This window comes from Sebastes fasciatus, chromosome 4 (genome assembly GCF_043250625.1).
Source record: "Sebastes fasciatus isolate fSebFas1 chromosome 4, fSebFas1.pri, whole genome shotgun sequence".
In the NCBI taxonomy this organism is placed as follows: Eukaryota; Metazoa; Chordata; class Actinopteri; order Perciformes; family Sebastidae; genus Sebastes; species Sebastes fasciatus.
The window spans coordinates 3,481,117-3,552,804 of NC_133798.1; the positions used below are offsets into that span (position 1 = coordinate 3,481,117).

Here is a 71,688-nt window from a genome sequence, read left to right on the forward strand (position 1 = left end):
TTGGCATTCAGGCCAAAGAGTTCAATCTTTGTTTCATCAGACCAGAGAATTTTGTTTCTCATGGTCTAAGAGTCCTTCAGGTGCCTTTTGGCAAACTCCATGCAGGCTGTCATGTGCCTTTTACTGAGGAGTGGCTTCCGTCTGGCCATTCTACCATACAGGCCTGATTGGTGGAGTGCTGCAGAGATGGTTGTCCTTCTGGAAGGTTCTCCTCTCTTCACAGAGCAACGCTGGAGCTCTGTCAGAGTGACCATCGGGTTCTTGGTCACCTCCCTGACTAAGGCCCTTCTCCCCCGATCGCTCAGTTTGGCCGGGCGGCCAGCTCTAGGAGGAGTCCTGGTGGTTCCAAACTTCTTCCATTTACGGATGATGGAGGCCACTGTGCTCATTGGGACCTTCTATGCTGCAGAAATGTTTCTGTAGCCTTCCCCAGATCTGTGCCTCGATACAATCTTGTCTCGGAGGTCTACAGACAATTCCTTGGACTTCATGGCTTGGTTTGTGCTCTGACATGCACTGTCAACTGTGGGACCTTATATAGACAGGTGTGTGCCTTTCCAAATCATGTCCAGTCACTTTACCACAGGTGGACTCCAATCAAGTTGTAGAAACATCTCAAGGATGATCAGTGGAAACAGGATGCACCTGAGCTCAATTTTGAGTGTCATGGCAAAGGCTGTGAATACTTATGTACATGTGATCTTTTCGTTTTTTATTTTTAATAAATTTGCAAAAATTTCAAAAAAACTTTTCACGTTATCATTATGGAGTCGCTGTTAACAAGCAATTTCTGATTCTTACAAAAAGTCCCTTTAACTTGTGGTAGAAGGTCATATAGCAGGACCCCAGTACCAGTATCAATACCAGTATCAATACCAGTATCAAAGTGGAGAGGACAAATACAAAGAAAGCATTGCTTTTTAAAACATCTCTATCTGCCTCAAGCAACAAATAGATAATCATAAATTAAAACTGCTTTGGTGGAAACACGTTACATGTTAGTATTACATTAACCCGCTGAGACCCACAATAGACCCGTTTTTGTCTTCTTTAGGGGGGTACAGGGGGTCTTTAGGGGGAGAAAGCAGGTCAACAGTAGATGTCACATAGAAGTGGTGTACATCATCTGAAAGCTGAGAATCTGAAGATTAATTCTAGATGCTGCTCAGCGCTGTGTGACAAGTTGTTCTAGTCATTAATCACAAATAAACATGAATTTAATAGTAATTTTTGGGTTAATACCGTTTGTTACACAGATTTGGTACTAAATTTAACCATTTTTTACCACTGGAGAATTGATCAAAATGATCAATAATTCCTCCAAAATACCACATTGAGACACTTGAGGAACACCATAGAAAAAGCCATGCTGTGATTTGTTATCAAAAACTTTTGACATTTGGAGATTTCTGCAAGAACAGCATTTTTTCAGCGATTGGATGGCCAGCTCTTGTGTTGTGGAAACAAAAAACTTTATTTTAGTAATATTACGACTTTTTTTTGTAAAGTTACGACTTTATTCTCGTAATATTATGATTTTTTTTCTTGTAATATTATGCCTTTATTCTCGGAATCTCTGATTCTCTCCCGCTCAATGTGGCCCTAATACTCCGTCGTACCAAGTGGACTTTTGTGCCAAATGTAAAGGAATTCCCTCCAGGTGTTCCTGAGGTATCATGTTCACCAGAATGGAACTGACGGACGGACGGACAACATGATGCCTCCGGTCGAGGCTGTAGCCGGCACGGACGCGTAAAAAACGGCACAAACTCATTAGGGTTCTGCCCCCTTCTGCATAATTGAATACGTTATTACATTATGAGAAAATTATTTCATTATAAATTAAGTCAAAAACAATTTGTTGAATAATGTAATAAATTCAGCACATAGTGTAATCAATTTAAGAAGAGTTCTCTCCTTGTCTTCTTAAAGCAGAGGAGTCCTTCTAGTTTGACATGACACACACGGAGTCCTTCATTTAAAGCAACTGGATTTTGTGTAGTCTAGAGGAATCAGTCAGTTCCAATGATGAAGCTTCAAAATACAGGACTACAAGATGAGAACCTTGAACCAGAGATGATGCTGAATTTGATATACTAGCTGGTTCTTAGCATGTGAAATATTCCTCTACATTAAAGGTTCCATATTGTGCTCATTTTCAGGTTCATACCTGTATTTTGTGTTTCTACTAGAACATGTTTACATGCTGTCATGTTCAAAAAACACTTTATTTTCCTCATACTGTCTGCCTGAATATACCTGTATTTACCCTCTGTCTGAAACGCTCCGTTTTAGTGCATTTCAATGGAATTGCATCGGAATTGCGTTGCTAGGCAACAGCTTGGGTCCATGTTTACTTCCTGTCAGCTGATGTTATTCACATACACTGCAACAGGAACCAAACTGGGACACATTTAGAATGTTTATATTTAAAACCATGTAAAGGTCTAAATATTGTATATTTGTGACATCACAAATAGACAGAAATCCTGACGGCTTGTTTCAAACGCACAATTTCTGAATATGGGCTGTTTGTATTTCTCCGTATATGAAGCGTTTTGATAGTTTAACAGTATTTATATAGCACTTAAACCTGTTTTATAATATAAAACACATAAAAACCAAACTTTTTACAATATGGGACCTTTAAAAGGGACTGTTTGTAACTTTTTAAACGTATAAATGTACCGGGTCGGGACACATGCGCGCTCGCGTGTGGCTAAAGTCTCTGCTCCGCTGCCTGCTTGCCTTCACACGTGCATTCTCGCTCTCTCGCTCCACCTCTAGATGTGCATGCGTGCACACTCCACACTGCAGAAGAGTTAGTTTAGCTCTGAGAATATCTAGTGAATGTTCAGTGGACGTTTGTGCAGAAATAACTGCTGCAGCTCCTCCAGACCAACAAAGGTTTCCCATGTCTTGTGAAGTGACGGGGCTCCGCAGAGAGAAACGTTATCGTCTCCTACCAAAACTCCGGTGTCTCCCCTGTTCCCTCCGGCCGCGGTCGGGAGGTTGAGGCAGGAAAAGCCAACACTAGGATCAGCATTGATTCATGGAGAGACCTTGGTCTGGTCAGCTAACATTACTGCCAAGCAGCTGAAATATAGAGTGATATTGTGCTTTTAGCTGACGTGTGTCGCCTCACTGTTGTGAGCGATGCTCCTTCATGTCTATGTAGAGCGAGCACAAGCGCGAGCAACAGGTGGCACATTCTGAAAGTTAAAAACAGTCCCTTTAAGCAGACAAGGAGAGAACTCTTTTTAAAATGATTACACTATGTGCTGAATTTATTACATTATTCAACATTATATACTAAACATGTTCTCATAACGTAATAACACTACATTATGCACAAAACTGTTATTACGTTTTGTGCTCATGGCTTTATTACATTATGTGCTGATTATTACATGATGAACTTTTATTACATATATATATATATGCTGTTATTAAATGCTTATTAAAATGTTACATGGTTCCTGCTTGCTGAGCATTACAGTGAGTTGTGAGAATGTTCCTCTCCACCAGCCTACTTCTGATCTCAGTGAAGTCTGGACACACTACAGGACAATTCATCATTCTATCCAAAATATGAAGCTTTATGGAGCCCGATCTCAGTCGGTCACCAGCTGACACCAGAGGAGACGACACGACTCCTGTTACAGACTGAAATAAGGCGGCGGCTCATCCAGGAAGAGTTGTGAATGCACATTTATTAGAAAACCATTGTGTTCAACATCCTGTGTGCTCACGGCGGAGGTGGTGATGAACCTGTGCTGAGCAGCTCAGCCAGGACACACCGACAGTCAACACAAAAAACTGGGAACCAAATCAACTGGTTTTACAGAATAAAAGGGAGTGGAGCAGTTTCTTTATATGTTGTGTAAAACAAAATCTCTTTCATCAAGGCCTTCAAATCCAACTAGCCTCCAAATAAAGACGGACTGTAAAGAGGCACTGGAATCCACTTTCCCAGCAGCACGACACACACACACACACACACACACACACACACACACACACACACACACACACACACACACACACACACACACACACACACACACACACACACACACACACACACGCTCACACACACGCTCACACACACGCTCACACACACGCTCACGCTCACACACACGCTCACACACATGCTCACACACATGCTTCAACTGTGATGAAATACAGTAATGTCTTTTCACATGGACACAGGATGTAACTTAAAGTCTCCTTTGGTCAGATAAATAGAGAACAAACAGAGAGTGAACGGAGGAGGCGAGGAGGAGGCCTGCTGATGTGCTCATTTGGACACTGTGCTGACTGAGGAAGGCTGCAGCAGAGGTGCAACAGAAGGCAAAGTGGTGTTTTGCCACTCGGGGGGAGGAAGAGGAGGTGGAGGAAGAGGAGGTGGAGGAGGAGGACCAGTGGGGGGGGGAACCCAGTCTGCCTCCACACTGACAGCAACAAGAGAAAGGTTGAACTGTGTGCTTGTTGGCTGCTGCAGGCCGACCGGGTGTCTGTGCTTCTGTGTGTTACCGTTTCTGATTTCCTACATTCTGTGGAGGGACGATCGATGCTCTCGTTGCGATTACGTCAACGTTGTTTATGTTTTGAGTTGTAGTTGAGTTTGTCTCAGTGCGATGCTCTTGTTGCTGTTAGTGTGAACACAGCCGTGGAGGGAGGGAGGGAGGGAGCCGGCCCTCATGCGGAGGGTGACGGTGTGTCCGGGTCCGGCTCGTAGTGGTAGGTGGCCTGAGAGTAGCCGCTGCCGTGCTGCTGGTTGCCGTGCGACAGGCCGTGCGGAGTGTCCTGGAGAGCCTGCTGGTTCGGGCCCTCGTAGCCTGGGGCGAGCTGGGGGCCCGCGTTATTCTCCGTCCCCTGTCCGAGGGCTGGCTGATGGGGGTTGCCGGCGCCCGGCAGCTGCGGCGGCTGCGGCAGAGTGTCCAGCTCGTCCACCTGCGGCCCCGGAGGGTGCATGTCCACCAGCTGGTCCTGGGGGATGTCCGCGGCCGCCGCCGCCAGGTTGGTGGTGGACTTGGACTTGACGCACTGGAAGTCCACGTGGCGGCTCTTCCCTTCCTCCTTCTCCCAGGACATGCGGATGAAGGGACGCTGGACGTAGTTGTAGATGACCTCTGGACGACCTCCGGGACGCCGCTTCACCTTCTCTTTGTAGGTCGGGTAGCCTGGAGAAAAAACAAAAGGAACAGACGTTGATCAGAATAATGACAGCCTTTTTGTTCAAGTGAAAGGAATAGTTTGGCATTCTGGGAAATACACTTTCTTGTTGAGTCAGATGAGACGCATCGTGTGAGGAAATATGAAGCAGAAGCCAGCAGCCTGTTAGCTTAGCTTAGCATAAAGACTGGAAACAGGGGGACACAGCTAGCCTGGCTCTGTCCAAAGTTGACTGAATCCAACTGTCGGGCTACTCAGGAGGACAGCTAAAGACACTAATCAAAGTGTGAATTTGTGAAATATTGTAAAACTCTTCATCACATTTCAGAACCAGGCTGTGAGCTCCATGCAGCAGCGTCTCCTCCAGGTAACACTCACATAACTCACGACATAAAAGAAGAAATCACTACAGACTCCGTACCTTCTATTCCCAGTCGGATCTTTTTCAGTCCTCTGTCCTTCAGCACCGACTTGGCCACGTCCCTGTTCTCGATGTACTTGAAGAAGCGGTACAGTTTGGTGCTATAGATGACTGTTGAGGAAAAAGAGGACATTGAATACGTGAATCCATCACAAAACCTTCAGCAAACAAAAATACTTCCACTGTCTGTCAACGACTTGTGACTTCCCTACGCCCTGTCTGTGGCTCTGAGCCCACTGGTTCCCACTGAACACATCAAATAAAAAGGTTTATAGTCATTTCCTAAAACAGCGGCCCGCTGTAGTTAGTCAAACGGGAGGAAACGGTGTGTTTTAGTAACAGTGAGGCTCACTGATTGTGTTTTAATCATTTGGGGACAACAGTGGAACTCTATGGCACAGAGGAAGAAGAGGCTCCCCTCATCGAAACACCTTTTACAGTGAACAGAAGAACGGCTTCAAAATAATGTCCGGGATTCCCCAATATTTTCTTACCTGGATCTATTTCTCGCTACCAAAACAGGTCGCTGAGCAGCTGGGTTAATTAACCCCTTCACTAAGCCCCTCCCTAGAGCAGCCACTGTCCAATCATTACGTTAGACACCGTATCCAGGCGCAGGAGGCCTGTCAAGCAAGGAGCGATGTCAGACCTCACAGCTGAATCCATCCGAGATCAACAAAAAACAGTGGACCAAGAGTGCTGCTTCCGCAACGGCGCCGTCGGTTCGGATGGCGCTATCAGCTGTTACCGCCATATGAGAGCAGTGCAGAGTGGCGGCCGTGAGTTAGCCAGTGGGGCATGCTCACATGCACTAAAAGCACAGAGAAGCTCTGATTCCAACACACACAGAGAGAGAGACTTCATTCTCTGCTCAGGTAGACATCACTCCTCTATATCTGTACATAGACAATAGTTGATGATGATATATCATATTGAATTAAGCACCTTTAAACAAATGGTAAAGCGGAATCATTTTGTATTATATTAGATAATGAAAGCTACAGGGAGACATAACTTATCACGAACTTAGCTTAAACAATATATTGCCTTCCTCTGCAGTGCAGGAACATTGTTGTTCCTGTACATGTTTGTCCTTCATGTGAGTTATGAAGACGTGGGGATCGCCAGTGAGCTTCTCATTTGATTTCTCTTCATTCACAATACTCTACTGACAAATTAGCCTGTGCTGTGAATGTAGCTCTCACATGTATGTTGTATTCCCTTCTGTCTTCTTCTCTCTGATATTTCAGAACGATTATTCTATAAACCTGCTATTATTTCCTTTGGAATATCTCTCACTGATATCGCTGAAACCGCCATATTGACATGTCGGGTGTGAAGGATTGACAGGCCTAGCAACAGTAACCAAGGGCTTGACGAATTAGGGAATGTAAACAGATTGAGTATCAGTGATGGCGGCGGTATCTTACTCTGTGAGTACTCCTCTCCCATCTGCGGAGGGTACTCTTCATCCCAGTCCACCACGTCGTCGTCGGTCAGCACCACCACGTGACACTCCCTCTCTCCGCTCTGAGCGCTGGCCACCATCAGCGGCAGCACCATCTCCTCCAGGTAACACTCAAACTGACGCCGGGCCCCGTCGTTAGACAGCTCGTGCATCAGGGCGCCTGGGGGAGGAAACCACGAGGACATCCGTGATGAGACAAGACAACGGAGAGAGGGAGGACAGGATATGATATAAACATGCATAAGCTTGTTTGTTCTGCCTCAACCGGGTCTCAAACTCACAACCTCAAACACCAAGGACAAGTCACTATCTTGGTGAGCGTAATGCCCGGGGGAAGCTACCACTTCACACTATGACATCACAGTATGACATCACACTATGACTGAGGCTATCGCCAGGGTTGCATATGAAGGCAGATTTCAAACTAGGGTCAAAAATTCAGTTTTCGAGACAAAGTTCTAAGACTTTGCGTACTTCATCTAGACAACACAGAGATGTCAGTAATTTATTTTAATAAAGATTGATTGCTCCATAAGTGACAAACTGATGTTTAAAAATGCTTGATTTCCATTGACTGCAATGGTTCACATGAGGATAGAATCAAAATATTGTCAAAAATACAGTTTTTGTGATAAAATTCTGACATTGACCACCCTACATCTACCATGACCTCGACAATTTGTCATTTATTTTGCTTGAACATTGGAGCTTTATTTAGTGAGAATTTGCAGTAGCTGTGTACAGCGCTGTTTACACTAAAATGTTTTCAATTTTTGATAATTCAAAAAATCTGGCTGGATATTTTGTGGAGGACAATCTGCAGATGCAGCGGAGCTAGTTTGGTGTCAATTGAGCAAAACATGTGGAGAGGAAATAGTTTAATAAGTTTTACAGTTTTTGAGAAAAATAGTCAAATAGCATCTGAACATTTCTGCTCATTTGAGCTACATTTTGGTGGAAGTTGCATGAATTTACAAAGTTTTAAACTTTAGGCGTTTGCTGTAGCGCCACCATCAGAACTATTGGGCCCAAAAGCCAGTTGAGGACGTTTAGCATAGGACTGGACCTATGTGCAAAGTTTGGTTTATTTATTAATAATAATAATAATAATAATAATAATAATGACAAAAACAATATAACTAATAACTGTTTGGAGTAGCAAACCTAAAAGTGGTTACATCAAAAAAATACATCAGTGATTCTGCATCCTGTATTTATTTCTCCTTCGTATTAACATGAGTTTACCCTGAAAAAAAAGCCCATCTTGTTGGTACCAGAATGAGACCTGTTCTGCCTTGGTTGGTTCTGTGCCTGGCTGCATAACAAGCATTACATCTCTCAGCTAATCATGACCTACTTAGAGCCAGCAGTCGGTGAGCTGAAGCTGCTCCTCCCACTCACTCAGAGACACAAACAAGAGGCACCAACACACACAGTTACAACACACGCGCACGCACGCACGCACGCACACACACACACACACACACACACACACACTGACATGTAACAGTATGTTGTCACGGGTACGTCAAATATGAATTACAGAGAAACAACATTGATGCAAACGAACAGCTACATCAGCCTGTCTCAGTATATTCATCAGGTATCTACTGTGCATTTATGATGCTAATGGAAAGGTCTGTGCTCTGACTGTTACATTTACAATGACAGCTGCAGTAAAATGCCGGATATAGAATATGTCTATCAACCATATTGTCTCCTGTATCGTGGACATCATATTGCTACTAACTTATTTAAATGAAAATAAGTTAGTAGCTGACTGTACACGTCAAATATACAGAGATGGCCACATCGTAGTAACAACAATAAAACAAGGCAAAGTCTGTTGTGTTAGTCTCTAATGCAGTAATACAACAATAACAAATGGAAAGGACCTGTGCTTCAACACTCACCAAAACCAGCAACTCCATCAGTCTGCAGCTCGAACAGAGTTACTTTCAGAGCTCTGAATCAACAGCTAAACAAGCTGCGTGTGCAGCTGTGTGTGTGTGTACTCACTGAGGTCTCTGCACTTGATGGTGCTGTAGTTGAAGGAGATACAGAGGTAGTCACATGCCTCCCTCAGCTCGGGAATGGAAACGCCGTCGGGGCAGCGGATTATCCCCGACTTGTAGTAATCCTGCCATTTTCAGCAGCAGCACACGCGCACGCACACACACACACATGAATAAATGGGCAGAATGGCGGGCATTCACACGCACGCACAAGCATGGGAGAAAAAACAAGACGCCATTATTGATGCTGCTTCGCTCGACGGGGCGGCAGAGAGAGAGAGTGAGAGAGAGATAGAGAGAGTGAGAGAGATAGAGAGAGAGAGAGATGGATGAGGAAGAGGAGGGGGGAGGGATGGAGAGCGAGCTGTGGTGAAAGTAAAAACCAGCGACGTCACAGGCAAGAGAGAGAGAGAGAGAGAGAGAGAGAGAGACTAAGGAGGAGGAGGGGAGGGGTGGAGAGCAATGAGGTGATGAAAGCAAAAGCCAACAACGTCACTTTCCGTCCCTCCTCCCCCTTTCCTTCTGTTGCTTTGTGTCAGACAGTAAAGTTTATCTGTCTATCTATCCATCCATCCATCCATCCATCCATCCCTCCCTCCCTCCCTCCCGCCTCTCTCTGTCTGTGTGCAGCCGGTGTCACATGAGAGAGTCCCGGTGGCTGATTCCCAGGAGAGTTTCTACTCCCACACTGAAGGCTGAATGGAAACAAAGGAGCAGAGACTGGGCAACCACTCACTTCCTGTTCTGTACCTCGCTCACCCTCTTTGTCTCCATAATCCATTATGCAATAACCATAATCAAGTCATTATTAACCCCTTTAGTAATGCACTCACAGAGAGCCGAGGCAAATGGGAGAGCGGATGCCGCATATCAACAACAGCTCACCAGGAATGCTTTCAGGAATATTTTCCAAATGATGACCAGATCATATTTAGTCAGTAACTTAGTCTAGAGTGGCTCCAGAAGCAACCTGAGCATACAGGAGATGTTGGGATGGCTAGAGATGAGGGCGAAGTAAGATGGCAGCGTGAACTCGCTCCACTCATGACCCCGTGCTCTGGACTCTTTGTTGTTTTCTTATGAACAACACAACAATTTCAAGTCTCTGTGCACTGGGTGCTTTCAATCAGAGGTATTTCAGCTTTACAGGATTTGACTGAATAGTCCATCTCTAAGTAAGTCATGCTGTGATGACAGAGGGATTGGAATAGAAATACAGTAGCATAAAAATAGAAGCACCTGGGTTGCGTTCGAAAAGTCAACAAATTGCGTCCTAACGTCTTTTCCTAACCACTTCTCCTTGACTTCAATGAGGTCAAGGAAAGATGTGAAGGAGAATTCAGAAGGACTCAGGAAAAGACAACCGCGGTGTTATTATGATGCGACGGCGGCGGATGTTAGTGACGTCAGTCTGCCGTGGTGAAACTGCAATGTTCTGAAGATGGACTACAAATGGCGCTGCTCCCCCCGTGCGTTCTTAAATAGGTCTTTCAATGACAGGCTGCTTCAGCCGCGGTGTGTTAAAGAGATACTACAGGTCCTCCTGCTGCTGGAACACTCTATCAACAGATAATAAAGAATCATCTGACCTAACGTGGACAACCGGTGAAAAATATCACTTCATTACTAAGGTTGGAATTGAAATAAACAGGAATATATGATAAATATTGAGTTAATAGTTGGAGTTATGAAGAAGGGGTAGGATCATATACTTCTTCCAACTTCTTTCCGGACATGTAATATTTATTTATGTTGATTATTTATTAATTGATTGTTTACTGTTCATTTTATTTGTTATTCTTGTTTTGTGTTTTACTGAGGTATTTGTTACATGTTCACAATAAATAATTAATTAAAAATAAAGTGAAACTTAATGGTTGTCTCTGTTCACTCATATTAAACATGAATCCCAATTAGTATATGAGCGTATGAAAATAATATGCAAGATAAGCATATAGTTTGTTATTATGAACGGCCGAACGGTGTGTCGCTTTAAATGCTGCGGCCGCAAGGAATGTGGGATGTTATTCTCTCTTTTTCTATGGTAAAGGATGCTCCAGTGTATCCTCTGCTAAAGGAGATAATAAAGGAAGCATTGAAGCTCCTTTCCTCAGCATTTAGAGAATTTGAACAGCTCTTATCACGGCTGCTACTGAGATACATCTGGGTCATTTCACTCCATTAGGAACCTTCCTCAGCAAAAAGGACTATTCGAACGCAACCCTGTACTCTGTAACACAATACTGTAAAATACTAAAATGTAATATGTTCTGTTTTAAACAAATAAACCTTATTTGAGGTTCAAAGTTTATTCTTGACCTCAGTGACAACAGTTGAGAAATCTATCTCACCACAAGGTCCGTTTCCATTTGTTCTGAGCTCAAAACAAACATGATATGAGTGAAAGCTCCAGAGCAGCTACTAAAAGGACTTTGCTGTGAGATTGTTTTCTGAAATACTTAAGGTGTTTGTATGTTGACTCAGTTATGTTTTAAGATTAATGCTGGGGCATTTTGGCCTGTATTTGATACAATAAGCCCTTTTCAGACATAGAATATGCAACACTACTGGGTTCATCTAGCTGTTAAAGCGAAGGTTGGTAATCTTCAAAAACAGATTGTGTTATATTTGTCGAAATTTTCATCACATCCCGACATCAATCAATAAATCAAAAGCTCTGACAAAAAAAAAATGCAATTCTTGCAGAAATCTCCAAATGTCAAAAGTTTTTGGTACCAAATCACAGCATGGCTTTTTCTATGGTGTCCCTCAAGGTCTCGGTGTCCTAATGTGGTATTTTGGAGGGATTATTGATAATTTTTTTATTGATTGTCGAGTGGTGAAATGGTTAAATTTACTACCAAATCTGTGTAGCACATGGTATCAAACCAAAAGTTGCTGCAACAACTTATGAGACATGAGTGACTCCATTTTTCTTGTGGGATACTTTGCTGCCATTATACAGGATGCAGACAATCCAAAGGTACTGTTGGTGATTAAACACACGAGGAAAAGCACTTTTATATCTTTCTTTACATCGCTGAACTGAATTGAAATCATTCCGATTAAGATTTCGGGTCAACTGTTTGCATGGAGTGGGATCTGAAACGGCCCGGTCTTTACATGGCGCTGAGCTTTTTAATGAGAACAGCTGTGTGACGTGCACATAACGGTGGTTATCAACTAGGTAAATCAACCCCAGGGTTTCTCAATCTGGCTCTGAGCATGTTCACATTAAAAGGGGCGGTGTTTGCAGCATGTGACCAATCACAAACATGGTCTGCTGTCAGCAGAGCGGCACATTTTACAAACAAAGAGCAAACTATAATATTAGATGTATACGAAGAAGGAAAACACGTAATCCAGACTAAAAGTAACACAGTTGAAGCTGCCAAACGCAGGAAGGACAGCTGGCAAAAATCACAGACTGTGTGAATGGTAAATGGACTTGCATTTATATAGCCCTTTTCTAGTCTTCCGACCACTCAATGTGTAAATTAACAGACTGATATTATCACTGATCCATCTAGAGCACCATAGATCTGACTAGAGTTGCATTTGTGTATTTCGTTAAATGAATGTGTTGTTTAGATGTATTCTTATAGAATAGAAGATATCTATTCATCCCCCTTGGGGGAAATTATGGCGTGTAACAATTTTAGTCTTATTCTTTCAGCTGCAACCCCGATGATGTGAAGCAGGCTTGGGAGAAAATAGAAAAAAATAAATATAAGGACATAATTCAAAGCGGTAAACACGCTTACTTTCATATCTTATAATCACCCACAGCATCCATAAAAGTACTGGTAGCAAAGTAACACAACTTACAGTCTGTAAGCGCACAACTCTGACGTGAAACATACGGGTCAAGAAGCTGATTCAGATACGTGAATATATGATATGAATAAATAGGCCTCTCTCTCTCTCTATATATATATATATATATATATATATATATATATATACACGGTTTTAAATATTGTTGTCTTTTAAAGCCTTTTTTGATGAATGTGGTTCTAATATGAGATGCATTTAGTTAAAAGGTGCGTGTTTGCATTAAGACAGCCGGTCGGGCCGTCATCATTTGTGCGTACGCAACTACACCTGGCCTGGATTTGTGTGTAAAACATTCGTATGCACGGTTTAAGCACACATTTGTGCGTACACACCGTTTGTGAACGAGGCCATTGTGCTCATATAATTGTAATTTATGGTGCGGTTAGATAGCTGCTATACTGCCCCATTAATACAGATACATGCCTCCCTTTGTGTGCGGCAAGCCGAAGAGCAAAACAATTTTTGACGGCCGTGAAAACGTTGTTTTTGAAAGGCTAAACGCCAACAAATATGGACTGAAGCAGAATATTTCGTTAGATTAAAACATGTTGTGAATTCTGGAAATGATTACATCTATCTTTTTCGATAAACGTTGACTTTTGGACTGAAACAATTACAGAGATGGACTGAGCGTTGTGCGTTGCTCTCTGTGCATGTGTGTGACTATTTCAACTATTTAATACAGCCTTTATATATAATATAATATTATAACTACACAGATAAATCAGTCCCTCTGACGAGAATAGATATCTGTAGGCCTATATAGGCATATTCTCCTATCATATATTCCTACCATATATTCACTTATCTGTGTCACCTTCTTGAGCCGGATGTTGCCAGCGCGACATGTCGGAGTAGCGTGCTTACAGTCCCTCAGACTGTGTGCATTATCGTGCGTTACTTTGCTGCGGGTACTGTTATGTAGGCCTATGCCGTGGGTGAGTATAAGATATTAAAATAGCCTACACTGCTTTGAATTAGCCTATGATTTTATTAGGGATGCACCGACAGCCAGCTGGAGGGTGTGAGCGACACACGGCAGACTGGGGAGTCCCGCATACGAGGCGGTGCGCCGCAACTAGCTTTAGGTCGGCTCGGAAAGGTTCGTGGCGAAGGCGCTTCCCGTGGCCGTGGCCAAAGTGTCACCGGGGCGGACTGTCCTTAGTGCGCCCCAACCACGTTGTGCCCCCAGGGCGGGGCTCGGCCCACGTAAAAGGCGCCAGGGGTCTGCAGCGATGTCTGCAACCCACCCGACCCGTCTTGAAACACGGACCAAGGAGTCTAACGCGCGCGCGAGTCAGAGGGTGCAAGCAAAACCCTTTGGCGCAATGAAAGTGAGGGCCGGCGCGCGCCGGCTGAGGTGGGATCCTGGCCCCGCGGGGTCGGGCGCACCACTGGGGAGGTGGAGCGTGCGCATGTGCGATAGGACCCGAAAGATGGTGACGAGAGGTTAACGCCACACTGCCGTAAAGTGGTATCGGAGCCGTTTTGCGAGTACGAGTACGAGACCCAATACCCGATACTGGTATCGGTGCATCCCTAGTTTTTATATTTAATTTTTATTTCACAGCGCCGGGGTTGCTGAGGCTCCAGATGAAGTCATCGTCAGTGCTCCCATTCCTTGTATTATGCATGTTGCAATTGTTTTGTACAGAGTAGCTGTCCAGACTACCTACCGCCTTGTCGCCAATCAATTTGGCATTCGCAAAAGCTCAGCAAAAAAAAGAGAGAAACTCAGTCACAGCGCCTAAACATCAAGACGGAGGGCATGCACAGAAAGAACACATGCTGATTGAGGTGTTTATAAGGAGCATTTTATTCTGTTTGGGCTTTTAAACTGAGTATAATCGGAACATTAGGCTCCATGTAAACGTGGCTACAGAGATGTATCTTGTATGTCATACAAATGGAAGAATGGAGGGAGATGGGTGGAAGAACACTGAGAGATGCAGTCTATGTTTCAGGAGGGTTCTGTACTCACTAGGAACAAAAGAGAGAGAGGGAGAAGAGAGAAAATGACAAACAGTGACAGTGTATCGAGCTGTCGGCCACAGATGAAGAACTAAACTCAGCGTTCTCACCAGAATGGCTCTGAAGACAGTGGAGCTGATACCATCGGCCACCTCGAACTCCCCTTTTTCATTGGGTCGTGTAAAGTTGTTGTCCCGTCCAGAACCGAACATCCTGAAAGCAAACAACAAATGAGAAATAAACTTGTGATCACAGGCAATAGAACAAGTTGAGTACCAGAACAAATTCAAAGGACGGCAGAGCAGACCAGTGACCACCTAGATGCTGAACGGCACATTAAAGATGTTGGAGACATTGAAGTTGTGGCTTCAATACTTCGTACTAGGGATGCCACGATACCAGAAATCTAGTAGTCGATACCAATACCAGTGAATTTCCACGATTCTCTACACCAAATTCGATACCACGGTAAAAAATAAAAATAAATAAATAAATCCCATATAATGTGTACATGTGTCTATATACTGTATATCCTCACATTGCAAGCAGTAGTTTAAATTCACTGACATGGTGACATTTCACTGGGTAAAGGCTACCAGAGGTGGGACCAAGTCATTGTTTTGCAAGTCACAAGTTAAGTCTCAAGTCTGTGACTCAAGTCCCAACTCAGGTCTCGAGTCCTAAACAGGTCATATGAGCTCTTCATCAAATGTAACGTCATTTTAACAGCAGAGTAACTGGATCCAACTGGTGCTCAGTAATGTAACGTTAGTTCTTCATGGTTTTTCTCCTGAAACTTGATTGGATGCTGTTGGATTGGTTCAAACAAAGTGGATCTGGGGAGTTAAGTGTAAGATAATCAAATGCAATTCCCAATAACATTCACCGGAAATAAAGAGTCCAGAGTTCAATAAAAAAAATAACACCACTCCTCAGAGATTAAGCAATAAGCAACAAAAGATAGAAATTTAGTTTGTTCAGTTCAGTTTTTTCCCTCACGAGTGAATCCTCTTCCCTCACATAAAGGATCTCTGCATCTCTCTGCTGCATGGCGCTGTTGTGTGTGTGTGTGTGTGTGAGCGGAGGACAGAAGTAGCCGCATTTGGCGCTCTGCGGGTGTTCATTTCAGACCCTGCAGGCATCGTACGGTACCTTCGGTACTGTAGAAAACGAGTACCGTCACGTTTTTAGAATTTTGGCATCGACTTGGCACCGAAGTATCGGTTCTCCTCACATCCCTATTTCCTACTAATCTAAATGGATAAAAATCAGAACTGATTTATGGTTTAGCCATCATAGAAAGGTGCTGTGTGAATTTTTAAGCGTCAGCAAATTGTTAATAACTAACACTGACACATGTATATACCACATGCAAACACCTTCTGTTGTTTTATTGTATGTTGAGACACCTTGGTGTGACAAAACCCTTCACAGGAGCTCTCGACTTGACCATTGTTGAGAGAAGTGGCAGCCCTGGAACTGCATTTTACAGTGGGAGCGACCAGCTCAAATGTAACTAGTCAACTGGAATGCTTTGGGACATGAAAGGAGAATAAGGAATGAAAGAGGAGGAGGGCGCTGTTCTTTCAGCACCACTACAGTTAAAGCTTTTAGTTTCTGGGATTGACAGGAGTGAAAGGTGAACGGAGCAAAAGGAAACTTGTTGTGTGTTTAGACTCATTGGAGACCGTTTATCATTTTAGGCTGCAAGTAGTTTTATGCATCCCATGATCTTTTCACCTTTAAGTTATTGTATAACATCTTTACCTACATTGAATCTATCTGACAGTCATACCTGCCCAGCATGGTGTTTGGTTGAGCTGTGAAAATGGCAGGATCCACCACAAATCTTGTATTATCCACAATGAGCGTGACTCTTTCTCCCAGCCTCAGTCCACTGCGATGCCCCTCTTTACTGCAGAGGTCATACACGTAGATCATGTCACACGCCCCGGGGCCCAGTGTCTTTGAGAGGTGGTCTGCTCCAGGAGTACCCAGGGGCAGAGGTATGTGTCCCCCGATCAGGGCCCCTCCGATGTGGGAATAGGGAATAGAAACCCTGGGAGGACGTGGACTGGAGGATCTGGAGGACGAGCCTCCGTCGCCACGTTCGCGGTCTGTGGGAGAGGGGGACGACACATGAACACCAGTGAAGCAAGCTTTCAGACAAACGCATACATACCTGTTGGTAAGAGATTGGGACAAAACAATGGCTGGCCCTGAAAGCCCTTTTGGGCTGTGTAATCAGGACCAATAATACTTTCTTCTTTCTTTCCTCCTTACCGTGCTGGCGAGTGGGAGAAGTGACATTCCTGATGCAGGGCGTCAGCTGGCTCTCTCCTCTCTCATGGGAGGAGTCACGTGAGCGGTCGCTGGAACGCCGCTGTTGGTCCCGGTAATGTTCTGCTCCTCCTCTTTCTCTCGCCCCGCCGGAGGCACCGCAACTGGCCCCGCCACTGGCCCCGCCACTGGCCCCGCCACTGGCCCCGCCACTGGCCTCGCCACTGGCCCCGCCACTGGCCCCGCCACTGGCCCCGCCACTGGCCCCGGCTCCGTACAGACTCATGGTGGTGACCTGCTGCTGCTGCTGTTGGTGGTCGCAGTCCAATACTGACAAACCACACTGCCGGTCACTGATGGAAAAATGAGAGCCCACAGAGGAAATCAAAGTTATGAACATGAACAGCTTCTGAACTTAAAGTCAGACTGCACAACTTTTTGCTGAATATTGTGGCAAATACTTAGTTCAAACTGGACTACACCAAAGAGATTTGTTGAAGCAAGATGGCCCAGAGGTACATGACTACCAGTGTCATTCATTTATGACCATTTTGACACAGTTCCAAAATACTGACTACATTACAATCTCCAAATATCTTTTGTTTCAACTCTATTTTCTTCCTGCAGTTGAATGTTGAAAATGAAGCTTACTGCTGCGAATGCTGATGCTATGGTGGGCACGGGGGAGAAGTCTGAATTCCAAACTGCCATGAAAGTGTGATATGGTCACAATGTCGAGTCCGAGAGGGATGACACTCCTAATCATACAGAAACCAAAGCACTGATGCATGATTTGCATCTCATTCAACGATTCAATGACCTATTATTGCCATTACACAATAAAAGACTGCACGATGAAATGTAGTTTACAGTCATCCACGCAGAATTGTGCAGAAACTGCTCAGGGTAAAGGGGTTTGCTTTTAGAGTGCTGAGCTGTGGAACGAGAGGAGAGCCTGTAAAAAAGTCTGCAGTCAACTCGAGTGAACCCTTAACAGGAGCAGAGTGCTGCAGAAACAGGGGCCGACACCAACCCACCAACCTCAGTCTGCAGCTACGTGCACACACCAGCGCCCCAGCATCCATTAGAGTGTGTGTATCCATGTGAAACAATCTTGAGTAAGCGGAACTCACTTAGGTACAGGACAACAAACTGAAATGGCCTCGACTGTTTACTTGCTCCACCGACTGGTTTTCTTCAGAGATTTTCTGACTGACAGGTAACAACCACTCCACCTTGCCTTGGAGCAAGTGATGCTTCCTGGAGAGGTTCGTTCCTAACGGCATCTGCAAGATTTCACAGACCGGAGGAAAACAAGCAGTAAGAGCTGATCTGAGGTCTGCTGTCCATCTGCTGTCTATGAGAGCCGGCTGTCAATCACTAGCAAACTCCGACCAAACGGTCAAACTAGGCAGCGCTGATCAAATATGAATCAATATTATGTTACTGTAATGCTTATTCCTCTCCTCAAATGTTTTCAGAATCATCTTGTAGTGTACGGTTTAGCTGTAAAATGAGAAAGTTTGTGACGCCGCCGCCGCCGTGAAATCTGGTGATGGAACGCCAAGTTCCGGTCACATGACCGGAGCACAGCCAATAGGAACGCTCTCTCTCTCAATGAAATGACCTGTGATTGGTCAAAGTCTCCTGTCACGGGCTAGATTTTCTAAAGCCTGAAAACAGAGCCATGAGGAGGAGCAGAAGTCTAGTTTTCTCTCACAACACTTGAATTACAATATGCTGAAAGGTTATTATGGAATTTATGCCCAATGATGCCAAAAATATACTGACTACCGCAGGTTTAATGCACAGGAGCAAGGCACATACCTGCAACCACTCAAACACTGATGTTATGTGATGGTATGACTCTTGACATTTTTGTTTTCAGGTTTTAATTTTCATAAACATAATAAAATCTTGCCTTAAATAGTCTTTTTTCCATTTTGTAATGTATTTTAATAATGCACAGGCTCAAAAGCACTTAAGTACAGGCTATGTAATGCTGATGAGTTTGACAACCAGATAGATAGATAGATAGATAGATAGATAGATAGAGGATATTAGTTTCCACAGCCTGTTCATACAGAAGAACAATTAATGAACATCAATCACCAAAACAGTCACAAGTGTTGCTGCTACGGTTTGTTGAGGGCAGTGATGGCAGAGAGGCACGCAGCTCATCCTGTAGCGGGCTTTTTTACAGATCAGAGATCTGTATCTGCGGACCGACGGCCGGGAGCAGAGCGAAGCAGTTCAGGGGGTGGCTGGGGTCATGTGATGGCGGTGTCAATGAGGGCTGGGAGGTTGGTAGTAGGGAGACCAATGATTTTAGAGGCATATAATGCAGCTGCAAATGGACAATTTGAAATATGCAAACTAAATAGTGAAAATATAAAGATGTGAACCTGGGAGAAGGGATGAAGGGGAAATGAGGGCATTAGAAGTGCTCGTGTGAGCTAGCATTTGAACTACTAATACTGGAAGCATTGGTTTAATGCTGGCCAATAATATTGGACTGGCTATTGGTCTGAAATATCAAGTAAATGAGGTGACAAAAACAAGTAGTCGCATCATGTATCACATGACAGGACTGCCTTACACATATTACTTGTTTAAGCAATATGTGTAAGGCAGGGTTAGGGTTAGGGTTATGGTTGCATTATGATAAATTACAGTCCTGTAGTTTAGGTTGATGAATGGATCCATTTCACTTCCACAGCGACAGCGTAGCTGGCCTATCTGATCAATAGAGTTGAGCTTGTAAGCCAGAAACACATCCAGGTCTCAGTAATGAAGAGAGCCTGGCTCTCCTGAGAGAGGAGAGGAGCTGCTATGAAATATGATGATGACCATCTACTGTAGGCTATGGAGTCAGAGAGATAGAACATGGGAGCAAAAGGGGCGGAGAGACAGAAAGAGAGAGGCTTCTTTTTTTTATTAGTTTACAAAAATGGGGTTAGTGACGTAAAAAGAGCAGACTTCTACTCCCCCCCCCCGACCTCGCTCATTGAGGCAGATCTAGCATGGAGGTTTTATATTTAATTTACACCAAATAAATCAATAGCATATCCGTTCTCGTAAACCCGAGGGTGAGCTGTTCATTATTGCTTTAGTCTTTTGTTCCCATGCACCATGCCCCTGTGAATAGGCTGGTTATGAGAGAAACCTCCCTGGATACTGGCTGACATGTTAACGTGCTGGACCAGCTGGCTGATCGAGAGGCTAACTGAATCGCACATGATCAGCAGTAAAAACCACTCTGTGCTGGCTGTGCCATTGTTTCCCTATGGGGAGACGGTGATACCCAACTAGGTGGAAGCGCTACCCTTGGCGTGGCACACTGCTCGAAACTTTGATCTTGGTTGCCGCTGACCTTAAAACCATTTTTTGGCATCATTGGGCAAAAATTCCATAATAACCTTTCCGCATATTGTAATTCAAGTGTTCTGAGAGAAAACTAGACTTCTGCACCTCCTCATGGCTCTGTTTTCAGGCTTTAGAACATCTAGCGCTCCAATTGGCTGTGCTCCGGCTGTTGGGCGGTGCTTGGTATTTCCTCAACTGATCTCAACATGGCTGCCGGGTCACAAACTTTCTCATTTTACAGCTAAACCGTGCACTACAAGATGATTCTGAGAACATCTGAGGAGAGAAATAGGCATTAACGTAACAGAATATTGATTCATATTTGATCAGCGCTGCCTAGTTTGACCGTTTGGTTGGAGTTCGTGAGTGATTGACAGCCGGCTCTCATAGACGGGCAGCTGGATGACAGGCTCCAGATCAGCTCTTACTGCTTGCTTTCCTCAGGTCTGTGAAATCTTGCAGATGCTGTTAGGAGCACTGGAGGACACAGAGGCACATGATTTTTTTCAGATTACCTGTCTCATGCACTACTGTCATGATATGGTGACCGTTTTATAAAAATAACTTTTTTTAAATCATATTTGCTCCATTTCTACCCACTGCAGCTTTAACCAATGAGATCGCTGTATGTGCTGTAACCACTTTTTGATGACGTATACCTGCGCCGCACTTTGCCTCTGCGCCCTACTATTTGCAAAGAGCAAATTCGTTACCATGTTCATACCAACACATTAAAACAAACCCTATATGGACACAAAGGATGTAAAAACGCATTTACAGAGGATTTAATGTTGTCAAAAATATAAATGTTAAAGAAAATCAATGCATATGGTGCTGGTTAACTTTTTAATTTTTAACTCTACTCAAAAAGGGTAACATTTTAGAAATCAAGGAGTTAACCAGGTAAACCCTGCTGTGTTTATAACATGTCAGCTTCACAGCATAGCGGCAGAATGGCAATGTCCTTGAAGACAAGGGGTCACCATAGCAGCTGTGGAAAGGAAGAAATAAGCACACAAAGACGCAAGTGTGTGCGCGCGCACACACACACACACACACACACACACACACACACACACACACACACACACACACACACAGTGTGTGTTCAGGTGAGCTATCTGACACACAGAGGACATCTTCCCTCAGCCTATAGAACACATTATACCCATCACTGATAAGGTGAAAAAAAACAGCATTCAAGGTTTTTCACAGAAAGGAACAGAACAGTCACCAGGCCTATTATTCATGGTTATATTACATTATACTGAAGAGAATACTGCCTTTTCAAACTGCCACAATTAAGTGATCTATCCGAGATATGACTGGTTGTAATATGGGTGCATTTATACTCGTGCCTGACTTTATAGCATAAATGCATGTTTCACCTCCAATGGGATTTTAATGCTTGGGCAGAAATGGGATAATAAAAAACAAAAGCGGGTCTTCCAGCCAAAAAGGCAGGCAGCCAGCGGCCAGAGCAGCAGGCTGGAGGGAACAAAGGAACTGAGGAGGCAATATTTCACTCAGGGCAGGCAGCTCCTCTCATCTTTCACATGGCAATGCAAATCTACAGCGGCCAAGATTTCACACAGCCAGAGAGAACTAAGAGAGGGGGCTAATATTTCACTTGTCCAATTTCCTGTTACTGGGCATCGACCCCCCCACCCCCCCTCCCTTGATAACACAATTTCCTTTTTCTTTTTGCTGACTGGGTCAATGGCCTATACGGTGCTTACAAAAAGCTCTGGGTGCACGTTCGAGGTGTTAAACACAAGTCAAGTTCACCAAACACATCTACTACACAATAAGTCAAGATGCAGATGCAAGGCAGTCTATTAAAAGCATGAGGTGAGAGCCCCAAGGGGTGAGGGTCCCATCTATTATTTAGGGGCTGCTGACACCGACACACTGACGGCCAAGGGCAGAGGAGCTGCTCAGTGCAGCAGTCTGGCTGGAAATCCATTAAAAGGATGCCGAATATTGGATAGTAACAGGGAAGTACCCCCACATAACAACAAGAGCATCCTTACTTTTTATACATTTAGGGACTATTGTGGGAATTTCTCTTATCATGGAATATAGATATCATAAGATCACTATTTAGCCTGCTCTCTAATGAGCAGCCTACCAGAGTCAGACGAGTCCCATCCAGGATAATACAGGCAGTGATTCTCTTTCTAGGTCACTATTAGAATTACAGTAGATCACACCGAGAGCTGCTAGCTGTGAACATGTAACACGGTGACGGTGCTGTGTGAGAGCGGACATGCACCTACCGGTCGGTCTCTGTGTCTTTGGGCAATGTGAAGACAAAGCAGCAGGGGATGAGCTGCGGGATGACAGCGGCACAAAAGCCTCGCGCTCCTCCGAACAAAGCGGGCTTTCCGGCAGCTTCAGCATCCTCGATCATTACTTTCACACTTCATCAGCATCGTTTCACACACACTCGACCCGGATCTCACAAACCGGTAAAAACAAAAAACAATCCACCGCTTCGACCCCGAAGCTTTAAATGTGTCTTAAACGGCGAGAGGAGACGAGCACCGGCGATTCATCCCGAGTCACCGGAGGGACCGTAAACTGTGAATGGCCGCGTGCTCGACTGGATCAGAGCGATGCTGCCTTCACGTGCTCCTTGTAAAACTCCCACTCTGGTACAGTAAATGCATCGTAATGGACGTTGGTCGTTAATAACTACAGAACAGGTCTCCTTATATCATCATCAACAGCAGCAGGATGTCTTTAGCGCCGTTTATCACCAAGAGCCACAATTACATTTGAAGAAAAACAATGATATGGAAATGGTGCATTAAGTCAGAATCTAAATTATCTAGCCCACTTGAACACCCCCTCAAATTCCTATTTCAGCTGTTTGTATTCTCAACAAAGTGAGGAAAAAAAACATGTTTTGGGAAAGGAAATGTCAAGAAGATCCAGGTATTAAGTATTACTCAGCCTAACCCGTTATATTTATTAGACCATTCACCTGACCTGGACTCAGTCACCACACAGACACCATCACCAAGACAGCTAGACAGCACCTCATGTTCCTCTGCTAGGCTGAGGAGGTTCAACATGGACTCCAGGATACTCTGCAACTTCTACCGGTGCACCATGGAGAGTATCCTGACAGCTGCATCACCGCCTGGTAAGGCAGTGGCTCCAATCTCAACTGCAAGGCTCTACAGAGGGTGGTGAAAAGTGACCATCAGCACATCACCAGGATGGAGCTGGTCCATCCATGGAGTACCTCTACACCTCTCTCTGTCTGTCTGTCTGTCTGTCTGTCTCTCTTCTTTACATTCACTTAAAGGTCCCATATCGTGCTCATTTTCAGGTTTATACTTGTATTTTGGGTTTCTACTAGAACATGTTTACATGCTGTAATTAAAAAAAAAAACTTGATTTTTCTCATACTGTCTCCCTGAATATACCCTGTATTTACCCTCTGTCTGAAACACTCCGTTTTAGTGTATTTCAATGGAATGGCAACAGAATTGCGTTGCTAGGCAACAGCTTGGGTCCATGTTTACTTCTTGTCAGCTGATGTTATTCACATACACTGCAACAGGATATAAACTGGGAAACATTTAGATGGTCTAAATATTGTATATTTGTGACCTCACAATGTGTGTACCTGTTTTATAATATGAAAGACATGAAAATGTCACTTTTTAAAATATGGGACCTTTAATTAATTTTGCAAATACTGTATACCTGTCTTCCACGAAGAAAAACAAAAAAAAATTTAAAAAACAAAAAACAAAAAAATAAATAAATATATATATATATATATATATATATACACACACACCGATCAGCCATAACATTAGGACAGCATGGGCACCCGGACCGGTATGCCGCTACACAGCCCCATACGCAACAAACTGCTCCTCACTGTGTGTTCTGACACCTTTCTATCGGAACCAGCATTAACTTTTTTCAGCAGTTTGAGCTCCAGTAGCTCTTCTATTGGAAGAGCATTTTGGCAAATTTTTCTTGGGCGCTACCCACATAATCAGCTGTGCTGCTCATCCCACAAATGCATGATCCTTACAAGTTGGACATCATTTTGAAGGTAAATAAACAGGCTTTCCAACGATGTAAAATACAATGACAATTAGCATTGTAACAACAGAGAAATAATCCACCAAACACAAGTTTCCGAACTTTGTTTTTCCAGTTTATATATAAAAAAATAACAAAAATAAATGAAATCTAGTTTTATAAGATTATATTACATAGCGGTAGATCTGTACAACTAGTTTCATCCAAGAGGCTACCAATACTAATGTTAGCCATCTGCGGTGCAGACAGAAAGATCATTATTATCAATGTGTGATAAATGTCACATCATAGTTACTAAATATGTCTTTTTGCATGTTGTTGAATATATATATATATATATATATATAAAAAGAAAGAAAATCACACAAAATAAAAAATCTAGCGATCAGATATACATATAAATGTATATCTGATCGCTAGATTTTAACTTTTGTGTGATTTTCTCTCTCCCTATATATATATATATATATATATGGTATATTTATGACAGCATGGGCACCCTGACCGGTCTGTGGCTACGCAGCCCCATACGCAACAAACTGCGATGCACTGTGTGATCTGACACCTTTCTATCGGAACCAGTATTAACTTTTTCAGCAATTTGAGCTCCAGTAGCTCTTCTATTGGATCGGACAACACGGGCCAGCCTTCGCTCCCCACATGCATCAATGAGCCTTGGGTCTGACCCTGTCGCCGGTTCACCGGTTTTCCTTCCTTGGACCACTGCAGACCGGGAACATCCCACAAGAGCTGCAGCTCTGGAGATGCTCTGACCCAGTCGTCTAGCCAGCACTATTCGGCCCTTGTCAAAGTCACTCACATCCTTACACTGGCCCATTTTTTCTGCTTCCAACACAAAGTTCAAAATGTTCTCTTGCTGTCTAATATATCCCCCCCACTGCCAGGTACCATGGTAACCAGATACTCAATGTTATTCACTTCACCTGTCAGTGGTCATAATGTTATTGCTGATCGGTGTGTGTGTGTGTGTGTGTGTATATATATATATATATATATATATATATATATATATACACAGCATATTGTTGGAGGGAGCCTGAGATTTAAGCTTTTCATTGCCAGTGTCTGCTTCTTCTCTGTAATTGTCGTGCATATATAACTTGTATTTGGTTAATTTGGAACTGTATTTCACCGTCATGACCTCCAGGTAGCCTTCTCCTTTCCACTACAGTAAACTGGTCCAGGCTTGCACATAAGGGACACAGAGCTGATGCTATCATTCCCTGATAAACAGGGCTACATTCTTCCTACTCTACTTATTTCGAGTGCAGTAAAAAAAAAAAATCAAGACAGACACATAACCTCACTTGTTGTTTATCACCTCTCTCACCATCGACAGCATACTCCGTCTGTTTTGCAAAGGTCAACTCTTTTACATTTCATGATCCAGATGGAGCCATCAATAGGTCACCGCCGGCTTTACCATAGTTTATCTTATGAGTAATTCAGATAATGCACAGTGTGGGATTAACCATCAGAACATCTGTCTGTACTACGACACCATCCTCCCGACTACTCAATGTACCCACTTGACAACCAGGGCTGTGGTGTTTCATCTCCACAGGAATACTGTATATGCAGATGATGCAGTCACAGCGGGAACACTGCTGACCTCACAAAACTGCCAAACGTCTGATTTATGGAAAAGACTGTAATGCTTTATGATATGAATTTGTATGCAGATACAAGTAGGCTGCACTTGTGTGTGTTCCTACAGGTTCAAAAATTAAACCTAGATTGATAAATGTAAAGGTTAAGTAATTTCTCTACGCCTCCTCATGCTAGAGCAGGGGTCAGCAACCTGCGTCTCCGGAGCCACATGTGTCTCTTTAGCTCCTCTCCAGTGGCTCCCTGTGGATCTATAAAAATGGAAATGAATAACTGTTTCTTGTTTACATTTTCATTTCTCATTGTTGTAGGTCTATGGTACGACGGTACGGCGGAGTATTAGGGCCACATTGAGAAAAAAAAAAAATCTGAGATTTCGAGAATAAAGTTGTAATATTTAGAGAATAAAAGTCACGTTTATGAGAAAAAAAGTTGGAATATTATGAGTAATATTACTATTTTTTTCTCGTAACATTACGACTTTTTTCCTATAATATTCTGACTTTATTATGTAAATCTCAGATGTTTTTTCCCTCAATGTGGCCCTAATACTTCGTAGTACATTGTCTCTGGCCCTCACTGATTTGACTTACATACTATATACTTAGACTATAAACTGTGTTACCTTCATCACAATGATAAAATGTTTTGCGGCTCCAGACAGATTTTGTTTTCTTTATTTTGTCTAAAATGGCTCTTTTGATAGTAAAGGTTGCTGACCCCTGGTCTAGACAATGTGTGGTCAGTGTGGCTGGAGGTAGTTTACAGTGTAGAGATATTAAGGTTACCTTTTAACCGGACACAATCTCAGTAGTGCTAACGGTAGTTGAACAGTTAACTAACAGTTAGCGCTGAAGGAATAACTGACACATGTATTCTGTCTCCAACATCAACTCTCTGTTGGTATATCCAGAGAGTCTGACCTAGTAAACTCACCAACGATGTAAAGAGCCAGAAGTCAGTGGACATGGTGCTGCACAGAGTGTTTAGCGCGGGTTAGAGGAGTTTACACTGTTTGGTTAGCCTGGTTCATCTACTGTTGACCGCTCGGCTAACCGGGTGGCTAGCACTGACCGTTAGCCGCCGTTAGCTGTCTCTCTAAACAAAGAGTTTAAAACAACGTGTCTTTACCTCCTCGTGTTACATTCCGGGTCGATGTTCTGTCCGGTTGCTGAGCGACCAGCTCCACTGGTGTGAGACACAAAGACGAGAGCAGAGACACAGTTTACATCAACTAACACTAACTGCTGCTGCTGCTGCTGGGCTGGTGGACTCTTCTGTTTTGGTTTTTGGGAACGCGGAGCTGGCGTGAGACATCTCGCGAGATAACAGCACATCCCACCCCCCACACCCGCGTGCACCAATATTAAAGAGAGCTGTGCACACACGCGCACACACGCATAACTATCTATTTCAGCATGAATGTGGAGAACAGTAGCCTTCATATCTGAATGTATCAATAACCATCAAAACAACATCAATAAAAGCTGTTTAATTAATTCATTTTTATGTATTCATATTACACAGTGCGCCAAACACATACTTATGAAATAATTATAATATAATAATAATAATAATAATAATATATAAAATAAAATAATAAATAATAATAATAATATAAAATAATAAATATTTTTGTTCCTAATCGTAATTATAAAAATAAAACGGCCTATTTTAAAGCTACATATCAATATATCTCTATATATCTATATATATATATGTATCTCTCTCTCTATATATATATATATATATATATATACACACACAAACAATTTCATTTACATTTAAACTAGCCTATATTTAAATTAAATTGAAATGAAAGACAGGAAAGCCCATTGATGAGGGCATTGTCAAATCATAAACAACATTGTTGGTCCAATTCAGTTTGATAATAATAAATAAAAAGAAATAGTGAAAATATGTCAAATAAATAAAAAGAAAGTACATTCGAATAAAGGACGGACACATTCAGACACCTATACATGTTTAAACAAAAATACAAATAAATAAATAGAAAGTAGCCTAAAATTCTGTAAAAGGGGTGTTGGAAATGTTGCTGCGACTGTCGACGGTCAAATAAGATCAACCCAAATCATGATGAGAGAGCGTGCTCAGAGCGTGTTGGATCTGCTCCGGTGTCATGTCGCTCAGGTCGGGCAGCTCCTCTGGTAGTCTCCTCTTGGTCCGGCCCGCCTCCCCGCTGCTGCCCCAATAAGCCGGACCGGCGTGGATGGCCCGGAGCCTCATCTGCAGCCACTCCCGACGCTCCTGCACCTGCTTGAGCTCCCCGAGGTTGTGCATGAGCTGGACCTCACTGACCGTCCTCTTCCTGTGCAGGATCATGAAATAGGCCTATAGCTCAGTTTAACATTGCAAAAACAAACCAAAAAGAGTGTGCTGACAAGAAGGGGCGTTAAAGAGGCTGTATGAGGCAGTCCAATTAACTTGTAGTAGTGGTGATGGGGGGTGGGGGGTTACCTTAGGGAGCGCTCTTCACTGACAGGGACGAGGTGTAAAATGCAGAGTGAAATAAACATGATTTTATAGTCCAGATTGCACATGTTGCCTTGATGATCTGTTAAGAAAAGAAAAAAATATCTCAAAATCATGCTTTCTTGTAAATTAAAATACTTTCACAACTTGAAATATATTTCCTGAACAAAATAACAGAATTTTAAATGTACGACTTTCAGGCTTGTGTTAAAACAAGCGAGGAAGTTACTGGATATCAATCCATTAAATTTTTTTAGTAAAATGTAAGTTGTGTGTTTGTTTTTATCTTGAAGTCCCCATTTAAAAATTCAAATATATCCCAAATGTCAGCCTAAAAAAACAGATTTATCTAAATTAAATAAAAGAATAACCTTGAGTTGAGGTGTGTCCGGCCTACAACTCTGACTAGAACAAGCTGAACATACCTCTGGTGGAGCTTCTCCTCAGTCTGATACAAGTTAAAGTTGCGTTGGCGTGAAGTCAGGTATGGTTTGGTGGTTGGCTCCTATCACTTATGATAAGTCTCTGGACTCCCTGACTTCCTTTTATAGCCCCGGGGCCATGCAGCCATTGATGAGCTGCCTTCATTATTGCTGTTGATGATGTCACACCTCCAGGTCCTGGAGGGGGCAGGACAGGAATGACAACACCTCCTCTGAGCTCCAGGCGTTCCCCACTGTCATACCAGACCAAACTAATGGCTTTGCATGTTGAACGCAAATACCCTCACACCCACCTTATACATGCACAAACACACACACGTACACACCACAGTTCCAGACCTTTAAAAGGAATGTCTGCATTATAAATCAATTTATTTCTCCCATGATATCACTACACTGTTTAATCATCACATGAGTTATTCCAATATAAGTGATCACAGTATGACTATAATGGTTACTAGAAAGGGTTCTAAATAAGAAACCCTGTTTCCAAGACTAAAACTTCACTTTCCCAAGCATTGTTTTGCACAGATTTTCCCCTCCACATTTTCAATTTTGCATGCCTCTCTGTGATCTTCCCCTACGTCTGTAGAGCCACCAGATCTATTAGTCCACATCTGATGTGACCTTTTTTGTCTGACTCCCCAGCCTGCCTCACAACAATAGCGCCAACATTTGGATGGATTTATGACTCTCATTGACCATTTGGGAGTCTCCCTGGTTACATAGGCACTTTACTCAAGAATTAACATTGTTTTAATGAGTTCGCCTCCCAAAAAAGAGCTTTTACACTGACCTGACGTCAGAGATAACATCCTGAATCAAAGAGTAAAAGTGGGAGTTCAGGAGGTGATGCTGTTGTCGTCACCGCCTTGGTCATGAGCGCTGTGTGCATGCGTGCGTGTTAACTAGAAAATCTCTGAACATCTGAAGAATCATGACTTTCTCAGATATATTTTTCGATTCAACTGTAATGCTTGTTGAAATTAGGAAAAGCAAATGGTCATTTCCCATGTCCCTGGCACCCATTGTGGTATCTAAACATTAGAGTGATAGAAGATTGTTCCGGCTTATACAATGAATATTTTAAAGTTTAAAAAACAAGGTAACAATATGTTGGCCAATAGTCAGTCTTTACATAAATACATAATGAAACATTTTTGATAAGGATTCCTTAACATATATATATACTGTATATATATATATATATATATATATATTTCTGTACAACAATTTATTTAATCGGCCAACATAGCACGACAATAGTGATATATCTCCAAAAAGCTGCTTGTCTAGTTGTCAAATTGTAAACCTACTGGCTGGTGGGTAGGCTGAGTGTGTTTGAACCATAGTAAGTAAGTAAATCACATATTAAAGCTAGGGTTGGTAATCTTCAAAAACATTTTTTTGTTATATTTATTGAAATTCTTGTTACATCCGAAAAAACTGGCCTCTGACGGAAGACTTTGACCAATCACAGGTCATTTCATTGAGAGAGCATTCCCATTGGCTGTGCTCCGGTCATGTGACCGTTACTTGGCGTTCCTTCACCAGATTTCACAATGGCGGCGGCGTCACAAAGTTTCTCATTATACAGCTAAACTGTGCACTACAAGATGATTCCTTCTCTCGGAACGCTCTCTCAATGAAATGACCTGTGATTGGTAAGAGTCTCCCGTCACGGGCTAGATTTTCTAAAGCCTGAAAACAGAGCCATGAGGAGGAGCAGAAGTCTAGTTTTCTCTCAGAACACTTGAATTACAATATGCTGAAAGGTTATTATGGAATTTTTGCCCAATGATGACAAAAATATACTGCCTACTGAAGCTTTAAGCAAATGTGCATGATTTACTTGTGGTGGAGTATTTTGATTTTGTGGTATTACTACTTTTACTTAGGTAAAAATAACATACTTCTTCCACCACTGAATCCAAAGCGTAATATAATATGTAATAGCGTAATATAATATAATATAATATCTCCGTATATTGAGCGTTTTGATAGTTTAACAGTATTTATATAGCACTTGAACCTGCTTTATAATAGAAAAGACTCACTTTTTAAAAATGACTCACTTTTTAAAAATGTGGGACCTTTAAAGTTTCAGGGAAAAAATGTCAAATTAGCATGATAATATCAATTACATTCACTATAATAAGATCATTTAAAAATGTAAAGTTATAAAAGCGGTTTCTGCTACTATTTACCTTGAAAGATTTAGATAATGTTCTGAGACATGCAAAATGTGACTGTGCTGTATTATGTGTTTCTCTTCAGTTTATGAATGATCTTTGAGCTCTTAGTCATACGCTGCTCTGTAGCCTTCAAAGAGGTAATGTTTGTCATACGACAGTGTGTTTCACTCAGGGAGGACAGTGATATGCAGATGCCATCAAGTCACTAGATGTTGGCCCGAGCTCCCTAGAGGCAGCCATATCGTTTTTTACAAAAACTGAATAATAATAGTATTACAAAAGTATTTCTTAAATTTCAGTTCTCTGCCCCCCCCTCCCTCCCTCTCTGTCTGTCATTCATCAGGGTCAAGCTCTCCCCCCCTCAGCTTTCAGCCACAGGTGTCCCAAGAAAGATCAATCCATGGGACCACGCAGGTCATGTTAGAAAGAAGCTCCCTACTACTTATTATGGTCACACACGCACACACACATTAGGTAACCACGAGGGTATGAGTTTTTCTAAATGTAGCAGGAGCTGGGGATGGCTATGTAATGACACAAAGGCCCTGTTCACACCAAGCCCTTGAATCTGTGGTGAAACTGGTTTTAGGTTACAAAAATTGGAAATGAGACTTTACAGTATACTGCAGTTGTAGAGTGATGTGTCATATTGGTGTGATTTAAAGTAGAAATGTAATTGTATCTAAGCAAACTGCAGAACCTGAGAGCTTTAAAGCACCAGTGTGAACTGTGCCATAGTGATCATCTGATAGGTCTGAACATATTGATCATTGACCCCCCGAGTGCTGCTTAGACGTCCTAGACTTCTGTTCCCACGAGGAAAACAGAGCATGACGACATCGGTAGAGAAGGCACAGTATGACCTCATGCCGAGCAACTCAAAGATTTATAAGTAACTTTTATTTTCATCTAGGCCAGGGGTCTGCAAACTGCGGCTCCGGAGCAACATGCGTCTCTTTAGCCCCTCTCCAGTGGCTCCCTGTGGATTTTTAAAGAAATTAGTGGAAATGAATAACAGTTTTTTGTTTACATTTTCATTTTTATTTATCATTGTTGTAGGTCTATGGTACGACGGTATGATGGAGTGTTAGGGCCACATTGAGGGGAAAAAAAAATCTGAGATCTCGAGAATAAAGTCGTAATATTAGGAGAAAAAAAGTAATAATATTCTGAGAATAAAGTCAGAAGTTTAAGAGAAAAAAGTCGTAATATTATTTGAATAAAGTCAGAAATTTACGAGGAAAAAAAGTCATAGTATTAGTATATATATGTATAGTAGTATAGTAGTAGTAATTTTAAGTGTTATTTTCTTTTTTTCTCATAAAGTTGTGACTTTATTTTGTGACTTTACATTGATCTCAATGTGGCCCCTACCTCACTGGAAATGTTTAGCGGCTCCAGACAGATATTTTTTTTTTTTTGCCTAAAATGGCTCTTTTGATAGTAAAGGTTGCTGACCCCTGATCTAGGCGAAGAAGGACGTGATTTGTTGAAATAAACAGATAGTATACAGTAAGTAGATCTTTTTAACAGCTCTTCAGTTCGTTGGGTTTTTCTTGCAAAATCATTTTTGTAGCTGTGAATGAACCATCAAAGTTTAACCATGACATGAAGCATGGAGTGCTGATTATCCTCATTGCACATATTGATACATAAAGAAATGGCTTGAGTGGTCAGCGATTAAAGTTGTTTACATACCAGCCTTACAAGATTTACAGTGATTGGTGGGGGCCCTTCAGAGACATTGACCTCCGCTTGCTTTCCCGTAACACTATGACGGTCTGTGGTGGCCGCGGCCTGTTTAGATGACACCCGCTGAGCACGTCGATCTCTGACCTGAGTTTAGGTCCTTAACTGGCTGTCCTCATTACCTCATGCTGCCTTAATGTTCAGCATGTTACTTATGGCATGCAAAAGGCGACGAGGCATGTGGGAGTACAACGAGGCAAGAGACTTCAAATCAAAGTCAGCGATCCCACAACAACACCAAGAGGTGGCCCGGTCATCCGGCAAATCATACCACATACAGGCAAAATCATTTGTAACCTATTCATCTTTATATATAGAGTGCTAAGTGGAGCTGTAAACAAAGGAATTGCTTACTTGCCGGGCATCAGCCATTGACCTGACATTCACAGCTATTGCAAGTCAGGTGCATCAGTAAGACAAGCTGGTCCACGAGACTTAAGAATAGTTCCAGGGGAGTAAATAAGGAGAAGGGGGACTGCTATTTCAGGGTAGGCTTTGACTTTTATAGAGGGTGACGGCATGACCTGAGATGGGTGACAGAGAAGATAAATAACATTGCACAGATGCTTCTCGTCTCAAGTCACTTGAAAGATGATTTGGAGAAAACAAGAGTTCATTACAGATATATTAATAAATATTATTAAACTGATATACATAGTGGATTTGATAGAAACACTGATGAATGAAAGGATTTGGTAAGCTTACTGAAAATGTTATGTAGATCCAAAAAAAAGGAAATGATCTGTTGGTTTTGGGGAGGATATGATAGGATTAAACATAGTTTGACAAAATAACTAAAACAAATTCATACATCCAAATCGAAATACTTAAAACTGCAGTTACTGATCTTTTTGGCCACTTGGGGGAAGCGGTGATCAGCAAACAATTGTCTATTAATATGTATATTAGTCAAAGTTGGCAAGATTAACATTTAGCGTTGATCAATATAATATTAAAGGTCCCATATTATAAAAAAGGGAGATTTTCACTTTTTTTTTATTATAAAGCAGGCTTAAGTTCTATATAAATACTGTGAAAGTATTGAAACACTCAATCCACAGGGAAATACACACAGCCCGTATTCAGAAATTGTGCATTTGAAACAAGCTGTCAGGATTTCTGTCCATTAGTGTTTGCTAAAACATGTTGGAACATGCGCGTTGTTTAGTCATTTGTGTACAGTATGTGCTGTTAGGATAGAATATGTGTGTGTATAGAAAATTGTTTGGACCCAATGTTTTAGCCACATTAGACATTCCCAGCAGCCTCAGCTGTACTGTGTATTTATTGCTAATTAGCGATGTTAGCATGCTAATACGCTTAACTAAGATGGTGAACATGGTTTGTGAGCATGCTGAAATATGTATTTAGCTAAAAGTATCAATATGCTCAAGTGTCTCACAGACAGTTAATCTTACCATTTGATCACTTATATTTTTATTTTGTTAATCTTAAACAAGACTATGTAGCGTGTTTGGAGGAGTTGGAAGCTTTCTCTTTCCTCTCGTCTCCTACACACTTTCCTCTCCTTGCCTCCTCTCTTCTTTCTCTGTCCCTCCCTGAGGTCTCCTGTCCTCTTCCATTATGTTCGATCCATGTCTATCTATAAAGGTGAACAAACACTTCATAAGTATATGAATTCATGTTCTGGATTCCTCATCTAAAGTATTTAGATTTAGATTTCAATCCCTGTGGGTGTTTCTATGTTAAGGCCTCAGCCAAACTGTATTTTGTGGTAACAAACAAGTGCCACAAGATGACAAAAGCTACATTTGAAGTACTATATGGGAACCAGGCTAGCTATTTTAGGAAATAAAGGGATTCTGTCTACTGAAACGCTACAGGGCTTTTAATTTGAAACAGATACAAGAAGTTGTCAAGTCAAGTCAATTTTATTTGTATAGCCCAAAATCACAAATCACAAATTTGCCTCAGGGGGCTATACAATCTGTACAGGATACGACACCCTCTGTCCTTTACAGAGCGACCCTCTCATCGGATAAGGAAATTAACCAAAAAAATACTTTTAACAGGGAGAAAAAATGTTAGAAACCTCAGGAAGAGCAACAGAGGAGGGATCCCCCTACCAGGATGGACAGACGTGCAATAGATGTCGTGTGTACAGAGTAACAACATAATGAAAATACAACATAGACAATCCATATGACAAAACATAATATGTATAATGTAAACATATGTGAGAAGGTGGATCCAGGAGGATGTCAAGCAGCTTCCCGGCATCGCCAAACAGATAGAGCCAGAGCAACACAACCTCCTCTCCACGCCAGATAGGTAGAGCCAGAGCAACACAACCTCCTCTCCACGCCAGATAGGTAGAGCCAGAGAGACATTATTGAGTTGAGACACATGATCAGCTGTAAAATGCCATTGTTTTCCTATGGGGAGAGCGGTGCCGCCCAACTAGGTGGAAGCGCTATCCTTGGCATGGCGCACCACTTAGCTGCGCTAAAAGTTCAAATTATTTCAACCTCTGCTGCTACTGACCTTTCACAGTGCAACCAATAAGATATTGCCTAGAGACAGTGAATGGTTGATCCATGTGCGCTTTTTGATGGCATTATACCTGTGCTGCGCTTTTTCTGACCTTTATTTATTCACGGAGAATAATACTCTCTTTTTCAGGAACACCCTGATCACATTCACACCTGGAAGGTGCCCAGTACAACCACAGTCTAATCTGCCGGCAACTGAGCAGCTCCACTGGAGCGGTTGGGGTTAAATGCCTTGCTCAAGGGCACCTCATTGGTAGTAATGAGGGGAGGGGCAAGCGCTGCTTTTCACTTTCCCCCCCCAAATTTATCCTGCCGGTCCAGGGGATTGAACCGGCGACCTTCTGTGTTCTCTAACCTTTAGGCCACCACTGCTGTACCACTGCTCTGCTGTTTGGCCTCTGCAAGCGTGGCCTCGCAGTGGGTGAAGAGAAAATTTCTTAACATGTGGAGGCAGCATAATGCTGTAACAAAACAGGGCAAACGGGAGCAGATGAGACACGAAGAAAGCTTCATACTAAAATATGACTGTATATAGTCAAACAGAATGAATTAGAAATAAAGGCCCGTCTTTAATATAAGCCTGCTTTAAAGGGACTGTTTGTAAGAATCAGAAATGGCTTGTTAAGTCAACGAAAGTCAGCGTCCTGTTGCTCGCGCTTGTGCTCGCTCTACATGGACATGAACGAGCATCGCTCAACACAGTGAGGCGACACACGTCAGCTAAAACCACAATATCACTCTATGTTTCAGCTGCTTGGCAGTAATGTTAGCTGACCAGACGAAGGTCTCTCCATGAATCACTGCTGATCCTAGTGTTGGCTTTTCCTGCTTCAGCCTCCCGACCGCGGCCGGAGGGAACAGGAGAGACACCGGAGTTTTGGTCGGAGACGATAACGTTTCTCTCTGCGGAGCCCCGTCACTTCACAAGACACGGGAAACCTCTGTTGGTCTGGAGGAGCTGCAGCAGTTATTTCTGCACAAACGTCCATTGTACATTCACTAGATATTCTCAGAGCTAAACTAACTCTTCTGCAGTGTGGAGTGTGCGCGCATGCACGTGAGAGTGGAGCGAAAGAGTGAGAACGAGCGCGGTGTGTGAGTGAAGGCAGGCAGGCAGAGGAGCAGAGGGGCAGAGTACAGCAGAGACTCTGGTCCTGGAGACCAAAGCTACGGTCTCCCCCGCGTCCTCCGACCGCGGCCAACACTGTTTAACAGACGGGCTTCACTAGATACAACCAAGAGGTTTTGGTGCTTCACTGTAGTTTGTGTTGGAGTCTGAGTCTGAACAGCGTAGCCACAGGCGAGCGTGCATGGCACACCGACCCGCAATGATTTATACGTGTAAGAAGTTACAAACAGTCCCTTTAAATGAAGAAGAATTTACGGTAATAGTTTTTTTTCAGTGCCAGTATTAACTATGTTTTTTTAACAAACTAAACCCAGTTTCAGTACACTCTGGGCCTGACTCTTACTACAACAGCCTTACTTGGTCTGGTATGACCAGCAGCATATGGTAGCTGATGTTGAAATGTTTCATGTGTAAACTGTGCTGTGTAACTGCCATTAATCATTCAGTGACTTCATAGTCCCTAACTGTGCCACTGTTACATGTAATAGTCACCTGTGGTTACTGTGGCCGATGCAAAGCTACATAGCCTCGCGCTAGTTAGTCTAACTACCTAACTATGTGAAGCTACTGTGCATGGGCATGTATGTCTATGTGTCTAAAGTCCATCTCGGCTGCTTCCTCCCTGCAGGATTCACACATGATAGGAAAGAGAATGATCTCTAGGAAGTATTACGCCCTCCTTTCAGCCTGAGCCCTCAAAGGTGAAAGATTCTTTCAAGGAATGTTGTTCACATTGGCACTGGCATACTTGCTGTCATTTAGATGTGAGTTGTCATCTAAAGAGTAAAAGTGAGGAATAGGGAGGGACTGAATGGAAATACAGCCCCTCCCTCCCCCTCTCTTTCTATTGGAGCTCTCTATGCTGCATGTGATCACCATGGCAACAGAAAACTCCCAACAGATGAAAATGAAATGGGCCCCAACAGGAGTCATCTAGGAGCAAAATGAGAACATTAAGATGAGGGTTTATATGGATCTTATTACTGCTCCAACATCTTAATGGTTTTGGGAGATGATGGATGAAACATATCTCCCACCTCAAAACCGAACCCCCCCAAAAATCACAACTATTAGAGGCAACAGGGTCCACATTGTTGCAGTTTGCTATCTATGCCGTTTCCCCCAAAAACAGATGTTGGAGATTGGTTTGGCGGTGAGTTGAAGGGCTAGAAATCTTATCCTGTGAAGTAGTCCCTGAGTCATGTGTGTTAATCACCCTATCAACCCCCACAGATGTATTATGGTCTTTCAGCGCTGCAGGGCAGCACAAATCTCACTCATAACCTCCTTAAACTCCCAGCTGGATCAAAATAGCCAACAGTTTGGAGTTTCTACAAGACAAATTGTTCCTCTACAGTATGTGGCAAGGTTTCAACATAACATTATATTTGCTTTTTTTGTTTCTTGTTGTTATTGGCCTTCAAAATTCGGAGTCCCTGACCTACAAAATAATCAAGTTGTAATAAAATATTAAACATATATGCACGTCATTTGATCCATTGTTAATACAGTATAAGGATATTGATGGGATGCCCTGGCCTTCGTTTCTTCATGGAGTCTTTAGAGATGTCTATTTTGGATATAGGCGGGCAGGAGTGATGTATAGCACCCTGCTGAATGAGGCATCAAAAGAAGAGGGGCAGATGAGGACGGTGTCAATCTGCAATTCACACGATGTTATTCCAGACCGACTGACGCTGACTGAATGTGTCTGATACATCGTGTTCTCCACAACAGCCAGCCTGAATCAGTGCGGGCAAAGACCCATTCTACATACACCTCATTAGACCTTTGAGTTGAGTGAAAATAATATTTCCAATAAAATCAGATATTAAAGGTGAAGAAGGCGAGATTGGAGCAAATATGATTAAAAAAAGTTATTTTCATAAAACGGTCGCTATATTGTGACAGTAGTACATGAGACAGGTAAACTGAACAAAATCATGCTCCTCTGTGTCCTCCGGTGTCCTCTGGTGCTCCTAACGGCATCTGCAAGATTTCACAGAGCAGAAGTCTAGTTTTCTCTCAGAACACTTGAATTATAATATGCTGAAAGGTTAATATGGAACTTTTGCCCAATGATGCCAAAAATATACTGCCTACTGCCACTTTAATTTTAATATGTTACCAATGTTTCGCATAAGGCAGTAGGCCTATAATTAAATCTCAGTACATTCAGGTGTGTATGTGGTCTCTACCTTCTAAATGTAATGTAATACAAATGTCCAAAATGTCAGTCAATTGATTCTATCACTGTTTATCCTCACAATCTCCTACAGTTTTAGCTGATGGTGCATTGCGACATCTAGTGGTTTTTATTATGAACAGTAATAAAACTCTCTCAAAGATTCATTTTTTGACACAAACTCTCCTGAAATACACATTTAATCCACAACAATGACCTCCAACAATGACCTCTGCAGTAACATTAGACCGTTACATGGAGGCTACTAATCAATGCTTCCTTCATGTGCTTTCGAAAACTTTGATATTATGGCAAGTTGAATTGGCAGTAGCCTATGTCATCTCAGTAATGAGGCCTATATAAACATGATATTCTGTTTTACATTTATTCACTGGTATATGTGCAGCCTACTTGGATAAAAAACATTTGATAATGAAACTTAATGAAGTCATTTACATTGAAGTGTTTTGTCTTTCTCTCCTCACAGCTACTCTGTAGTTTTAGGCCTACGTGCTTCTTAACTAAGCCTAAAGAGATGTCCGTGTTGTCTGTGGTTGTGAGAAGTCGGACCTGACGAGAAGCACTTGAAAGCATCATGCAGGAGGGAGCGGAGTCGGTCTCTTTGAAGTTGAGTTCGCCGGCTGGAGTTGAAGCTGCCTGCTCAGGTCATTATCACATTATCACGTTATTGCAATATTGTATCATTACATTTTATGTTCCGGCCTATTGGCTACATGGGTAAAAATGACTTGTTTGGTGTAAATTAATTACCTTTTTGAACTGCGAAAATATTCGGCCAAAAGGACAGAAAGTTGAAGTGAACCTGTCCGGTTCTCAGGCTGGTTTAGCTACAGCAAAGCCACCGTGTGTTCGTTATTGCTACTATAGTCTTCAGGTAGGAGGATATAACTAACTAGACTGGACCGTTTACACGGTGGGGACATGCAGCAGGGCTGTACCAAAATGTAGCTAATTGTAAATCCATGCTGTCATTTCCCCAAGTAGCTCTTCTTAATTTGTCCCCCATCTGTAGATACATAACTTTATTAATCCCCTGATTGAAAGGCAGTTTGGGGGGGAAATGATATAAAACTCAGACAGGCTGCAACAAACATCATACAGTATGAAAGGCATTAGGGCTGCAACTAACCAGTATTTTCATTATCAGTTAATCTGCTGATTATTTTCTCAATTCATCGATAAAACATTAAGTCTATAAAATATCAGAAAATATTGACAAATTCCTGTTATAATATCCTACAACCCGAGGTGTTGTATTGAATTTGTTTGTTTTTTTGCCAACCAACAGTCCAAAACCAAAGATATTTAATCTACTGGAATCAGTGAATGTGTGGTGTTTTGCTGAGGAAATAACTAAAAATAATGATAAAAAAAAAATTATTGTGATTAATTTTCTGCCGATGGACTAATCAATACATTGACTAATCATTTCACACTAACACTGAAATAGTAACACGTAGAAGAAGCCAATAAGTTAAAGGACAAAATGGATTAGTCCATAGCCAAAAGCTTAAAGCTGAAGTAGGCGAGATTGGAGCAAATATGATTTTAAAAAGTTATTTTTATAAAACGGTCGCTAAATCGTGACAGTAGTGCATGAAACAGGTAACCTGAAAAAAAATCATGTGCCTCTGTGTCCTCCGGTGTCCTCCGTCGTGTCCTCCGTCGTGTCCTCCGTCGTGTCCTCCGTGGTGTCCTCCGTCGTGTCCTCCGGTGTTCTTCGGTGCTCCTAACGGCATCTGCAAGATTTCACAGACCGAAGGAAAACAAGCAGTAAGAGCTGATCTGAGGTCTGCTGTCCATCTGACGTCTATGAGAGCCGTCTGTCAATCACTCGTGAACTCTGACCAAACGGTCAAACTAGGCAGCACTGATCAAATATGAATCAATATTATGTTACGTTAATGCCTATTTCTCTCCTCAAATGTTTTCAGAATCATCTTGTAGTGCACGGTTTAGCTGTAACATGAGAAAGTTTGTGACGTCGCCGCCATTGTGAAATCTGGTGAAGGAACGCCAAGTTCCGATACATGAACGGAGCACAGCCAATAGGAACGCTCTCTCAATGAAATGACCTGTGATTGGTCAAAGTCTCCCGTCACGGGCTAGATTTTCTAAAGCCTGAAAACAGAGCCATGAGGAGGAGCAGAAGTCTAGTTATCTCTCAGAACACTTGAATTACAATATGCTGAAATCTTATTATGGAATTTTATACCCAATGATGCCAAAAATATACTTATACATAATTAATCAAGAAAATTATTGCCAGATTTTTTTTGCCAATGTGTGAACAGGTTGCAACCTAAAAAATGAGACCTTCTGCCACTTTCTGGGTTACCTGTATCGGCCTGCAGACTGCTTTTAATGTGAAGAACGTTTGGTTAGATGTAGAGTCACAAAAAGACGACACAAAAATAATAATAGAGTCAGGAAAAGAAAAAAGCAGTAGGTCTTGTGGTGTACGTGATTGCTTTTATCAGTTTTTAATTTCTTTGTAAAATTACAAGTATGACAGTTGGGAAAGTGTTCCAGAAATATGAGGCTGTAACTGCAAAAACAGGACACCCCTAGTGGTACGAGATGAGATGTATTTATTATTCTGTAATAACACCATTAAGTGGTAACAGAAATGGCATTTAAAGATAGTATGACCATCTGTTATCTTGCGTTGTCTTTCATTTAAGTCAGTGTATTAATATATGCCAGTGTTAAACTAAAATAAAACGATGTATTTGAAACTATGCACTTCCCTCTTTCTGTTGAACAGACTCATGAGTGACTGTGAGGAGACGGACTTCTTCTGGGAGTCTTGGACTGGGACGCCTGGGAAAGGAAAAAGAAAAAAGGACACCAAAAAGGACACAAAATGCCTGAAACACAAAAACAACATAACCATGAAAACAGATGAAAACATCCAGAAGAAAAAGAAAAAGAAAACCTCCAAATTCAAAGAAGCAATGGAGGGAAGGAAGGAAAAGAAAAAAGGAAGGAAGAAAAAGAAAAACAGATTGGCTTTGGATCTAGATGACAGTTTTATATTTCCGCAGGGCAGTAGTGCTCAAGCAAACCCTGCTGTGAAGCCTGAAACTTGGAATCCACGCAGCAGTGGCGAGCTAAAACCTGACCAAGACTGCAAGAAGAAAACCAAAAGAAAAAAGAAAGTGGCGTTTGACTTATCACCGGGCTACATCCGTGTCAAACGTCCTAAATTAGTCTCTTCGTCTCTGCGGTCTCCCACGGCTGTGAGAGACAGCGAGAGCTGTTCGCAGGTCACAGTGACGGGACACAGCCAGGGTGAAACACATGCTGATGAATCTCAATGCAACAGTGAGGAAATAAACAGCCAGGACCTGTTTATCACCCAGAAGACATTCAGAGCATCGCCCTGCGAACCTTCCAGTGGTGAAGCCAGTGACAAAGCCGTTCCTACAAGTCCTCCAATGTTTAAACCACGAGACGAGCTGCACACATCTATGGCGTGGATAAAACAGCATCTTGAAGGATCATACAACAGTCCACCAGACTTGCATTTCCATCAGCATCACAGAAAGACAAACGAGTATGTACTTCTCTCAAAAGGGGAAGAGGAAGAAAAGCGGTTAAACAAAGCACATCAGAATCCCAAGAAGGGAAAACCGTCCTCTCAGACGCAGACAGAGTTAAATGCAAATCTTACTGTGGAGAAAAAAGTGTCACGCCCTGCACACACAACGCCCAGTGGGGTGAACGCATACCTGGGTGAGCCAATTGATGTGAACCCCTCCCTGGATGTTGCAAAGTCAAAGAGACAGTCCCGTACTGTAAGCCAGCAGTCTCCTTCATGTCCATCAGTGCTTCCCTCTGTGTCCACGGACAGCACTTCCACACAGACAGAAAACTTCTTCACCACCCAACTCTCCTCCTACCTCAACTTCTGCCGAGAAAGTAGAGCGACTGTGCACCTTGAATTCTTGAAACCTTTGGACCTGAGCTTGCCGTGGAGGTCCAGAAAAGACTTTGGGATGTGTTTGTCAGCGAAGACATTGTGTTTACCAGGAGAGACCAAAGAGCCCAATCTGCATCCATATTGTTCTTCAGACATGAAAGATGTAGAGGTAAAGAAAGAGCCTTCTGGTCGGCATCCCTGTTCTGTAAGCACACAAGGTAAAAGTGAAGCAACTCCAAGCCCCCAGTCAGAGTCTGAGCCTAAGACCGCAGACACGACGACCTCCAGCGAGGACGAGCCCCCCTGGCGCACTCGCAAGCTAGACCTGACCCAGGTGATACCACATGATCCTCTACCCCACTGTTCACTGCAGTTACCCTGGCCCACGCAGCATGCACCAAATATCACACAATGAGAACTACAATACACTACAATATTCACACCTGTTTCATCATTTCATCATCTCAGAATTCACTCAGTTTACAGAGGAGGAAAGATACCTAAATTCAGTGCATATCAAAATTTCAGAACCTTATTAGATTCTGTAAAACTCCTTCTATAAACTGCTATAATGTACAAAAAAATACCTGAACTGAAAACCACTTGAAACAATGTGCAAAACTGCAGAATTAAATCAATATTTCATCACTACTCTGAAAGGATAGGGATGGCAACATTCTGTATTTTTCTTACGGTCGACAAAGTCCCATGAAAAGACCAAAACCAACAATTAGTCTAATTGATTCTACTAAGAAGTATTGTGTGTGTACGCAATGCTACATTATCCATATACCCTGTTCCTCTGTGCCACATTGCTCTATTGTATTAAAACACATCAGTGTTCCTTCTTCACCATGAACACACTGTAGTTTATTTAGATTCAATCCCACATACACCGTTCTGCTGCTGGACAGTTAATACTAGCTACTCCACCAAATGTGTATTATTAATCCTTCGCTGAAAATAGTCCCCAACAAATGCTCTATTGCAGTGGTTGACAAATAGTGGCCCGTGGGCCAAATCCATCCCTGCATCAAAAATATTTGGCACTGCCGTGACATCATCTTCAACGGGACACTCACTGAATCCTTTCCTCGGCAACCAAACGGAGGAACATCTGAACTTCGTCAGTTGTACGGTATAATGTACATAGTGTATGGCGAAGTGTACATAGTGTACGGCATATTGTAAATAGTGTATGGCATAGTGTACATAGTGTATGGCATAGTGTACGGCATAGTGTACATAGTGTACGACATAGTGTACATAGTGTATGGCGTAGTGTACATAGTGTATGGTACGGCATAGTGTATGGCGTAGTGTACATAGTGTATGGTACGGCATAGTGTATGGAGTAGTGTACATAGTGTATGGTACGGCATAGTGTATGGCGTAGTGTACATAGTGTATGGTACGGCATAGTGTATGGCGTAGTGTACATAGTGTATGGTACGGCATAGTGTATTGCGTAGTGTACATAGTGTATGGTACGGCATTGTGTATGGTGTAGTGTACATAGTGTATGGCGTAGTGTACATAGTGTATGGTACGGCATAGTGTATGGTGTAGTGTACATAGTGTATGGTACGGCATAGTGTATGGCGTAGTGTACATAGTGTATGGTACGGCATAGTGTATGGCGTAGTGTACATAGTGTATGGTACGGCATAGTGTATTGCGTAGTGTACATAGTGTATGGTACGGCATTGTGTATGGTGTAGTGTACATAGTGTATTGCGTAGTGTACATAGTGTATGGTACGGCATTGTGTATGGTGTAGTGTACATAGTGTATTGCGTAGTGTACATAGTGTATGGTACGGCATTGTGTATGGTGTAGTGTATGGTGTAGTGTACATAGTGTATGGCGTAGTGTACATAGTGTATGTACGGCATAGTGTATGGCGTAGTGTACATAGTGTATGGTACGGCATAGTGTATGGTGTAGTGTATGGCGTAGTGTACATAGTGTATGGCGTAGTGTACATAGTGTATGGTACGGCATAGTGTATGGTGTAGTGTATGGCGTAGTGTATGGCGTAGTGTACATAGTGTATGGTACGGCATAGTGTATGGTGTAGTGTATGGCGTAGTGTATGGCGTAGTGTACATAGTGTACGGCGTAGTGTATGGCTGAAACCGGACAAGTCAATACATACGAGGCCCGGTGTATTTTAGGAATCAAGGCAGTGGAATCCCACACGCAGAATGAGAAACACAAAACCGTCAACAAACGGCAGATATTTCCCAGTTCTGTTTTACACTCGTCTCCAACACGAGACAAAAAAAGTCATGTTTTATATTACAATAAGCAAAATTGTCCCTGACCCAAAGTTACTGGTTGATCATGCATTTTGCTGTTAAAATTCTTTCCGAGTGGCATTAAAAAAAGTCTCATATTTAACTTGCCCTGAGCTGTAGGACCCGTTTATGCTCAAGTGAAATAAGATACTCAAAAATGTAAGAAAAGCTGATAAAGTGTCCCACGGGTGAGAGCCACAGACAGGGCAGAGGTCAGACTCTATGGACTAATAGTGTTTTGTATCTAAACGGTTGTGTCTGCTAATCAGTGACTAAAAGGTGTTTGTGTTAGAATAATTTGCAAAAAAAAAGCTAACTGAAGTGTATGCCACTGTTGAGTAACAAAGTGACTTTGTGTTTGATTTCAGGTGAAGGCAGTCCAGATGAGACTCAACGAGTCCTTCTTTTTCAAGACAAAAGGAGAGGGACAGTCCCCCAGACCAGAGTCTCCACTGATGAAACTGGCTCAGAGCAGAAAAGTGAAAAGCAGGAAGGGCCACTGAGGTCATATAGCTGCAGTCAGTGGCTGCCATATTGGGTTTTTTTTGTTGCTAGATGCCCGTCAATGTCTGAAACAGTATTTAGGGTTAAAGAGCAGCTGTGTATCAGATTAATGGGTAAATTCAAATTCAACTCTCGATGCTAAAACTCAATCTGAACCTTGTCCTCTTGAGGAAGGAATCTTTTGAGTAGGAAGGAGTGATGTTGACACTGTGAGGCAGTAGAAAGTTCAAGTTGTCATGATAGATGTTATTAGGAATTCTGTCCCAAAATGAACTTCTGGAGAAAAAAAAAAATCACATAATCCTCATCATATTAATGATGCCCTCATGTATTTGTCCATTGTTTGAAGTTTGAAGAGTTAGACGTTCCTATAATGTTGTTGGTATAGGGTTTGAAGTGCACAGAGGTGTTACTCCCTCAGCTTTTTGAATGTTTTCAGGAAACTATATCATCAAATTGTAGTTCATAGTTTTGTTCGTCGTCTGTTCTGCATGAAGTCTTTTATCAATTCAAGTGTATTTATTGTGTAGAACCAGTGGTTTACTCACTGTACAGTCTGTAAGATATGTTGTCTTTGATGAAGCACAGTGAATTTTCAATATTAAGTTGTGTACTATTCTTTTTATTAATTTCACCTCCATAGCAATGTACATATATAATTTGCCACATGACATAAACAAATAGTTAACCTTCCATTTCTGCTCCAACAATGTGAACTTTAAAAGGTCCCATATTGTAAAAAGTGAGATCCTCACATTTTTTTAATTATAAAGCAGGTTGAAGTGCGTTATAAATACTGTGAAAGTATCAAAATGCTCAATCCATGGAGAAATACACACAGCCCGTATTCAGAAACTGTGCCTTTTGAAACAAGCCGTTAGGACTTCTGTCCATTTGTGATGTCACAAATCTACAATATTTAGACCATTTTACAGTTTTAAATGTAAACATTCTAAATGTGTCCCAGTTAATTTCTGGTTGCAGTGTATGTGAATGTCTTCAGCTGACAGGAAGTAAACATGGACCCGAGCTGTTGCCTAGCAACGCAATTCCGTTGCATTCCATTGAAACTTGCTAAAACGGAGCGTTTCAGACAGAGGGTGAATACAGGCGTATTCAGACAGACAGTATGAGGAAAATAAAGTTTTTTTTTAACATTACAGCATGTAAACATGTTCTAGTAGAAACGTAAAATACAAGAATGAAACTGAAAATTAGTATAATATGGGACCTTTAAATAAATACAAGGTGACTTAGAGCATCACACTGTACCAACCAAATGTTAAGGATTTACAGTAGGCTACCACTTTATCATTTACAAAACCTTTTTTTAGCTGTTGGGACTGTAGTGACATAGTAGCATTCTGGCTTTAACGCAAACCCTCCACCTTAAAAACACCCATGCTTATTCTCAACATCGACCTGTTTTAACAGTAAGAGTTGTAATAGATTATTTTTTTGTGGTTAGTTCTGCCTCATGTCCTGCAATATGTCTATTTCTCAATGAAAATGTGTATTACAGTAGTATTTCATCCTAGTGTTTGTGGAGAAAGCAACATTTGTGGCTAATAAACTCTATTGTAGCTTGGCTAATGTGCTGACGTGATGTCTAACTATTCTATTTTTACCTTTTATTAACCAGAAGACAAAAATGGGTCCAGAAATGCAAGGTACATTCCCAACAAATGATTTAATTGTACTCGTCCTTTAACAGAACAAAATCTGAGCAGCCTAGTTGTGTCTGAAAAGCTTGATCCCCATCCAGCTCCAGAGGTGGAAGAAGACGTAGACCGGGATGGTGACCGGCAGCAGCAGGCTGTAGAAACACAGACTGCTGCTGCTGGTGCAGCCCTGAGGGAAGTTCTCGTCCACCGCGGCGGAGTAGAACAAACCGCAGAGCGACACTATTGGGACGAGCCCCACCATCATGGACAGGGAGAACATACTCGCAGATGGGTTCTGATACAGGGCAGGTGGAAGGAATGCAGTACAAGTTCTCACTGTTCTGCAATACAAGATAACATTTGAGCTGAGCAGGATCCAGTTATGGTGTTACACAAGTATTGTCTCGTTCTGTCCAACAGCCTTTAAAACACAACAATGTTGAGTCTGTCTGCTCGGGTCGGCCGAACGGGTTGTGATGGAGTTTCTACCCTTGCGTTGGTGTGGTTGAGGTATCTGTGTCTTTCTGTATGAGTCTGGCTTCCTGAGGGATCATGTTGGGGATGCCGTCAATGATGGGATAGGCGATACCAAGCTCCTCGTTGATCAGCTCATTGGTATTAGCCTTGTACCTGTGGGAGGGACAAGAGCAACATCATTATTCTATGATGCTTTCAATAATGCAATGATGTTTTCAAAATTAGTATTTTTTCTCAGTGTGTAACATTTACTACATGAAAGCTGAGGAAAAGAGTATTTTACAGTAAAGCAAATCAAAGCTGAACTCCCACAACACCTGAATGCTGCACCGTTACTCCACAATGACCCAAAAAGTGGGTCGTGTCTAGATGGTAAGTTGCAAAAAACAGGCGAAACATTAACCACTTGAGGGCAATGCCAACCTTAAACCATCTCATGGGAGTTTAGCAAATTATGGGGTACCATCTAGACGCGACCCCAAAAGTGGTTAAGGTTACATTTTGATAACCGTTACAAAAAATGGTGATCCCGTTTAGGTAGTGTACTAAATGCCTGTTACCCCACAGTATTTCAATATATGATCACCTTTTATTTTTGATGATTTTTCCCCTTTTCTGAGATGTTTTCAAGGTAGCCTACTGTAAATATGGTAAATATCTAGAATAAATACATGCAAATAATACTAGTACCGGTAATGCTACTAATTCCATAGTAACAAATTGACATATGTTGGTATATTAACCTATTACTAGCATAATAGCAGTACATGGTTTTACTGGAAAGACAATCATAAGTAAGAGAACATTTCCTCCTGATACCAGGTAAAAATGTAATAAAAGTAATAGGCTAATTTAATCAACATCATTCTCCAATCACATCAGACTGTGACTCAGAAATATCAACCATGAGCTAAAAGGTCCCATATTATAAAAAGTGAGATTTTCATGTCTTTTACATTATAAAGCAGGTTTAAGTGCTATATAAATACTGTTAATCTATACAAACACTAAATATACAGAGAAATACACACAGCCCGTATTCAGAAATTGTGCGTTTGAAACAAGCCGTTAGGGTTTCTGTCCATTTGTGATGTCACAAATATACAATATATAGATTATTACACGGTTTTAAACGTAAACATTCTAAATGTGTCCCAGTTTGTTTCCGGTTGCAGTGTATGTAAATAACATCAGCTGACAGGAAGTAAACATGGACCCAAGCTGTTGCCTGGCAACGCAATTCCGTTGAAATGCACTAAAACAGAGCGTTTCAGACAGAGGGTAAATACAGGTATAGTCAGACAGACAGTATGAGGAAAATAAAGTTTTTTTTTTCTCATTACAGCATGTAAACATGTTCTAGTAGAAACACAAAATACAAGTATGACCTGAAAATGAACATGATATGGGACCTTTAAAACACATGAGCCCTCAGTGGACACTGGGCCCAACTACACCTAGAAGGTACATTCATATTTCACGTCAACAAAAACACTTCTTTGTAGGCTTCTTGGGCAATATATTTATATTTTTTTACTGCAACATATTACACTATACTATCTAATGATAAATACTACATGTAATGCATCCCTTCTGAACAGACTCAATAATAATACGCAGGCTTCTCGAGCATTTATTACGATGATATGAGACTAAACTCTTAAAACCAGCGAGGTGTTCAAACGTTAGTGCTTCTTCTCCAGTTTTACAAACCACTAAAGCTCGGATCCCCTTCTCAGTACAAACACAACATCCCATGTTAGTGGATCTGAACATGGTCTGACCTTAGTGGCTTCTTGGACAGCGGACACACCAGGACCTCGAGCAGGGAGGCGTCAAAAGGCGGCTGCACTTCGTCCTCCACGTCCGAGAAGCTCCTGGCGGACACACGGTGAGCTGTTAGCCTCTCTAGTAACGGGACAGTCCTCACACCGACGGTTTCCTTCACCAGTCTACACAAAACAGTCCGAAACATGACCGAGACAGAACCACAAGCTAGATAAGACTCCCGACCGGAAGCACACACACACACACACACACACACACTGTGTAACCGAAATACGAGTCCTCTTCCTGTGAGCTCAAAGCGGTTATCATTAGTTCCGCTTATGGACTTCTTTAGCAACCTTCTTCCTAATAAACTATTTGAAACCGTTTTACTTGCATATCTCATGAACCATTTCAGGTATTAATTATATTGTGACGACCTCTCGTGTGTTTCTACTCTGCCTGGCCTGCTCGTGTTTTCTCCTCTTACAGGAATAAGTGTGCTGGCAGAGAGCAGACTGGTACCCGTAGTGAGCAGGTGAGCCGGGGTGTGATCAAAAAGTCAAAAAAATGACGTCATAACGTCTTTCCCTGACCACTTCTACTTGACCTCGATGGAAAACGTGATGAGGTCAAGGACAGATGAGAAGGATAATTCAGAAGGACTTATGAATGAAAAGACAACCGTGGTGTTAAGAGATCTTACTGCTCTTTCACTAGGCTCCGTAATTATAATGCGACGGCGTCGGATGTTAGTGACGCAGGTCTGCTGTCGTGAAACTACAATGTTCTGAAGATGGACTACAAATGGCGCTGCTCCCCCCGTGCGTTCTTAAATAGGTCTTTCAATGACAGGCTGCTTCAGCCGCGGTGTGTTAAAGAGAGACCACAGGTCCTCCTGCTGCTGGAACACTCTATCAACAGATAATAAAGAATCATCTGACCTAACGTGGACAACCGGTGAAAAATATCACTTCATTACTAAGGTTGGAATTGAAATAAACAGGAATATATGATAAATATTGAGTTAATAGTTGGAGTTATGGAGAAGGGGTAGGATCATATACTTCTTCCAACTTCTTTCCGGACATGTAATATTTATTTATGTTGATTATTTGTTAATTGATTGTTTACTGTTCATTTTATTTGTTATTCTTGTTTCGTTTTTTACTGAGGTATTTGTTACATGTTCCAAATAAATAATTAATTCAAAATAAAGTGAAACTTAATGGTGGTCACTGTCCACTCATATTAAACATGAATCCCAATTAGTGTATGAGCGTATGAAAATAATATGCAAAATAAGCATATAGTTTGTTATTATGAACGGCCGAACGGTGCGTCGCTTTAAATGCTGCGGCCGCAGGGAATTGTGGGCATTTTCTTACTCTATTTTCCACTCACCCTGGCACTCACATCACTGATGTTACTGATTGTTCATCATTGATTTGATAAATTGTTTTTGTCTGAACCATAAGCCAGTTAGCCGAATATAAAAATATGTTACATATTATTGTTATAGTCACACATATAAAGTTGGAGAATGGTTGTTTCTACTGTTTCCACGTTTGTCCGCAGGGTGGCAGTGTTGCACTGTACAGCTCAGTAAAGCTAACTTTGTGTGTGTTTGACCACAATATGGAACCAAACACCACAATATGAAAAAGGATATTAAAACAGTATGAATTGCATTTATTTGATCAGCAAGACTACAAAAGACACTTCATTGCTTTCATTAATAAATTGCACCTTAGTGAGTGCAATTTAGCCTTAGTGAGTAATAATGTATTGTGGTCAATAATAATAAAATCATAGATACCATATCAGTTAAAGGTCCCATATTATACAAATTTTCAGGATCATACTTGTAATTTGTGTTTTTACTAGAACATGTTAACCTGCTGTAATGTTAAAAAAAACTTTATTTTCCTCATACTGTCGGCCTGAATATGCCTGTATTTACCCTCTGTTTGAAACACTCCGTTTTGGCACATTTTGACAGAATTGCGACGGAAATGCAACAGAATTGCGTTGCTAGGCAACAGCTTGGGTCCATGTTTACTTCCTGTCAGCTGATGACATTCACATCCACTGCAACCAGGAATAAACTGGGACACATTTAGAATGTTTATGTTTAAAATTGTCTGGCTGTGTGTGTTTCCCTGTGGATGGAGTGTTTCAATACTTTCACAGTATTTATAAAGGACTTAAGCCTGCTTTATAATAAAAAAACATGAAAATCTCACTTTTTTATAATATGGGATCTTTAAATGGACTGCTGTCTTAGTGACCAGCATTTTACAACACAAGCCAGCGTTCACACACACGCATTCATACAAGGTGTTGCCTGCTCATCAGGAGCGATAACCATTCACACGGGTTCATCTTGTCCCAAGGACACTGGGACGCGTACACCGCAGGAGATCGAACCACCGACCTTCTGATTAGCGGACGAGCGCTCTAACTCCCGTATCAGTTGTAGAAGATGGAAGAAACTGGAGGTACATATTTGTGAATTCCACATCAGTCACTGTTTGAAGTTTGTAGTTTCAGTTAAGCCCAATAGACATCCTGAGCTTGATTTCCCAGCAGGTTATATCCATACCATATTAAATATTGTCAGAGAGCCCTGCGCCAGCTAGAGCAGAATGCAGTCCCACATCCATATTGCTGAAGATATTGCTCTGAGACTTTCTTGGCAGGGCCCCAACTTGTTTTAAAACTGCTTCTAGCTGTAATATATCCCACTGCTCGGTACTTGACAGGCCTGCTAATATAATTTTTTTCCCCCTCGCTGCCAGGCTTTGAATACACCAGTGAGGCGCTGTAGCTGTGTACCTTTTTTCGTTGGCTCTGTTTACTCATGAGAGGTATCCATCATCTCTGACATATTCCACGGAGCACTGGGACTGACTGAAAGAAGATGACGTGTTTAAAGAGGACCTATTATGCTTTTGTGATTTTTTCCCTTTCCTGTAGTGTGCTATATAGATTTTGTGCATGTAAAAGGTCTGCAAAGTTACAAAGTCCAGGTCAAAGGGAGTTAGATCTAATTTAACACAACATTGTTCTGGAAGCGCTGATGGAGAGATATTAGGAGGGAATATGTCAAGAAAGCTAATAGTGGTTAACTGTAATTTTGAAGTCATTTTCATATGGTGAGCCAAAGAGATAGGGGAACTTGTAGTGTTTTGTGTTAAAAAAAACTCATGAAAAATCATACTGATATTTGTAATACCATAATTTGTAAAAAGATCCAGTCTTGACCTCGTTCAACGGTTCACTTTTTAACAAAAACTGTTTCTCACAAGCCAACACCTTCGTGGTTTGAAAATCACCCACCATGGCTGAAACAAACCTGGGACATCATATAGACAGCAGAGATTACAGCTAAAAAGTTTAAAAGAGGATATTAGAAGATTGCTGCATATCACACACATTGCCGTGTTCACATCAAATTATTTAGAGCGTAATTACAAGCAGCCAAGTAAGAAAAAACCCTTTGCGTCAGCCTCCCGGTTGAAATTGTGAGATGAGTATCTCCAGTAATCCTCTGCTCTACATGATAGCCTTTAGGGATCAGTGTTAGGCCAGTAACTGAAAGGGAAACTAGGTCTACGTAGCACACAGTGTGATGCTGCGTTCACCTGAATCATGTTGCTGTCCATGTTGGGTGGATGCTGCCGCCACAAGGACAGTGGTGTGAAGCGGTGTGTATCACGGCGTTATACCAGAGTACAGTAACGGAGGACAGTCCTGGTTTCAAGCTGCTGGTCACAGTGACATGACTCATATCTCAAAAATATTAAAAAATTATAGCTGCTGTGCAGTTGTGGGTCGGGGCCAGGCTGTGGGACAGCATTTTGAGGAGGAGGAATAAGAAGGAGGAAGAAGAGGAGGAAGATGAAAAAAGACAAATGAGAAGTACAGGTCCATCATCATTAATCCTTTAAGGCATTAGCATGTTTGTTCTGTCTCAATCGGGTCTCAAACTCACAACCTCAGACACCAAGGACAAGTCACTCTCTTGGTGAGCTCACTGCCCGGAGAAACTACCACTTCACACTGACATCACACTATGATATCACACGATGGCATCACACTATGACTGAGGCAATCGTCAGGGTTGCATGTGAAGGCAGATTTCAAGCTAGTCTCAAAAATTCAATTTTCGAGACAAAATTCTGAGACTTTGAGTACTTCATCTAGACAACACAGAGATGTCAGTAATTTATTTTAATAAAGATCGATTGCTCCATAAGTGACAAACTGATGTTTTAAAATGCTTGATTTCCATTGGATGCAATGGTTCACATGAGGATAGAATCAAAATACTGTAAAAAAACCCCCACAGTTTTTGAGATAAAATTCTGACATTTACAACCCTACATCTACCATGACCACAAAATGTTGTCATTTATTTTGTATATCACAAATATACAATATATAGACCATTACACGGTTTTAAACATAAACATAAACATTTTAAATGTATCGCAGTTTATTTCCTGTTGCAGTGTATATAAATGAGATCACCTGACAGGAAGTAAACAATGACCCAAACCGTTGCCTAGCAAACGGATCGTAATTCTCAAAAAATCAATGAATCCGGATCATGCTCCGGATCGCCACCAAAATCTAATAGAATGTTCAATGTGCTACACTCCACCCCTCTAAAAAAATGTAATTCTAATCCATCGTGGAGTAATCCTGCAGACAGACAGACAGACTGACAGACAGACAGACAGACGGACGCATGTGAAACCATAACCTCCTTGGCCTAAGGCCTTTGGCTATGGCGGAGGTAATAATAATATTGACGAAAACAAGAAGGACCGTCAGCATGCTGCCCGGCCCTAAAAAACTTGACTGGGAGTCCAATCCAAAGAGGCTTCACGCTTCCCCCTCACCAACAGATACGTAGCTCAGACAGATGGCGGGTTCCTGCCAGGGTTGTAAAAGGATCCCTCATCATCTCCCTGCCATTAGCACGAATGCTACTTTACTAGCTATTCTGCCTGAAACTTACTTGGTGCAGCAGACCTGTGGTTGAGCTACATACTATGGATATGTGCACCAGGCCCCGTGTCCCAGTTTGGGGGATTGTTCATGTTTTATATATTTATGGAGTGTTTTCTGGGTCCTCAGAGACAGTGAAGCGATGCACAACTCACAGCGGCTTCTTTTCATGCCTCTCTGTAGTTTCCCTACAAGTGGGAGAAGAAGCCGTGCTTGGAAGGCAGCAGCGCGGGCGGCCGTCACACACTCAGCAGCAGCAGCAGCAGAGCGAGGGGGGGCTTTTCATCGCCTGCATGGCGTCTTCTGACAGATTCTTCATCAAGCCCACTCCTCCCAGTGATATTTGACAGAGCTTTCTTTAATCCCACTCCTCTGCTGACCTTTTCCAGAGCCGTTTACAGATACGAGTTCTCGGCAGGTGACTTCTTAGACCGCTTCGGGCTGCGTTTTTCAGGTTTGCTCTCCAGGTTCGTATTGAGGAGACGTCTTCAGTGACAGGCTTTCACAGCCTGCTGGTGATATTTCATGCTTCTTTTTTTCTAGTTTTTCTCCAAGCAACCGTCATAGTGAACAAACTGGATTATGTGTGTTTCATAATGATAAACCGTCGAGGCTGCACACCTTTATACAGGCTTTCACTTCATAATAGAATATTTATAACATTTTCACTCATTAGGCTAATTACCATTGACCCATATACAGAGTCTATGGTAATGCCAAATGGCCCCTCCCCATTTTCCACTACATTAAAGGTCCCATATCGTGCTCATTTTCAGGTTCATACTTGTATTTTGTGTTTCTACTACAACATGTTTACATGCTGTAATGTTCAAAAAAAATTATTTTCCTCATCCTGTCTGCTTGAATATACCTGTATTTACCCTCTGTCTGAAACGCTCCGTTTTAGTGCATTTCAACGGAATTGCAATAGCATTGCGTTGCCTGGCAATAGTTTGGGTCCATGTTTACTTCCTGTCAGCTGATACTATTTACATACACTACAAAAGGAAATAAACTGGGACAAATTTAGAATATTTACGTTTAAAACCGTGAAATGGTCTAAATATTGTATATTTGCGACATCACAAATGGACAGAAACAATCCTAACGGCTTATTTCAAACGCACAATTTCTGAATACGGGCCGTGTGTATTTCTCTGTATATTGAGCGCTTCGATATTTTCACAGTATTTATATAGCACTTAAACCTGCTTTCTAATATAAAAGACATGTAAATCTTACTTTTTACAATACGGGACCTTTAACAAAGTAAAAGCCTTCATTTCCACATTTGATTTTTTCATCTTGTTTATAGTCCATTTCTTACTGTAGCTGCCCCAGGACTCAGCAAGCTGCAGTTGTGTTTGCCTAACTGCAATGATAACTAATGCTTTGAATTTTTATCTCTGCTATACACAGAATTAGAATACAAATGTTAATATAATGTATTCTTGAGTTCCCTGCATATGGCCTACAGCAGGGGTTCTCAACCTTTTGCAACTGAAGGCACACTTGTGATTGTCAAAACATTTCCGAGGACCACCTTCCCAAATAAATGAGTAAAAAACCTAACATGTTTATACAACAAATAATAAACTGGGCTGTAGATATGTGTTATGCCACTGTCAGCTGTAATGACCAAAATACATATTCTGCTTACCCTCAGTGAGACACTTGGGCTTGCCTCTGGGAAATAATGAGATCAAGTCGTGGTGGGATGGGTGAGAGGCTGACACGCAGAGTAGCATTCAAAGTTGCTTTCAGTTTGTTCCTTGCCTTTGATTTTGTGACAGTCACAATGGAAAACCCTGACTCACATAAATAGGTGGTAGTGAAAGGCAACAAAAATTTGATTGCCCGTTTTGACAGAGAGGGATATTGACTGGCAGCCAGTATCCAGAATGAAGCAAGGTCTACTTGTGTGAGCTGAAGCTTCAGGCTGCTGTCTGCTGATAGTTCCATCAGTTCATTTTCCAACACAGTGGAGAGAGCTATGTCTTCTGAAGCAGGATCCACAGAGAAAGGGTCCAAAATCCAAAGGTTTCCATCTCATGCATCTTCTGGGAAGTAGTCTGTAAACTTTCCCGACAACTGAGTCAAATGCTGGGTTATAACACTGGATATGTTGACATGAGGAGTGGCTTCCAAAGTTTCACTTAGGAGTGAAAACACGTCAAATCGTCCCTCCTTGACTCTTCTGTTCCACAGAATACGTTTTTTCTTGAAGCCCTCAATTTTGTCTGAAACCAAAAACACTGTGCTGTTTCTGCCTTGCATTGATATATTGAGCTGATTTAACTGGTCAGATATATCTGATAAGTAGGCCAGTTTTGCACAAAAGTTACCATCAGTGTAATGCTCAGCAAGAGGGGAGTGCTGCTCTTCCAGAAATGTGTGCACTTCTCATATTTCCTCACCACACGCTTCGGAGCTTTTACTGGCGCAGGGTTGTCTCCCACATCACTTTTTCGCTTTAAAAACCGATCCATTTTGTCTCACTGCATCCGAGAACGTTAGCTAGCTAACAGTGGCAAACACGTTTGTCTCTACCTGATGATGTTTGGTGTTTTTACACAAGGCCTATTGAAGGAGGTTGGGTCACACTTAATCAACGCGCCTTCGGGGTACCGCACATGCGCAGTAATATCTGCTCTGCACTCGCCGAAATTGAGCCGATCGCAACGCACGACCGCAGCTCCAGTTACACTGCGCATGTGTTATACCCAATACAAGACCCGTGTCCGCCCGTGTCTCAGCCTCCTTCAATAGGCTTTGGTTTTACAGCAGCTGGCATTTTACCTCCTTTAGGTTTTACCTGTTCACTTTGCTAAATAATAATAAAAAAATTATCTAGTACCACTGCCTCCGCGGCACACTAGATGGCGCTCTGCGGCCCACCGGTGGGCCGCGGCCCACTGGTTGAGAATGGCTGGCCTACAGGAACATACATTGTAAAATGAGAATCTTTTTGTGAAACTGAGGATTCAGTGTCATTCCATTCTGAGTCGGAGTTCTGATCGTTTCCTTGCTGAGTAACGGTTCTGTCCTATTAGAAACAGGAGATTGGGCTTTCTCCTGCCAGGAGAGCTTTCATTGCCATGCTGGAATATTGCTGATGTAGCATTCGCTGCCTAATCTGATAATCAGATCCCCAAGGACTTCAGTCTCCTCCCGTCTTTCTTGTCTCCCACGGGCCCTTAATCCTCCTCTCTCGTGCCCTTTCCTCTTCTTTCTGCACCCTTATCTCCTCCCTGTTTCTACTTTTCATCCCCTCTCTTTTCCTCCTACACTTCTTCCCTCTTCCAGTCAACACATTCCACTGCCGACAAAGATAAAAAAAAGCTAAGCTTCTTGCTATAATGCACCTGTTTGATGGACAGGCACAGATCCAATGAAGCGTCACCCTTCAATTAGGCTTCCGTGGTCACCTGGCAACGCCGTTAACGAAGTGTACCCTTCAATTAAGTCTCAGCAGTTGCTCAGCAGAGGCGTGAGCCAATGAGGCGTGAGCAAAGGTTTACGCTGCATCATTACCGCTCCCTTCAAGGCACCTCGAGTGCCTCGCTGGCTTTAATCACTCGGTCGCCGTTTAATGCTACGTTGTGTGTGTGTGTGTGTGTGTGTGTGTTGGTATTATTGTTCATGCTCACGCCTCATTGGATGTGCTAAGCTTACAGTACCTTTGATGTTACAAGAGGCTATGAGACTTGTTTATGAGGTGTTCACGTTAACTACCCCAAACGATATAGGTGCAGGGTTTCAGCTTTTACGGAGAGTCATCCGTGGAAATGCTTTATCGCTTGTAGAGACAAAGCGTAAAGCTGTTTCGAAAGCCTGGGCATACTCATACATCACTGTAATCCTTTAAGAAGGCACTATGTTAAAGGATGCATCCTCTCTATAATGGTATCTATTAAAAAGGGGGAGGCAGTGAATTAAAGAGAGGGAATGAAGAGGCTCGAGTGAGGACGAGTGGGAGGAAGAGGGGAGGGACAGCAGAGAGGATAATGACAGAGTGTGAAGGAGGGAAATGAGTGAGAAAGAGACGGAGTCCATCTAACGAGACAGCAGAATAGTGGCTGCAGGTGATAATGAGTGTGTCCTCAGAGGCCTACACATCTGAGGACAAGAACTACAGAGGACAAACTGCACCAGTAAGAGTTTACTACTTTGTCTGCGGCCTGCAGTGGTTTATATTTGTCAGTGTGTAAAATATTCACAGCATTCAGAGCATCATGAGAAGCTAAAATCGTCCACTGAAACCCGCACGGTGACATGTTAGCAGCTCTTTAAAGGTACCGTATGTAACTTTCAGAAAATCCTTGTTATTAATGACACCGGTGGCCGTTAAAGAGACAATATGTAACTATGTACATGTATTAGTTGATTTGTATTGCTAATGTGTGAACAGATTGTAATGTAACTTAAAAACTACAGATCTTCCCCGACTTTCTCGGTTGCCTACAACAGCCTGTGGACTGATTTCAATTCAATTTTACATAGTGTCAAATCATAACAGAAGTTATCTCGAGACACCTTTTATATAGAGCAGGTCTATACCGTACTCTAGAGTATAGAGACCCAACAAGAGATCCCACCAAGAGCATTGCATTGCAGTGCGCTGTGGCCAGGAAAAACTCCCCGTTTAGCGGGTAGAAACCTAGAACAGAACCAGGCTCTGGGTGGGAGGCCATCTGCCGAGACCGGCTGGGTGGAGAGAGAGAGAGAGAGAGAGAGAGAGAGAGAGAGAGAGAGAGAGAGAGAGAGAGAGAGAGTGAGAGAAGAGATGGGGAGAGAGAGGGGGTTGAGATGTACAGCAACCACAATAATAGCACAGCAGCTGTAAGAACTAATACAAGTAGGACTAATAACACAAATCAATAGCAGTGGATGTAAAAGAGTGATGATACAACTATTGGAATTAATAGCTGTAATTATAATATAAATATAACTAATACTACTAATAATAAAAAGGCTAATAATAATGACGGTAGTAGTGGGTGTCAAGCAGGCAGCAGACGTGGCAGCAGATGCAACCCCGCTACAAGTGTAACCCCGATCCATGGATACCTGCGAGAAGAGAAAGCACAAAGACTCCGGGGAAGAAATCAAGTTAGTAACATGCATGAATGGGACATGAATGCATCCAGATGGAGAGGGAGAGAAGGAGAGAGGAGCTCAGTGTGTCATAGGAAGCCCCCCGGCAGTCTAGGCCTATAGCAGCAGAACTAGGGGCTGGTCCAAGGCAGCCTGAGCCAGACTTGGACCAGCCCTAACTATAAGCATTATCAAAGAGGAAAGTCTTTAGCCTACTCTTAAATGTAGAGAGGGTGTCTGCCTCCCGGACTGAAACTGGGAGCTGGTTCCACAGAAGAGGAGCTTGATAGCTGAAGGCTCTGGCTCCCATTCTACTTTTGGAGACTCTAGGAACCTCAAGTAACCCTGCTGCATTCTGGGAGCGCAGTGCTCTAGTGGGGTAATAGGCCACTATGAGCTCTTTAAGATACGATGGGGCCTTACTCTTTAGCGCTTTGTAGGTGAGGAGGACGATTTTAAATTCTATCCTTGATTTTACAGGGAGCCAGTGCAGAGAAGCTAATACGGGAGTAATATGATCTCTTTTTCTAGTTGTTGTCAGTACAAGTCCCAAGTCTTGTCAAAGCCAGACTCAAGTCAAGTCTCTAATTATTTGAGAAAAGTTGCGAGACAAGTTTCAAGTCCTTGATGGCAAATCCAAGTCGTGTCACAAACCTTTAGAAGCCAATTGCAAGACAGCTGTTTATGAAACTAGTTCAAACGAGAAAGTCACAGTTATTGAAGCTATCTGAATATGTGCAGTTTAACATAGTGGAAGACATCCACCTTTCTATAATGAGATTACTGTAAATCCATCACATAAACCTCGGAAATCATGACTTATATTTAGCATCCACTTCTGTTTCATTTCCTTGTTGTAAAATGGGAACATAAATCGTGAAATGTGTGATTATCTGTATGTGTGTGTGTGTGCATGCAAATGATGTCTTTTATGAGACAGTGGGAGTGTAAACAGCAGCATTACTGGGATTGATGTTAGCCGTGCTCAGAGTGCCATCTCATACATGTTTCATAAAACCAAACTCCAAGTTCAGCAGAGACGCAGACACTCGGGAAGACGCCGGTGCTCCTGTTTAGCGAGCTGCATCTTTGAAGCGAATATCAAATGTGGTATTTGCAGACAAACAACTCTGTAAGGTCACAGGCCGAACGAGACTTCAATCATTTTAGATTTAATATTGATTAGATGCACTGTACAATATTTTCTCTCTTCACCTGCTTCAAAACATGTTTAACAGGAGAGTGACTTTCTGACTTGTAAAGGTGACGATACAACGGAACTAGAAGGTGGAAGGAATAGAAATTTCTTTCATTTCTTTTACTGGATGCCATTTATGTCATCTTTCTTTTATTAATAGATTTGGTTCGGTACACACACACTGTTAAAGTAAAGATGATAAAGCGTCAGGACTTTACAGTTTCTAAAGTATTTTTGTATGCTGTGATTTTAATCACACATTTATGAATTTCTTTCAGTGTCAACAGCAGTTGAAAATAGCTAAAGTATTAAAGGGGACATATTATAAAAAAGTGAGATTTTCATGTTTTTTTAATATAAAGTAGGTTTAAGTCCTATATTAATACTGTGAAAGTATCAAAACGCTCAATCCACAGGGAAATACACACAGCTCGTATTCAGAAACTCTGCATTTGAAACACACTGTCAGGATTTCTGTCCATTTGTGATGTCACAAATATACAATATTTAGACCATTTATGCAGTTTTAAACATAAACATTCTAAATGTGTCCCAGTTTATTCTTGGTTGCAGTGTATGTGAATGTCATCAGCTGACAGGAAGTACACATGGACCCAAGCTGTTGCCTAGCAACACAATCCTGTTGCAATTCCTTCTAAATACACTAAAACGGACCGTTTCAGACAGAGGGTAAATACAGGCATATTCAGGCCGACAGTATGAGGAAAATCAAGTTTTTTTTTTAACATTACAGCATGTAAATATGTTCTGGTAGAAACACAAAATACAAGTATGAACCTGAAAATGAGCACGATATGGAACCTTCAATATTGTGTTTACAGCTTGCTGCTCTGCTCCCAATTGGTCTAAAAAGAATGCAGGTTTGCTGATAATGACCACTTCACTTCAGATTTTAAATGCAGGACAAACTTATAATGGAATATTTTTAAATTGTGCTATTGCTACTTTTACTTACATAGAGAATGTGATTCTTTCTTTCATCACCGACCTTTAATATGCAACACTGTCACAGATGATATGTTTTAGCATGCTAACCCGACACCCACAGTGTCTAACGTGTCGACCGGTGACTGAACATTCAGTGTTAAGAGGTGAAAAGAGATGTCACGTCACACAGGACAAGTTTTGTCATTATGATTTTTATTCAGTCAGTACTTATAAATATCCAGTTTTAAATACACTAATAAAATAGCTTGGACATTTTCATGACTTCATATAATTTATTAACAGCTTCCCAAAAATTGAGATACTTTTAAAATTTCAGGATCTACATACCTGAGCCACAAAAAAAAGAAACAGAAGATCAACAGAAGGTTTTGGTAACAGATGCTACACAGTAGCCGATAGAAGAGTCCTCAACTGCTCTACCACTGTGATATTATACCTCAGTGGGCTGTGATTGGAAAAGAAAAAAGTTTGAATTCATAATAGCCGGATAAATAATGAATAGGTTCATCCTGTTTTTGTGTTCAATTATTGATAGAGATTGTTGAAGGGGGCTTTGGATAATTGGGAGATTGATTATAAAACAGTTCTATCTAATGAAAACATGACTTCATGACGGCGTATAACTTTTGGAGGTATGTAAATACATAGCAAATTATCTAGCAGTAGTAGATGCAAGTGTCAAGTCAGCAAAAGCAAAATGTATCCATACATAAAATATACATCCAGACATTACAATATCTCAGTCACTAATGCCCAGTCTGTATGGACCTGTATTCTGTGCAAGCGATGGGACATTTGAAGCACAGAAAAACATGCATGCACCTAAAAAACTATATTTTGTGGATAAATTATTATCCAACAAAATACATTTTTCTTTTTATGATAATAATTTCTCTACATAATAACATTATTTTGTACCGAAATTGTCCCCATTATGAATTGAGACACATATTAAACCTCATAAGTCAGACCCACATACATGTCTAATATTGATTAATTATATGTATTCGACTTCTTCTTGCATGCACATACATTTTATTTTGAAGGAAATTATTATCACGCAAAGAAATAATTCTTTGCGTGATAATAATATTAATCATTTCTCTCCAAAATGTTTTTTTTTGTGCTAAAATTGTCCCATCATGCACTCGGAATTGACAAATTAAACAATTACATGTCTTTGGTGGTGCCAGTTTTTTTTGGGATGAACTTTTTGCTTGCTCTCCATGGTAGACTGTAGATTTGAAGTGTGTAGAAAAGCCAGTTTACCTGCTCACAGTCCCCTTTGTTTGAATTATTACCTGGTGAATACCCATGATTCACTGCTTTAAGGGGAACAAAGCATTGATAGAACAAAGCAGCAGCAAAGTGTTGAAGGAAAAATCCCCCCGTCATCTGATCCTACTTCTGCACAATTCAATAGTGATATCCTACATTTCCCAGACTACCTTTTAAAGCCTCCTTCCAGTGTATTTTGACATTTCTATGATATTCATATTTATTTGAGTCATTTCCTGACTTAGCCACACTGCTTGACAAAAGTGTTTTGACATATAACTTAATTTTGTGCTCAAAGTGAAAAAAAGAAGGTTGTTGATAAAATGGGAATATGACGTCTGACTATAGTAGAAGCTGCAGGTCAAAGGTCATCCTCCAAGTTTGCGCAGGCGCACTCATGCTCGTTTGCGTCTGAACAGCAAACTGAGAAATCTGTTTATCTGTCAGTTTGTCTTTCTAGTTAGTGAGCTAGTTAGGTGTAGTTAGCTTGCCCAACTTGTTGCATTAGCTAACTGGAGGTTTTCATTTTATTTTTAGTTTCCTCCACCTTACTTTTGTGTGTTTATTTTCACCATGGGGCATTCGTGTGTGCGTTGAACGGGTGAAATCAATACAGTGATTTACACAAAATCCCATCGACAGAATTAACCCAACACACTAACTGTCTCTCTCTCACTCGCTCTCTTCTTCACCGTCTCCTCCTCCTGCTCGAGATAAATTAACAGAAAGCAGCCGATACCGGAGGTTTGCGGGCAGGGTCTGAAGTTAACTTTTTTCACTGCCTGCCACTGTGCCACTTCTGAAATCTCTGCACTAAATGAAGGAATAACATTTTAGATCTGATGTCATTCGATGTTCGATTTATTTTACATAAAAAACATTATATACATGGTAAATTACAGTGTTCAAATAACACAGTAGCTTCTGGGGGAGCCCTATTTTTTGAGCATGGGAGGGTAGTGTACACAGCTCTGTACTTTGTTATTGTCATCTTTAGTGGTTATTTGCATAAAAACACACAATTCAAATGATTATGAATAATTCAATATTTGCTTTGATTACAAAAAATTTTGGTAAGATGTTAGGAAATTAAACAGGTCATAATTCTATCCCTATTTTTTTATTTTATATCGTTGTGAAAACATCTCCTTCAAACAACTGGATTTATTCAAGTTTCTCGCCAAAAACTTAATTTTATGAGATTACATTTGAACGCATCATGATAACGTTGTAATTTACCTTCACTCGATGGTCATTTTGCTGAGCAGACTTTGAATGCCTCATAATAATAACTCAATGGCACCTCCGTTAATGTTAGTAGCGTACGCGTCATTGTGCAGTGTAACTGTCGGAGAATCAATAAGAGGAATCGATAGTCACGGAGGCATGAGATGCCAAGAAACTAACTATGGTTCTATATTCAACTAGCATTTTCCCTGCCTGCCAAAGTGGTGGGTGTCCTGATGATTTCACTCGCCACTGCCAACAATTTACCTGCATTTGGCTGGTGGCGGGTGCTAATTTCAGACCCTGTTTGCGGGCCTCTAACAGGTCCGAACGACAGGAGCGCACAATTTTCAGCTCAAGAGAAAACAAGAGAAAAGTCGGTGTCGGTGCTGGGAGCTGAGGCCAGAGCGGCCGGTGCACCTCCAAAACGTCCCAAAACGGTATTTCAAAGAGTGAACCTCTGCAACACGTCTATCCCTCCTCCTGTGTGCTGTGGGCAAAATGCGGCGGTAAGGCTCCTCGGTTCAGCCCGGCAGCAGCCAGACGGCCGCATCGCCAGGAGGAGATGGTGAAGATAAGAGCAAGAGAGAGAGAGAGAGAGAGAGAGAGTCGGTGTGTTACGCTAATTCTTGTCTCATTTGTGTTCTAATAAATCCATCTAAGCTGGTTTCATCTAAACTGTCAATTTCCATGGTACTAGATACTTTATGAATTTTGATAATTTGTGTAAAGGTATAATATGCAACAATTCCCCTAAAAAACAATGTATAGACTGATACAAAAAGAATCCCTCTCAATCATCTCTGATGCCCCACTAGCAGTGTGTGGTGGTGTCTGTTTCTACAGAGACCCTGCAGTCCTCTGCCTGGATGTTCTCTTTTCTTCTTATGTTGCTTTATGTGGGACGCTGCTGGGCTTCAGCCACCAGCCTTTTGGCCCCACGTGGGGGCGTAACCCTCAGCCAATAACAGTGCGCAGAGTGAGCAGCCCGTTCAGGTGGTCGTTCAGGTCACGCCCCTCGGCTTCTGATACCGGGGCATAAACATTATACATTGATTGGTACAAGCCCCCCCTTTTTTTTATATGACGGATGAGAATGTTTGTTACATCACTGTGAGTTCCCCTGTTCCTCCGTCTCTCCTCTGCTATGTGCTGCTATCGGTGTGTCACTTTGACCGAGGCACACACACACAGGCAGAGAGGACAGCCTGCCTTTCTGCTGCATTCATTCAAAATCAACTCAGCACCTTCCCGTTAGGGTTGTGCGGAGATGTTCAGAGTTAGTTGTGTGTTTATTTGTGTTTTAGAACGTGTAACCGCCGGGAAACAATCAGAAAATAACATTTTATTTCTCCGATTCACTGCTTTGTTGTCACCAACGCTGCTCTCTCTCGCTCCCTCTCGACTCGATGAGCCAAGGACGAGAGGCCAACTTTGAGTGCTGTGTGTTACAAACAGCAACCAACGACTGTTACATATTATACCTTTAATAAACCTGGGCGTTGCATTTATACTTTTGTCCAATGTTTCCATCAGTTATGCTAAAATTTTACTCACTTAAGTCATGCTGAGATCTGTGGGCCGAAAGCATGAGTGACGATGATGACAAAGGTTATAAACAAGCTGTTAAGGCCTTTACCGTTAGCGTTGTATGTGTTATGAATAAAAAATGGGAGGTGGATGGGTCCAACAAACACAATCCTGCACAACAAGCCTATAATTAGTACAGTTTCTCACAGGGAACATGCTCCGAAATAGTATTTAGACTTTTTTAGACTTGCTTTGGCTGAGCTGGCTACCTTTGTGCTGGCTCCCTGTACACATGAATGGCCACTATACCACTTCTTTCACAACCCAGTGCTCCACTACTTTACTGTTACAGTTTGCCTTGGTTTTCTCTTGCAAATAAGTCTGACTAACCCAGGGGTCAGCAACCTGCGGCGCCGGAGCCACATGCGACTCTTTTGCCCCTCGTAAGTCGTAATATTATCAAAATAAAATCCAAAGTTTATGAGAAAAAAGTCGTAATATTATGAAATAAAGTCATAATATTACAAAGTAGTTATTTTACATGTTATTTTCTTTTTTTCTCCTTAAGTTATGACTTTATCCTCGTAATATTACGACTTTTTGTCTTGTAATATTATTACTTTATTCTGGAAATCTCCGATGTTTTTCCCCTCAATGTGGCCCTAATACTCCATCGCACATTTGCTCTTTGGCCCTCACTGCATTAGTCTTATATACTATATATTTAGACTATAAACTGTGTTACCTTCATCACAGTGCTCAAATGTTTTGCGGCTCAAGACAGATTTCTTTCTTTTTTTTTTGGGCCTAAAATGGCTCTTCTGATAGTAAAAGTTGCTGACCCCTGGACTAACCAAAAACCAGTCTGACTATCTGCCTACTAATGTTTAGCAACATCGCAGAGTTTCAGTCACCTGTTATCTTGCTTTGTGCAATGTTAGTATTACTGATGATGATGATGATGGCAAAAACTACGAAATATAAGACCCCAGAATTATCCAATATGTCCAGTTATAAAGGTTAATCCATCCATATAACTTCTACATCCCAAGGTGTGCAATTGATCGGAGCATTCTACATTTACAGTATAGTTCAGGCTGCTGACAAGGACAGCAGTGTTCATGGGTACACTTTACGGTACAATGGCCTTTTCATAGCTTTAACCAGATCATTGTTGATCATTATCCAACAAGGATGAAGTATCATCAACGTAGCTTAAAGTGAGAAAAGAATGCTGAGGTTATGGACGGGGACAGCCTTAGGTCTGGAAATTCAAAAGGAGGACATCCCTGAAATAAGACAGGAAATATCTTATCTGGATGTTTTACTTTGTTAACGCGCTTTTCAATTACTTTGCCTGACTAGATGTCTGCTGGGGACTGTGTGGGTGTCTACACACTGTGTTAAATTGAATATAAAGTGCGAATATATTAGTGAACATAAAACATTTAAACATAATTGGCCAGTGTGGATAGGGTATTTTAGGCTGGATTTACCTTTAATGGTTATTATTTGTAATATCAGCCCCCCCGAGCACATGAGATTTAACGAAGCTCTCACAGCCCTGACCTCTGCTCTGAGGTCAGCTGTTTGAGAGCTCTTTGCCTGGTTTTATTGGACAGATGTGCTTGCCCTCAAGTCATAACCTGGGCAGGGGGTTCGTGGTGGTGTGCGTCATCTTCTCCAGCCCAAACAGTTTCTCATCATTTCTTTCCTTCCTTCACCCAGACCTGCTCAAGGTACTGTATACAGTATATCAATGCTGTGTAAACCAACGTTGTGTTATGTTCTGGTGTTGTACAGGAACTAGGAAATCTAAAAATCTTCTTTAATGGACGACTCTGCTTCTGATCAAATTAATCCCAAAGCCCACTCTGAAACTTCTGAGGGATAGACTTTTTATCACAATGCCTGTTGAAATCACTCGGTGGTTATTCTCCATTACACTTTGTCACCTTTTTGGTGATACTGAGGAAATGTAGAGCATCTGTCCTTCCTACACTCTGAGTCAAGTAGTGTATAACGGTAACACCTTGGACACACAGGGAACGTCAGGAGCGCGTGGCGGCTGCGTGGCGTGGTGGCTGCATTATTCACGCGTCGCATGTTCACACCAGCTGCGTGTCTGCTGCATTTCTGCTGCTGCAGCTGCAGCTGTCAGCCCTTTCTTTCTACATAGAGTTTGCCTTTTAATGGCCATTTCATTTCATTATAAATATAATTTATATTTATTTTAGACAGAGAAAGGTTAAGAAACGTGTGGTAATTTCATTCATGGAGCTCTCCAAGTCACTGCATGTTCTACAACACTGTCCGGCACATATTTCAGAATAAAAGCCTTGTGTTAACAAATGAAGGAATTCTGTCCACATAAAAAACGCTTGAGGGCTTTTATTTTGAAATGAAAGCATGTTGATTTAAAAATAAGTCTTTACGTTTTTTTCATCTCCGTAACATATTCTACAGATAGACATCGAAACTGTAGTAATCTTGCTGGTATGATGGTAATATACAGTCAATAGATCACCTTCACTGTCCGTGACATATTCTACAGATGTCTAGACATCGAAACTGTATTAATGTAGCTGATATGATGTTAATATACAGTCAATAGATCACTTTCACTGTCTGTTGTTGCTGTGAAACGCCTGCGGCACGCGTCAAAAATAGGCGAGACCTCTATTCTCTAGAAGAGACGCAGCTGAGACGCCTGTGAGACGGGCAGTGTGGCTGCTCTAACCTGTTAACACGGACGCCGAAATAAAAAACAACAGGTAATGCAGCCGCCACGCGCTCCTGATGTTCCTGCTGTGTTCCGGGCTTAAAAATGCTAAATCTGTAACAAATCAGCCAGTTTGCATTGTAAAATTGCTAGATTTTTCTGCAATGTGTGCAGTCACTCACCTTGTACTTCTCCCCCTTTGCACACAAACATACTGAAATCATGTTCACTCAATTTGTTATAGTGATTGTGCGATGAGACCGAGGGAGTACAGGCCCTATCTTAAAGGGTGGACGGTGCCCCTGCAATAACCAGAGTGCTGTCATGATTTCATGGGCCTGTCCCCTGGAACAAGGGGAGCCCCGGCTCCATCTGTGAGTGTCTCTTCTCTCAGGTCATTGGTATAAAACGGTTATTAGATTACTGATGGTCCGTGTTTGGTTGAAACACATCTTACCCTATGCAGATTCTCTTTAACAATAGGTCCAGTATCGAAGCTCAATTTTTGGACACGTAGTTTCCTGCTTAGGTCAACATGTTAGTCCATTTTCAACTGGTGCACCAGAACTCTGTGGTCAGTCCACCGTGGATTTGGGCCAGCAGGGGAGTTCCTCACTTCACTAGATTAGTCCATCACAACAACGGTGTTCCAGTAGCTGACGGGTGTCAGTGTGTTCACTGTGGCAGCACAGTCAGTATGTTAGTGATGGTCCATTTCTGATCGGTGCAGTCCTGAAGAACCAGCTGGAAATTGAACTGTGACTGTCTGTTCTCCACCAGCTCCAAACAACGTAGAGACTCCATGTTCTGGATGGAGCCACCCTAAAGGGAAAGAGAGAGAGAGCAAGCGAGTGAGATTTACAACACACAAGCAATAGTTCTGTCCTAGAAAAGGTGAAGAATGTGTCTCCATTTGGCGTTGTGCTCCCTCAGTCAGCTCCATTATTTTCAGATATCGAGACACATCGGAGTGCATTATTGCACTTTTATATCACGGCCACTGAACATTCTGGATTGTTGTTTGCAGTTCTAAATTATTGCACCAATATTAAACTGTAGGTAAAGACAGCAACGGTGAGGCTTAAAGAGCTTGGAGCTAAGATTATTTGTGTAAGCACCAATGGCCGTTATCTCCACTGGAGACACAGTTTTCATAATGTTGTGTAGCAGAATGAAGCGCTGTTCTCTATGGCTGAGATTGGCATCAATCAGTACATTTTTCTTTCTCACACAGTTTTAAAACTCCTGGCTCAGCCACGTGAAGCCCTTCCTGTTAAGCTTGATGTTGCTTAGCAATGCTATTCTGAAGCTAGGGAAATATATTTAATGATATGTAAAACCATCCATCATCATCCATCATCTGCATATATATATATATATATATTTAATGATATCTAAAACAGTAAAGCAAAATCAAAGTTAGTTATATGAGGAAATTAATGACTGATGAGTTTTAATGGCAAGTGACCATGGTATAAGCAGGATGACACCCTCCAAGTTTGTGCATTCCATGAGTGTTGTAGCATTATTGCTTGTAGCAGATTTAATAATTAATTAATATCAAAATATGTAACGGTAGTTAATAACTCAAAATGATGAATCATAAGCCCTGAATAGGTGAAAAAAGGTGAAGGAGAGTGATGGCACTCAGCTTCAGCCATCATACACAATTAGTTTAAATAACATAAATTAACATTAGATTCATTTCTTCAAACTTCAAAATTTGATATTAATCAATTGAGTCTCATGATCTCAGGGTTGCTACGGGGTTTCTTGGCATAGAGTACAGTGATTTAAGTTGTTTCATATACACATGATCATTGTCTTTATAAATGAAATGTTTGTTATTCTATATAACTAAACGACTAAACAGAAAATAAATATTAAACAAAATGAATAGGCTGAATAGAGGATGAAGGAATACAGTGAATCCAACAACAACATTTATGAAAAGAAACAAATCAGATGCGACAAGGTCAATTCAGTGGCTGATATCTATCAGTTAAATTCATAGCACGACGTTTATCAAGTAAATTTAGTTTGATGTATTAATGCTACGTTCAGCAGTGGAGAGTTTTAAGAAGCACCGGGGAAGATTGTGAAGCAGGTTCATAATAATTCTGATGAGAGTGCTGGCAGGTTTCTCTCTGGACTTCTGCATTTTGTATCTTGTTGGATGACACTTAGTTGTTCAGCTCGGATCATAGTGTTCATCTTTCGATCTGGTAGCAGTTTGTTTCGGCTTCCTTCAGTATAGGCTATCTTAAGACACGGTCTTCTCGTCTCCCTTGGTGCGATTCAGCGTGAATCATTTTTCTCCGTCTCCATCTCTCTCTCTCTCTGCTGCAGCAGGTCGCTGAATCATTTCTTCACCCTGCTTTCTTTAGAGTGGGTCATGGCATCTTTGCCTGTTTCAAAATGTTTTTTCATCTTAAAGTATTTTTTTTTTTAAAGTCTCCTTCTCCTTAACAAAGTCTTCAGCACGTTGTGCATCATACAGTGGAGTTGTAGTGGCACCGCCCACTGCTACCATCATTATTATCAGCCTTTTTATTATTAGTAGTATTAGTTATATTTCTATTATTATTATAGCTATTAATTATGATAGTTGTATTATCACTCTTTTATATCCACTGCTATTGATTTTTGTTATTAGTCCTACTTGTATTAGTTCTTACAGCTGCTGCGCTTAATGTGGTTGCTGTACATCTCTACCCCTCTCTCTCCCCGTCTCTTTTCTCTCTCTTTCTCTCTCTCTCTCTCTCTCTCTCTCTCTCTCTCTCTCTCTCTCTCTTAAAACCCAACCGATTGCGGCAGATGGCCTCACACCCAGAGCCCGGTTCTGCTCTAGGTTTCTACACGCTAAATGGGGAGTTTTTCCTGGCCACAGCGCACCCCAATGCAATGCTGCAATGGGATCTGTTGTTGTGTCTCTAAAATATAGAGTACGGTCTAGACCTGCTCTATATATAAAACGTCTCGAGATAACTTCTGTTATGATTTGATGCTATATAAAAATAAATTGAATTGAATTGAATTGAATCGGT

At 41.8% G+C, this 71,688-nt stretch overlaps 6 protein-coding genes across 12 annotated transcripts in view; 1 reads left to right on the forward strand and 5 right to left on the reverse strand.

The window, feature by feature from the left end:
• Positions 1–3,431: 3,431 nt before the first annotated feature.
• LOC141765510 (BTB/POZ domain-containing protein 10-like) lies at positions 3,432–27,588 on the reverse strand. Of its 5 annotated transcripts, none has more exons than XM_074631540.1 (9): positions 27,368–27,588; positions 17,436–17,523; positions 17,174–17,387; positions 16,686–17,007; positions 15,001–15,103; positions 9,087–9,207; positions 7,030–7,227; positions 5,600–5,710; positions 3,432–5,186 (listed from the first exon to the last, which is right to left on the reverse strand). In XM_074631540.1, exons 1-9 carry the CDS (start codon positions 27,571–27,573, stop codon positions 4,702–4,704), a joined length of 1,848 nt encoding a protein of 615 aa, XP_074487641.1. In that variant the 5' UTR covers positions 27,574–27,588; the 3' UTR covers positions 3,432–4,701. The 5 variants fall into 5 exon arrangements, with proteins under 5 accessions (XP_074487641.1, XP_074487640.1, XP_074487639.1 ...); XM_074631539.1 differs by having other exon boundaries at positions 17,424–17,523; XM_074631538.1 differs by having other exon boundaries at positions 17,174–17,523.
• A 148-nt stretch (positions 27,589–27,736) lies between these two features.
• pth1a (parathyroid hormone 1a) lies at positions 27,737–29,263 on the reverse strand. The gene is made up of 3 exons (XM_074634296.1): positions 29,155–29,263; positions 28,715–28,811; positions 27,737–28,565 (listed from the first exon to the last, which is right to left on the reverse strand). The coding sequence occupies exons 2-3, from the start codon at positions 28,795–28,797 to the stop codon at positions 28,319–28,321; spliced, it is 330 nt and encodes a 109-aa protein (XP_074490397.1). The 5' UTR covers positions 28,798–28,811; positions 29,155–29,263; the 3' UTR covers positions 27,737–28,318.
• Positions 29,264–39,149: 9,886 nt separating this feature from the next.
• On the forward strand, positions 39,150–46,124 carry LOC141765513 (uncharacterized). The gene is made up of 3 exons (XM_074631546.1): positions 39,150–39,608; positions 41,732–43,223; positions 45,558–46,124. Exons 2-3 carry the CDS (start codon positions 41,736–41,738, stop codon positions 45,690–45,692), a joined length of 1,623 nt encoding a protein of 540 aa, XP_074487647.1. The 5' UTR covers positions 39,150–39,608; positions 41,732–41,735; the 3' UTR covers positions 45,693–46,124.
• Positions 46,125–46,294: 170 nt separating this feature from the next.
• On the reverse strand, positions 46,295–47,637 carry LOC141765525 (phosphatidylinositol N-acetylglucosaminyltransferase subunit Y-like). The gene has a single exon (XM_074631563.1). It carries the CDS (start codon positions 47,635–47,637, stop codon positions 47,425–47,427), a length of 213 nt encoding a protein of 70 aa, XP_074487664.1. The 3' UTR covers positions 46,295–47,424.
• Positions 47,358–49,897, reverse strand: pyurf (PIGY upstream open reading frame). The gene is made up of 2 exons (XM_074631562.1): positions 49,619–49,897; positions 47,358–47,987 (listed from the first exon to the last, which is right to left on the reverse strand). Exons 1-2 carry the CDS (start codon positions 49,807–49,809, stop codon positions 47,843–47,845), a joined length of 336 nt encoding a protein of 111 aa, XP_074487663.1. The 5' UTR covers positions 49,810–49,897; the 3' UTR covers positions 47,358–47,842.
• A 15,217-nt stretch (positions 49,898–65,114) lies between these two features.
• The window catches only part of LOC141765512 (polypeptide N-acetylgalactosaminyltransferase 18-like), a 215,266-nt gene continuing 208,692 nt past the window's right edge, over positions 65,115–71,688 (reverse strand). For all 3 annotated transcript variants that reach the window (XM_074631545.1, XM_074631544.1, XM_074631543.1), the window contains one exon: positions 65,115–69,463. In XM_074631545.1, the coding sequence (XP_074487646.1) occupies positions 69,317–69,463 (147 nt within the window). In that variant the 3' untranslated portion in view covers positions 65,115–69,316. The remainder of the gene's footprint in view (positions 69,464–71,688) is intronic.

Bases quoted from the DNA above. Each gene is read 5' to 3' on its own strand.
- LOC141765510 (XM_074631538.1), bottom strand. From the start codon at position 27,573: ATGTGCTGTTATCTCGCGAGATGTCTCACGCCAGCTCCGCGTTCCCAA. The intron at 9,208-15,000 runs GTGAGAACGCTG...TGAAAATGGCAG, and splicing joins CTGTCTTCAGAGCCATTCTG to GATTACTACAAGTCGGGGAT. The intron at 7,228-9,086 runs GTGAGTACACAC...TTCCTCCCCCAG, and splicing joins CATCAAGTGCAGAGACCTCA to GCGCCCTGATGCACGAGCTG.
- pth1a (XM_074634296.1), bottom strand. From the start codon at position 28,797: ATGTGCAATCTGGACTATAAAATCATGTTTATTTCACTCTGCATTTTA. The intron at 28,566-28,714 runs GTAACCCCCCAC...GATCCTGCACAG, and splicing joins AGTGAAGAGCGCTCCCTAAG to GAAGAGGACGGTCAGTGAGG.
- LOC141765513 (XM_074631546.1), top strand. From the start codon at position 41,736: ATGAGTGACTGTGAGGAGACGGACTTCTTCTGGGAGTCTTGGACTGGG. The intron at 43,224-45,557 runs GTGATACCACAT...GTTTGATTTCAG, and splicing joins GCAAGCTAGACCTGACCCAG to GTGAAGGCAGTCCAGATGAG.
- LOC141765525 (XM_074631563.1), bottom strand. From the start codon at position 47,637: ATGTTCTCCCTGTCCATGATGGTGGGGCTCGTCCCAATAGTGTCGCTC.
- pyurf (XM_074631562.1), bottom strand. From the start codon at position 49,809: ATGTTTCGGACTGTTTTGTGTAGACTGGTGAAGGAAACCGTCGGTGTG. The intron at 47,988-49,618 runs GTCAGACCATGT...TCCCTCCCACAG, and splicing joins CTGTCCAAGAAGCCACTAAG to GTACAAGGCTAATACCAATG.